The following is a 72,089-nucleotide window of genomic DNA, read 5'->3' as shown; positions in this document are numbered from 1 at the left end:
ACCCTCCAATCTCTCCCTCTGATCTCTCTGTGACCACACCCTCCAATCACTCTCTCTGATCTCTCTGTAACCACACCCTCCAATCTCTCCCTCTGAGCTCTCTGTGCCACACCCTCCAATCTCTCCCTCTGATCTCTCTGTGACCACACCCTCCAATCACACTCTCTGATCTCTCTGTGACCACACCCTCCAATCTCTCCCTCTGATCTCTCTGTGACCACACCCTCCAATCTCTCCCTCTGATCTCTCTGTGACCACACCCTCCAATCTCTCTCTCTGATCTCTCTGTGACCACACCCTCCAATCTCTCTCTCTGATCTCTCTGTGACCACACCCTCCAATCTCTCCCTCTGATCTCTCTGTGACCACACCCTCCAATCTCTCTGTGACATCCCTCCAATCTCGCCCAGTTCCCTCCAAAATCTCCCTCAGATTTATCCCCCACCGCTCCAATCTTCCCCTGATCCCCCTCCAAAATCTCCCTCTGATCTCCCATAGGTCCCCACCAATTTCTCCCACCAAACTCTCCCTCAGATTTCTCCCTCTGATCTCTATCTGTATTCCCTCTAATTCCTCTATGATTGCTCCTTGACCCTTTCCCTCTCTTTCTCTGATATGTGACACACCCTCCCCTCTGATCATTCTGTATTGTCTCTGATCCACCATCTCTGCCCCATCTCTCTCTGACCCCCATCCCCCACACGATCCCACCCGGACCCTCGACACCTTGCTGTAACCCCCCTCACCCGCCCCCCACCCCACCCTCTGTGACCCTGCAATCTTTACCCTAAGCAGCATGAAACTTCCTGCTCCTGAGCTCGAGCCTTTCTGCAGTGTTCCACTCCCTCCAGTGAGCTGAGCCTGTCAATCAGACTGGGGATTGGGGCAGGGAACCTGTTAAAAAAACAAATGCACAATGTGTAGTTAAAACTCCACGCTGCCATCTAAATATGGAGTCAGGGGTTACCCAGTCTGAACTCTTCTCCCCAGCTAGAAAATCCCACCTCTGTAAACACCGGATTATTAATGTGGTTTTTCTCACCACTGATGCTGCCTGATCGGCTGAACATTTCCAGCATTTCCTGTTTTTTAAAACAAATCGCTTTGATTCTCAACAGTCCTGAGTTTTTCACCATTTATCTTTGTTGTGTCCAAAGTGGATGACGACTCACTTCCCCACATTAAACACCATTTACCACAGCATCATCCACTCTCTTAACCTGTATATGGCACCTCCGACACTGCAGCTCTCCCTCAGTACCGACCCACCAACAATGCAGCACTCCCTCAGTACTGACCCAGCGACAGTGCAGCTCTCCCTCAGTACCGACCCACCGACAATGCAGCTGTCCCTCAGTACTGACCCACCGACAGTGCAGCACTCCCTCAGTACTGACCCTCTGACAATGCAGCCCTCCCTCAGTACCGACCCACTGACAATGGAGCTCTCCCTCAGTACTGACCCACCGACACTGCAGCTTTCCCTCAGTACTGACCCACATACAATGCAGCACTCCCTCAGTACCGACCCACTGACAATGCAGCTCTCCCTCAGTACTGACCCACCGACAGTGCAGCACACCCTCAGTACTTACCTTCTGACAGTGCAGCCCTCCCTCAGTACTGACCCACCGACAGTGCAGCTCTCCCTCAGTACCGACCCACCGACAATGCAGCACTCCCTCAGTACTTACCCTCTGACAGTGCAGCCCTCCCTCAGTACTGACCCACCGACAGTGCAGCCCTCCCTCAGTACTGACCCACCGACAGTGCAGCACTCCCTCAGTACTGACCCACCGACAGTGCAGCACTCCCTCAGTACTGACCCTCTGACAGTGCAGCTCTCCCTCAGTACCGACCCACCGACAATGCAGCTGTCCCTCAGTACTTACTCTCTGACAGTGCAGCCCTCCCTCAGTATTGACCCTCTGACAATGCAGCTCACCCTCTGTACCGACCCACCGACAGTGCAGCTCTCCCTCAGTACTGACCCACCGACAGTGCAGCTTTCCCTCAGTACTGACCCACCGACAATGCAGCACTCCCTCAGTACCGACCCACTGACAATGCAGCTCTCCCTCAGTACTGACCCACCGACAGTGCAGCACACCCTCAGTACTTATCCTCTGACAGTGCAGCCCTCCCTCAGTACTGACCCACCGACAGTGCAGCTCTCCCTCAGTACCGACCCACCGACAATGCAGCACTCCCTCAGTACTTACCCTCTGACAGTGCAGCCCTCCCTCAGTACTGACCCACCGACAATGCAGCACTCCCTCAGTACTGACCCACCGACAGTGCAGCCCTCCCTCAGTACTGACCCACCGACAATGCAGCACTCCCTCAGTACTGACCCACCGACAGTGCAGCACTCCCTCAGTACTGACCCTCTGACAATGCAGCACTCCCTCAGTACCGACCCACTGACCGTGCAGCTCTCCCTCAGTACTGACCCACCGACAGTGCAGCTCTCCCTCAGTACCGACCCACCGACAATGCAGCTGTCCCTCAGTACTGACCCTCTGACAGTGCAGCCCTCCCTCAGTATTGACCCTCTGACAATGCAGCTCTCTCTCAGTACCGACCCACCGACAGTGCAGCTCTCCCTCAGTACTGACCCACCGACAGTGCAGCTCTCCCTCAGTACCGACCCACCGACAATGCAGCTGTCCCTCAGTACTTACCCTCTGACAGTGCAGCCCTCCCTCAGTACTGACCCTCTGACAATGCAGCACTCCTTCAGTACTGACCCACCGACAGTGCAGCTCTCCCTCAGTACCGACCCACCGACAATGCAGCTGTCCCTCAGTACTTACCCTCTGACAGTGCAGCCCTCCCTCAGTACTTACCCTCTGACAGTGCAGCCCTCCCTCAGTACTTACCCTCTGACAATGCAGCTATCCCTCAATACTGACCCACCGACAATGCAGCTCTCCCTCAGTACTGACCCACCGACAGTGCAGCTCTCCCTCAGTACTGACCCACCGACAGTGCAGCTCTCCCTCAGTACTGACCCACCGACAGTGCAGCACTCCCTCAGTACTGACCCAACGACACTGCAGCTTTCCCTCAGGACTGACCCACCGACAATGCAGCACTCCCTCAGTACCGACCCACTGACAATGCAGCTCTCCCTCAGTACTGACCCACCGACAGTGCAGCACTCCCTCAGTACTTATCCTCTGACAGTGCAGCCCTCCCTCAGTACTGACCCACCGACAGTGCAGCTCTCCCTCAGTACCGACCCACCGACAGTGCAGCACTCCCTCAGTACCGACCCACCGACAATGCAGCACTCCCTCAGTACTTACCCTCTGACAGTGCAGCCCATCTCAGTACTGACCCACCGACAGTGCAGCCCTCCCTCAGTACTGACCCACCGACAGTGCAGCACTCCCTCAGTACTGACCCACCGACAGTGCAGCACTCCCTCAGTACTGACCCTCTGACAGTGCAGCTCTCCCTCAGTACCGACCCACCGACAATGCAGCTGTCCCTCAGTACTTACTCTCTGACAGTGCAGCCCTCCCTCAGTATTGACCCTCTGACAATGCAGCTCACCCTCTGTACCGACCCACCGACAGTGCAACTCTCCCTCAGTACTGACCCACCGACAGTGCAGCTCTCCCTCAGTACTGACCCACCGACAGTGCAGCTTTCCCTCAGTACTGACCCACCGACAATGCAGCACTCCCTCAGTACCGACCCACTGACAATGCAGCTCACCCTCAGTACTGACCCGCCGACAGTGCAGCTCTCCCTCAGTACCGACCCACCGACAATGCAGCACTCCCTCAGTACTTACCCTCTGACAGTGCAGCCCTCCCTCAGTACTGACCTACCGACAATGCAGCACTCCCTCAGTACTGACCCACCGACAGTGCAGCCCTCCCTCAGTACTGACCTACCGACAATGCAGCATTCCCTCAGTACTGACCCACCGACAGTGCAGCACTCCCTCAGTACTGACCCTCTGACAATGCAGCACTCCCTCAGTACCGACCCACTGACCGTGCAGCTCTCCCTCAGTACTGACCCACCGACAGTGCAGCTCTCCCTCAGTACCGACCCACCGACAATGCAGCTGTCCCTCAGTACTTACCCTCTGACAGTGCAGCCCTCCCTCAGTATTGACCCTCTGACAATGCAGCTCTCTCTCAGTACCGACCCACCGACAGTGCAGCTCTCCCTCAGTACTGACCCACCGACAGTGCAGCTCTCCCTCAGTACCGACCCACCGACAATGCAGCTGTCCCTCAGTACTTACCCTCTGACAGTGCAGCCCTCCCTCAGTACTGACCCTCTGACAATGCAGCACTCCCTCAGTACCTACCCTCTGACATTGCAGCCCATCTCAGTACTGACCCACCGACAGTGCAGCCCTCCCTCAGTACTGACCCACCGACAGTGCAGCACTCCCTCAGTACTGACCCACCGACAGTGCAGCACTCCCTCAGTACTGACCCTCTGACAGTGCAGCTCTCCCTCAGTACCGACCCACCGACAATGCAGCTGTCCCTCAGTACTTACTCTCTGACAGTGCAGCCCTCCCTCAGTATTGACCCTCTGACAATGCAGCTCACCCTCTGTACCGACCCACCGACAGTGCAACTCTCCCTCAGTACTGACCCACCGACAGTGCAGCTCTCCCTCAGTACTGACCCACCGACAGTGCAGCTTTCCCTCAGTACTGACCCACCGACAATGCAGCACTCCCTCAGTACCGACCCACTGACAATGCAGCTCACCCTCAGTACTGACCCGCCGACAGTGCAGCTCTCCCTCAGTACCGACCCACCGACAATGCAGCACTCCCTCAGTACTTACCCTCTGACAGTGCAGCCCTCCCTCAGTACTGACCTACCGACAATGCAGCACTCCCTCAGTACTGACCCACCGACAGTGCAGCCCTCCCTCAGTACTGACCTACCGACAATGCAGCATTCCCTCAGTACTGACCCACCGACAGTGCAGCACTCCCTCAGTACTGACCCTCTGACAATGCAGCACTCCCTCAGTACCGACCCACTGACCGTGCAGCTCTCCCTCAGTACTGACCCACCGACAGTGCAGCTCTCCCTCAGTACCGACCCACCGACAATGCAGCTGTCCCTCAGTACTTACCCTCTGACAGTGCAGCCCTCCCTCAGTATTGACCCTCTGACAATGCAGCTCTCTCTCAGTACCGACCCACCGACAGTGCAGCTCTCCCTCAGTACTGACCCACCGACAGTGCAGCTCTCCCTCAGTACCGACCCACCGACAATGCAGCTGTCCCTCAGTACTTACCCTCTGACAGTGCAGCCCTCCCTCAGTACTGACCCTCTGACAATGCAGCACTCCCTCAGTACCTACCCTCTGACATTGCAGCCCATCTCAGTACTGACCCACCGACAGTGCAGCCCTCCCTCAGTACTGACCCACCGACAGTGCAGCACTCCCTCAGTACTGACCCACCGACAGTGCAGCACTCCCTCAGTACTGACCCTCTGACAGTGCAGCTCTCCCTCAGTACCGACCCACCGACAATGCAGCTGTCCCTCAGTACTTACCCTCTGACAGTGCTGCCCTCCCTCAGTACTTACCCTCTGACAGTGCAGCCCTCCCTCAGTACTTACCCTCTGACAGTGCAGCCCTCCCTCAGTACTTACCCTCTGACAATGCAGCTTTCCCTCAATACTGACCCACCGACAATGCAGCTCTCCCTCAGTACTGACCCACCGACAGTGCAGCTCTCCCTCAGTACTGACCCACCGACAGTGCAGCTCTCCCTCAGTACTGACCCACCGACAGTGCAGCACTCCCTCAGTACTGACCCAACGACACTGCAGCTTTCCCTCAGGACTGACCCACCGACAATGCAGCACTCCCTCAGTACCGACCCACTGACAATGCAGCTCTCCCTCAGTACTGACCCACCGACAGTGCAGCACTCCCTCAGTACTTATCCTCTGACAGTGCAGCCCTCCCTCAGTACTGACCCACCGACAGTGCAGCTCTCCCTCAGTACCGACCCACCGACAATGCAGCACTCCCTCAGTACTTACCCTCTGACAGTGCAGCCCTCCCTCAGTACTGACCCACCGACAATGCAGCACTCCCTCAGTACTGACCCACCGACAGTGCAGCACTCCCTCAGTACTGACCCACCGCAAATGCAGCTGTCCCTCAGTACTTACCCTCTGACAGTGCAGCCCTCCCTCAGTATTGACCCTCTGACAGTGCAGCACTCCCTCAGTACTGACCCTCTGACAATGCAGCCCTCCCTCAGTACCGACCCACCGAAAGTGCAGCTCTCCCTCTGTACTGACCCACCGACAGTGCAGCTCTCCCTCAGTACCGACCCACCGACAATGCAGCTGTCCCTCAGTACTTACCCTCTGACAGTGCAGCCCTCCCTCAGTACTTACCCTCTGACAGTGCAGCCCTCCCTCAGTACTTACCCTCTGACAATGCAGCTTTCCCTCAATACTGACCCACCGACAATGCAGCTCTCCCTCAGTACTGACCCACCGACAGTGCAGCTCTCCCTCAGTACTGACCCACCGACAGTGCAGCTCTCCCTCAGTACTGACCCACCGACAGTGCAGCACTCCCTCAGTACTGACCCAACGACACTGCAGCTTTCCCTCAGGACTGACCCACCGACAATGCAGCACTCCCTCAGTACCGACCCACTGACAATGCAGCTCTCCCTCAGTACTGACCCACCGACAGTGCAGCACTCCCTCAGTACTTATCCTCTGACAGTGCAGCCCTCCCTCAGTACTGACCCACCGACAGTGCAGCTCTCCCTCAGTACCGACCCACCGACAATGCAGCACTCCCACACTACTTACCCTCTGACAGTGCAGCCCTCCCTCAGTACTGACCCACCGACAATGCAGCACTCCCTCAGTACTGACCCACCGACAGTGCAGCACTCCCTCAGTACTGACCCACCGCAAATGCAGCTGTCCCTCAGTACTTACCCTCTGACTGTGCAGCCCTCCCTCAGTATTGACCCTCTGACAGTGCAGCACACCCTCAGTACTGACCCTCTGACAATGCAGCCCTCCCTCAGTACCGACCCACCGACAGTGCAGCTCTCCCTCAGTACTGACCCACCGACAGTGCAGCTCTCCCTCAGTACCGACCCACCGACAATGCAGCTGTCCCTCAGTACTTACCCTCTGACAGTGCAGCCCTCCCTCAGTATTGACCCTCTGACAGTGCAGCACTCCCTCAGTACTGAATCTCTGACAATGCAGCACTCCCTCATTACTGACCCACCGACAGTGCTGCTCTCCCTCAGTACCGACCCACCGACAATGCAGCACTCCCTCAGTACTTACCCTCTGACAGTGCAGCCCTCCCTCAGTACTTACCCTCTGACCGTGCAGCCCTCCCTCAGTACTTACCCTCTGACAATGCAGCTTTCCCTCAGTACTGACCCACCGACTGTGCAGCCCTCCCTCAAAACCTACCCTCTGACAGTGCAGCCCTCCCTCAGTACTTACCCTCTGACAATGCAGCTTTCCCTCAGTGCTGACCCACCGACAATGCAGCTGCCCCTCAGTACTTACCCTCTGACAGCACAGCACTCCCTCAGTACTTACCCTCTGACAGTGCAGCCCTCCCTCAGTACTTACCCTCTGACAATGCAGCCCTCCCTCAGTACTGCCCCTCCGACAGTGCTGTGCTCTCTCCGTACCGACCCTCCGACAGTGCAGCACTCCCTCAGGACTGACCCACCGACAGTGCAGCACTCCCTCAGTACTGCCCCTCCGACAGTGCTGTGCTCTCTCAGTACCGACCCTCCGACTGTGCAGCACTCCCTCCGTACTGACCCTCCGACAGTGCAGCACTCCCTCAGTACTGCACTGAAGCATCAGCCTAGATTTTGTGCTGAATGATTGGGAAATTCTGATTGTGAGGTGAGAGTGCTACCATCGAGGCCCAGCTGACATCACATAAAAAAGAATATTTCCACTGAGAGTGCAGTGGGTTTGACTGAAAAAAGTAGATCAAGGTTGGTATTGATAATGAGGTTCACTCTCCTCAGGTATAGGTAATTCCTTTCGGGTTTGGTGAGGTGACCCTGTTATGTATTCCACTCCTGCTAACTTTCTGCAGTTGTGTTTGTGTTTAACAAACTTGCTGGTGTATTTTGCAATGATCTTATAGGGCTCTGTCTCTGTGCATTGGGAACAGAGAGACCTCAGGTTTCTGAACAGCACAAACCTTGTAAGCATCTGACATTTCAACATTCCTTCCTGACACAACATGTAGATGCAGTTATCCATTATATATTTAACACACATCCCCACCACAGAGAACACATCAGAGCCCAGTTTACCCGCGTTTCCTGTTATAGTCACCAGGATGGGCTCCTGTACCCACAACCATAAACTGTCTACAATTTCTATGTAACATGACTGAGCTTCATATTCTGGGATAACCAGCCTGTTAAAGCCTGAAAGTGAAGCAAGTTTCCCTTTCCTCATTGTCTGGGTTTGACACTGTGAGGTATGTGTGATGGTCAATAATGATCCAGTGTTTATCAATAAATCATGTCTGTGGCCAACCAGAACAACTGGGTAAACCAACCCCATCACATCAGACCCTCACTCCGACTGTGGGAAGACCACTCCCTCCTCACGCCCCTATCACATCAGACTCTCCTTCCGGCTGTGGGGAGAACACCCCACCTCACTCTCCCATCATATTGGACCCTTATACCAGCTGTAGGGACACCACTCCTCCCTCAATCCTCCATCAGCTTGGACACTCACTCCAACTGTGGGGAGACCACTCCCTCCTCCCTAACCGATCACATCGGACACTCACTCTAACTGTGGGGAGACCACTCCCTCCACCCTAACCTATCACATCAGACCCTCACTCCAACTGTGGGGAGACCACTCCCTCCTCCCTAACCGATCACATCGGACACTCATTCCAACTGTGGGGAGACCACTCCCTCCTCCCTAACTCATCACATTGGACCCTCACTCTCAACTGTGGGGAGACCACTCCCTCCTCCCTAACCGATCACATCGGACACTCACTCCAACTGTGGGGAGACCACTCCCTCCACCCTAACCTATCACATCGGACCCTCACTCCAACTGTGGGGAGACCACTCCCTCCTCCCTAACCGATCACATCGGACACTCACTCCAACTGTGGGGAGACCACTCCCTCCTCCCTAACCGATCACATCGGACACTCACTCCAACTGTGGGGAGACCACTCCCTCCACCCGAACTCATCACATTGGACCCTCACTCCAACTGTGGGGAGACCACTCCCTCCTCCCTAACTCATCACATTGGACCTTCACTCTCAACTGTGGGGAGACCACTCCCTCCTCCCTAACCTATCACATCGGACACTCACTCCAACTGTAGGGAGCCCACTCCCTCCTCCCTAACCTATCACATCGGACCCTCACTCCAACTGTGGGGAGCCCACTCCCTCCTCCCTAACCCATCACATTGGACCCTCACTCCAACCGTAGGGAGCCCACTCCCTCCTCCCTAACCCATCACATTGGACCCTCACTCTCAACTGTGGGGAGACCACTCCCTCCTCCCTAACCTATCACATCGGACCCTCACTCTCAACTGTGGGGAGCCCACTCCCTCCTCCCTAACCCATCACATTGGACTCTCACTCTCAACTGTGGGGAGCCCACTCCCTCCTCCCTCAATCCTCCATCAGATTGGACCCTCACTCCAACTGTGGGGAGACCACTCCCTCCTCCCTCAATCCTCCATCAGATTGGACCCTCACTCCAACTGTGGGGAGACCACTCCCTCCTCCCTAACCGATCACATCGGACCCTCACTCCAACTGTGGGGAGACCACTCCCTCCTCCCTAACCCATCACATTGGACCCTCACTCCAACTGTGGGGAGACCACTCCCTCCTCCCTAACCGATCACATCGGACACTCACTCCAACTGTGGGGAGACCACTCCCTCCTCCCTAACCCATCACATTGGACCCTCACTCCAACTGTGGGGAGACCACTCCCTCCTCCCTAACCCATCACATTGGACCCTCACTCCAACTGTGGGGAGACAACTCCCTCCTCCCTAACCCATCACATCGGACCCTCACTCCAACTGTGGGGAGACTACTCCCTCCTCCCTAACCCATCACATCGGACACTCACTCCAACTGTGGGGAGACCACTCCCTTCTTCCTAATCGATCACATCGGACCCTCACTCCAACTGTGGGGAGACCACTCCCTCCTCCCTAACCTATCACATCGGACCCTCACTCTCAACTGTGGGAAGACCAGTCCCTCCTCCCTAACCCATCACATTGGACCCTCACTCTCAACTGTGGGGAGACCACTCCCTCCTCCCTAACCCATCACATCGGACCCTCACTCTCAACTGTGGGGAGACCACTCCCTCCTCCCTAACCCATCACATTGGACCCTCACTCCTGACTATGAGGAGGGCTCTCCTTCTCTATTGGGATTCTCTGTTGGCCATGCCTCCTTCTGTTGATCTTGACTGTAGGGTAATGGGAGGCCCTCAGCTTGCTGCAGCCACTCTCTCAGTAATCTTCTCCATGTTCAGCAGAGTTTCTAATCGCTCAATCTGTTGTCCAAAGCAGTGAATGTGATCACTTTCTCCTCCATCTCCTCCCTCGGGAGCTCGTCCAAAGTGTGGACCCCCTTTCTCTCCCAGATCTCCAATTCCTGTCCACATGACCTGGTTTATCACAGTACGAGTAGTTCAGACTGTGTGTGGCTCGCTTGTGGACTGGCTCAGTCCCAGTCTCTGTCCCTAGTGGGACAAGGCTCGTCCACAGCTGAGACCTGCCTTTTCTGAGTCTCCGCTGCTCATACTCACTCACCTGCTGGATGATCCCAACCTGGTGTCACCTCTTATATAGCTTGTTCCCAGTCCAATCCTTTGTGGACCGACACTCCCACCTTCTCCTTTAGAATGGGAGATAATCAAACAAGGAATAAGGATTTAAATCTGGGGTCTGTCATGGCTGGTGCTCACTTCCCTTCTCCTCCTGTCACCCCTACTCCCAAGATATAAATGTTAAAGATGCTCTAGAATGTTTCAGGGCTCCTTGTCTTACTCCACCCGCCTGTGCTAATAGTTAAGCAGGGTCCATCCCTAAGATAGTCAGTATTGCCCTTGTCAGCAGGAACATCTCAATCAGTTGCATCTTCCAGCCCCTCCTGGACCATTCGCCGTTCCACCACACTTTTACATGTCTACTTTAAACCTGAGCAAACACGAGTTCCTGTTGACACTATTTGTGGTTTCCTGTATCTGGGGTTGACTTGGTCTGTGGTGCAGCCTTTAATGTTGCCTGTGTATCCTTTAGGTTACTTTTACAGCTACCTTCTCCCTTAACCCATTGTTTATCTTACAGTTTCCAATATCCCCTCCACACTGATTTGCCATCCTGCTTATTGACATTGGAGTGTCACTGGTCTTCCTTGGAGGTAGACTCACTCTGCAAACCTTTCCCTTTTTCAATTCACAGCTCCTGGTTTCTAAATCTTTTTCGCCCAGAGACTACTGTAGTTTTATTCTGATTGGACACAAATATGCCAACGAACCAATCAGTATGCAGCAGTCTGAATAACCAACAACATCTTCTGATTTAATGCAATCAGCACTGGGCACAGCTCACAGACCCAGAACACGGGGCAGAGGAATCACACAGTCTGAACTGGACACAGCTCACAGACCCAGAACACGGGGCAGAGAAATCACACAGTCTGAACTGGGCACAGCTCACAGACCCAGAACACGGGGCAGAGGAATCACACAGTCTGAACTGGACACAGCTCACAGACCCAGAACACGGGGCAGAGGAATCACACAGTCTGAACTGGACACAGCTCAGAGCCCGAGACAGTATTTGGGAAAAGGATTCACCACAAACTGTTCATCCCAGACTGTTGAGGGAAGCAACAATGATTGGAGTGATAGAACTGGTCCTCCTGTGTGGAGGAGTCTCTGCAGGTGAGTAATGGGGACTGAGAGGGTCTCAGTGCCAGGCTGGGTACTGGGGCATTAACCCTTGGTCAGTGGGTAATGGGCTCTGAGAGGGTTTCAGTGCTAGACTGGGCACTGGGACTGGAGAATGGAGAGAGACTTTAGGGGGAGTGAGGGACATGGGACTGCAGAATGGAGATAGAGAGAGAGAACGATAGCAACAGCATTTGTATTTGATCATAATTGATTTGTACCTCAACTTCATTTACCATTTCCACATCTGTAATATCACCCTCTCTCAGCTCTTCTGCTGCTGAAACCTCATCCATGTCTTTGTTACTTTCAGACGTCACTATTCTAACACATTCCTGACTTGCCTCTCACATTCTACCCTCTGTAACCTTGCGGTCATCCAAAACCTTGCTGCCCATTTCCTAACTTGCACCAAATCCCATTCACCCATCACCCCTGTGCTCACTGACCTACACTCGCACCCAGTTAAACAAATATCAATTTGAAAATTCTCATCCATATTTTCAAATCCCTCCATGGCCTCGTCCCTTCCAACCTCTGTAACACCCTCCGGTTCCACAACCCTCTGAGATATCTGTACTGCTCTAATTCTGGCCTCTGGAACATCCCTGATTTTAAACGTTCCACCATTGGTACCCTTACCTTTGATTGACAAGGCCTCAGGCTCTGGAATTCCCTCCCTACACCTCTCCACCTCTCCAACTCACTTTCCTCCTTTAAGACACACCTGAAAACCTACCTCTTTAACCAAGCTTTTGATCCGCTGTTCTAATATCTCCTTATGTGGCCCTCTGTCATATTTTGTTTTGTAATGCCCCTGTGAAGCACTTTGGGATATTGTGTAATGTCACAGGCACTATATAAATACAAGTTCTTGTTGTTTCCCAGCTTTGCTCCATTATCCCTTGATACCCTTAGTGAACAAATATCTCTCATTTTGAAAACTCCAATTGATCCCCAGCATCCAGAGCCTTTTGATCGAGCGATTTCCAAATTTCCACTGGCCTTTGTGTGAAGAAGTCTTTCTTGACATCACCCCTGAACGGCATAGCTCCAATGTGAAGACTATATCCCCATATTCGTCATTCCCCCAATCAGGAAGTAGTTTTGCTGTATCTATTCTATCAAATTCTTGTAACATTTTAATCACTTCAATAATTCACCCTTTAATCTTCTAAACGCGAGAGAATATGAGCCAAATCTAAGCAATTTGTCCTGAACCCAATCAATCTGCCCTGTACCCACTCCAAGCCCAATAGATCATTCCAGAGGTGCAGTGTTCAGAACTAAACACAGCTCTCCAGATGTGCTCTAGCCAAAGCTCTGTTCAGCTGGAGCATAAATCCACCCCTATGGATAACAGGGGCTCTGTATTGTGTTGTGTTATGTTGGGGTTTATTTACAGGCCCTCTGTGATGTGTACTGGTTTATTTACAGAGGCTCTGAGTTATGTTGGGTTTTATTTACAGGATGCTCTGTTGTGTTGAGGTTTAGTTACAGGGACCATGTGTTGTGTTGGTGTTTATTTCCAGGGGCTCTGTGTTGTGTTGGGGTTTATTTACAGGGGCTCTGTGTTGTGCTGGGGTTTATTTACAGGGGCTCTGTGTTGTGCTGGGGTTTATTTCCAGGGGCTCTGTGTTGTGTTGGTGTTTATTTATAGGGGCTCTGTGTTGTGCTGGGGTTTATTTACAGGGGCTCTGTGTTGTGTTGGTGTTTATTTACAGGGGCTCTGTGTTGTGTTGTGTTTATTTACAGGGGCTCTGTGTTGTGTTGGTGTTTATTTATAGGGGCTCTGTGTTGTGCTGGGGTTTATTTACAGGGGCTCTGTGTTGTGTTGGTGTTTATTTACAGGGGCTCTGTGTTGTGTTGTGTTTATTTACAGGGGCTCTGTGTTGTGTTGTGTTTATTTACAGGGGCTCTGTGTTGTGTTGGTGTTTATTTACAGGGGCTCTGTGTTGTATTGGTGATAATTTCCAGGGGCTCTGTGTTTTATTGGGGTTTATTTACAGGGGCTCTGTGTTGTGCTGGGGTTTATTTACAGGGGCTCTGTGTTGTGTTGGTGTTTATTTATAGGGGCTCTGTGTTGTGCTGGGGTTTATTTACAGGGGCTCTGTGTTGTGTTGGTGTTTATTTTCAGGGGCTCTGTGTTGTGTTGTGTTTATTTACAGGGGCTCTGTGTTGTGTTGTGTTTATTTACAGGGGCTCTGTGTTGTGTTGGTGTTTATTTATAGGGGCTCTGTGTTGTATTGGTATTAATTTCCAGGGGCTCTGTGTTATGTTGGGGTTTATTTATAGGGGCTCTGTGTTGTGCTGGGGTTTATTTATAAGGGCTCTGTGTTGTGTTGGGGTTTATTTCCAGGGGCTCTGTGTTGTATTGGTGTTAATTTCCAGGGGCTCTGTGTTATGTTGGGGTTTATTTATAGGGGCTCTGTGTTGTGCTGGGGTTTATTTATAAGGGCTCTGTGTTGTGTTGGGGTTTATTTCCAGGGGCTCTGTTTTGTGTTGGTGTTTATTTATAGGGGCTCTGTGTTTTATTGGGGTTTATTTCCAGGGGCTCTGTGTTGTGTTGGTGTTTATTTACAGGGGCTCTGTGTTGCATTGGTGTTAATTTCCAGGGGCTATGTGTTATGTTGGGGTTTATTTATAGGGGCTCTGTGTTGTGTTGGGGTATAATTACAGGGGCTCTGTGTTGTGCTGGGGTTTATTTATAGGGGCTCTGTGTTGTGTTGGGGTTTATTTCCAGGAGCTCTGTTTTGTGTTGGTGTTTATTTATAGGGGCTCTGTGTTTTATTGGGATTTATTTACAGGGGCTCTGTGTTGTGTTGGTGTTTATTTACAGGGGCTCTGTGTTGTATTGATGTTAATTTCCAGGGGCTCTGTGTTATGTTGGGGTTTATTTATAGGGGCTCTGTGTTTTATTGGGGTTTATTTACAGGGGCTCTGTGTTGTGTTGGTGTTTATTTACAGGGGCTCTGTGTTGTGTTGGTGTTTATTTACAGGGGCTCTGTGTTGTGTTGGTGTTTATTTATAGGGGCTCTGTGTTGTATTGATGTTAATTTCCAGGGGCTCTGTGTTGTGTTGTGTTTATTTACAGGGGCTCTGTGTTGTGTTGGTGTTTATTTACAGGGGCTCTGTGTTGTGTTGGTGTTTATTTACAGGGGCTCTGTGTTGTGTTGGTGTTTATTTATAGGGGCTCTGTGTTGTGTTGGTGTTTATTTCCAGGGGCTCTGTGTTGTGTTGGTGTTTATTTACAGGGCCTCTATGTTGTGTTGTGTGGGTGTTTATTTCCAGGGGCTCTGTGTTGTGTTGGGGTTTATTTACAGGGGCTCTGTGTTGTGTTGGTGTTTATTCATATGGGCTCTATTTTGTGTTGCTTGGATGCATCTTTGGGTTCATATACTGTCACTGTGGGTTTTGTGTTTGGGCTTCTTGCCCTGATGTCACTCTCTATATATGTATGGCATTGCTGTTTTAGGCTTTATGCTCTGATATCTGTGGGAGATGGGGTGTCTGTGTGAGCGCGCAGTTGAGGATTTGGGGTTCATCTCCTGATGTCCCTCTGTCGCTCTCTGTGGCCTTGATGTTTTGGGGTTCATGCCCTGATGTCTCTCTCTCTCTCTCTGTGGTGTTGGTGTTTTGGGGTTCATGCCCTGATGTCTCTCTCTCTCTCTCTCTCTCTCTGGGGTTGATGTTTTGGGGTTCATGCCCTGATGTCTCTCTCTCTCTCTCTCTCTCTCTGGGGTTGGTGTTTTGGGGTTCATGCCCTGATGTCTCTCTCTCTCTCTCTCTCTCTCTGTGGTGTTGGTGTTTTGGGGTTCATGCCCTGATGTCTCTCTCTCTCTCTCTCTCTCTCTCTGGGGTTGGTGTTTTGGGGTTCATGCCCTGATCTCTCTCTCTCTCTCTCTCTCTGGGGTTGGTGTTTTGGGGTTCATGCCCTGATGTCTCTCTCTCTCTCTCTCTCTGTGGGGTTGTTGTTTTGGGGTTCATGCCCTGATGTCTCTCTCTCTCTCTCTGGGGTTGGTGTTTTGGGGTTCATGCCCTGATGTCTCTCTCTCTCTCTGTGGGGTTGATGTTTTGGGGTTCATGCCCTGATGTCTCTCTCTCTCTCTGTGGGGTTGTTGTTTTGGGGTTCATGCCCTGATGTCTCTCTCTCTCTCTCTGGGGTTGGTGTTTTGGGGTTCATGCCCTGATGTCTCTCTCTCTCTCTCTGTGGGGTTGATGTTTTGGGGTTCATGCCCTGATCTCTCTCTCTCTCTCTCTCTGTGGGGTTGATGTTTTGGGGTTCATGCCCTGATGTCTTTCTCTCTCTCTCTTTGTGCGTTTGGTGTTTCAGCGTTCATGCCCTGATGTCTTTCTCTCTCTGTGGGGTTGTTGATTTGGGGTTCATGCCCTGATGTCTCTCTCTCTCTCTCTGTGGGGTTGTTGTTTTGGGGTTCATGCCCTGATGTCTCTCTCTCTGTGGGGTTGATGTTTTGGGGTTCATGCCCTGATGTCTCTCTTTCTCTGTGGGGTTGGTGTTTTGGGGTTCATGCCCTGATGTCTCTCTCTCTCTCTCTGTGGGGTTGATGTTTTGGGGTTCATGCCCTGATGTCTCTCTCTCTGTGGGGTTGTTGTTTTGGGGTTCATGCCCTGATGTCTCTCTTTCTCTGTGGGGTTGATGTTTTGGGGTTCATGCCCTGCTGTCTCTCTCTCTCTGTGGGGTTGGTGATTTGGGGTTCATGCCCTGATGTCTCTCTTTCTCTGTGGGGTTGGTATTTTGGGGTTCATGCCCTGATGTCTTTCTCTCTCTCTCTTTGTGGGGTTGGTGTTTTGGGGTTCATGCCCTGATGTGTCTCTCTGTGCGGTTGATGTTTTGGGGTTCATGCCCTGATGTCTTTCTCTCTCTCTCTCTGTGGGGTTGGTGATTTGGGGTTCATGCCCTGATGTCTCTCTTTCTCTGTGGGGTTGGTATTTTGGGGTTCATGCCCTGATGTCTTTCTCTCTCTGTGGGGTTGATGTTTTGGGGTTCATGCCCTGATGCCTCTCTCTCTCTCTCTGTGGGGTTGGTGTTTTAGGGTTCATGCCCTGATGTCTCTCTCTCTTTCTCTCTGTGGGGTTGATGTTTTGGGGTTCATGCCCTGATGTCTCTCTCTCTCTCTCTCACTCTCTGTGGTGTTGATGATTTGGGGTTCATGCCCTGATGTCTCTCTCTGTGAGGTTGGTGTTTTGGGGTTCATGCCCTGATGTCTCTCTCTCTCTCTCTCTGTTGGGTTTGTGTTTTGGGGTTCATGCCCTGATGTCTCTCTCTCTCTCTCTCTCTCTCTCTGGGGTTGGTGTTTTGGGGTTCATGCCCTGATCTCTCTCTCTCTCTCTCTCTCTGGGGTTGGTGTTTTGGGGTTCATGCCCTGATGTCTCTCTCTCTCTCTCTCTCTGTGGGGTTGTTGTTTTGGGGTTCATGCCCTGATGTCTCTCTCTCTCTCTCTGGGGTTGGTGTTTTGGGGTTCATGCCCTGATGTCTCTCTCTCTCTCTGTGGGGTTGATGTTTTGGGGTTCATGCCCTGATGTCTCTCTCTCTCTCTCTGTGGGGTTGTTGTTTTGGGGTTCATGCCCTGATGTCTCTCTCTCTCTCTCTGGGGTTGGTGTTTTGGGGTTCATGCCCTGATGTCTCTCTCTCTCTCTCTGGGGTTGGTGTTTTGGGGTTCATGCCCTGATCTCTCTCTCTCTCTCTCTCTGTGGGGTTGATGTTTTGGGGTTCATGCCCTGATGTCTTTCTCTCTCTCTCTTTGTGCGTTTGGTGTTTCAGCGTTCATGCCCTGATGTCTTTCTCTCTCTGTGGGGTTGTTGATTTGGGGTTCATGCCCTGATGTCTCTCTCTCTCTCTCTGTGGGGTTGTTGTTTTGGGGTTCATGCCCTGATGTCTCTCTCTCTGTGGGGTTGATGTTTTGGGGTTCATGCCCTGATCTCTCTCTCTCTCTCTCTCTGTGGGGTTGATGTTTTGGGGTTCATGCCCTGATGTCTTTCTCTCTCTCTCTTTGTGCGTTTGGTGTTTCAGCGTTCATGCCCTGATGTCTTTCTCTCTCTGTGGGGTTGTTGATTTGGGGTTCATGCCCTGATGTCTCTCTCTCTCTCTCTGTGGGGTTGTTGTTTTGGGGTTCATGCCCTGATGTCTCTCTCTCTGTGGGGTTGATGTTTTGGGGTTCATGCCCTGATGTCTCTCTTTCTCTGTGGGGTTGGTGTTTTGGGGTTCATGCCCTGATGTCTCTCTCTCTCTCTCTGTGGGGTTGATGTTTTGGGGTTCATGCCCTGATGTCTCTCTCTCTGTGGGGTTGTTGTTTTGGGGTTCATGCCCTGATGTCTCTCTTTCTCTGTGGGGTTGATGTTTTGGGGTTCATGCCCTGCTGTCTCTCTCTCTCTGTGGGGTTGGTGATTTGGGGTTCATGCCCTGATGTCTCTCTTTCTCTGTGGGGTTGGTATTTTGGGGTTCATGCCCTGATGTCTTTCTCTCTCTCTCTTTGTGGGGTTGGTGTTTTGGGGTTCATGCCCTGATGTGTCTCTCTGTGCGGTTGATGTTTTGGGGTTCATGCCCTGATGTCTTTCTCTCTCTCTCTCTGTGGGGTTGGTGATTTGGGGTTCATGCCCTGATGTCTCTCTTTCTCTGTGGGGTTGGTATTTTGGGGTTCATGCCCTGATGTCTTTCTCTCTCTGTGGGGTTGATGTTTTGGGGTTCATGCCCTGATGCCTCTCTCTCTCTCTCTGTGGGGTTGGTGTTTTAGGGTTCATGCCCTGATGTCTCTCTCTCTTTCTCTCTGTGGGGTTGATGTTTTGGGGTTCATGCCCTGATGTCTCTCTCTCTCTCTCTCACTCTCTGTGGTGTTGATGATTTGGGGTTCATGCCCTGATGTCTCTCTCTGTGAGGTTGGTGTTTTGGGGTTCATGCCCTGATGTCTCTCTCTCTCTCTCTCTGTTGGGTTTGTGTTTTGGGGTTCATGCCCTGATGTCTCTCTCTCTCTCTCTCTCGCTCTGTGGGGTTGTGTTTTGGGGTTCATGCCCTGATGTCTCTCTCTGTGGTGTTGATGTTTTGAGGTTGATGCCCTGATGTCTCTCTCTCTCTCTCTCTCTCTCTGTGAGGTTGGTGTTTTGGGGTTCATGCCCTGATGTCTCTCTCTCTCTCTCTCTGTTGGGTTTGTGTTTTGGGGTTTATGCCCTGATGTCTCTCTCTTTCTCTCTCTGTTGGGTTTGTGTTTTGGGGTTTATGCCCTGATGTCTCTCTCTGTGGTGTTGATGATTTGAGGTTGATGCCCTGATGTCTCTCTCTCTCTCTCTGTTGGGTTTGTGTTTTGGGGTTCATGCCCTGATGTCTCTCTCTCTGTGGGGCTGTTGATTTGGGGTTCATGCCCTGAGCTCTCTCTCTGTACAGTTGGTGTTTTAGCGTTGATGCCCTGATGTCTTTCTATCTCTGTGGGGTTGATGTTTTGGGGTTCATGCCCTGATGTCTCTCTCTCTCTCTCTCTCTCTGTTGGGTTTGTGTTTTGGGGTTCATGCTCTGATGTCTCACTCGCTCTGTGGGGTTGGTGATTTGGGGTTCATGCCCTGATGTCTCTCTCTCTCTCTCTCTCTCTCTGTTGGGTTTGTGTTTTGGGGTTCATGCTCTGATGTCTCACTCGCTCTGTGGGGTTGGTGTTTTGGGGTTCATGCTCTGATGTCTCTCTCTCTCTCTCTCTCTCTCTGTGGGGTTGATGTTTTGGGGTTCATGCCCTGATGTCTCTCTCTCTCTCTCTCTCTCTCTGTTGGGTTTGTGTTTTGGGGTTCATGCTCTGATGTCTCACTCGCTCTGTGGGGTTGGTGATTTGGGGTTGATGCCCTGATGTCTCTCTCTCTCTCTCTCTCTCTCTGTGGTGTTGATGTTTTCGTGTTCATGCCCTGATGTCTCTCTCTCTTTCTCTCTGTTGGGTTGGTGTTTTGGGGTTCATGCTCTGATGTCTCTCTCTCTCTCTCTCTGTTGGGTTTGTGTTTTGGGGTTCATGCTCTGATGTCTCACTCGCTCTGTGGGGTTGGTGATTTGGAGTTGATGCCCTGATGTCTCTCTCTCTCTCTTTCTCTCTGTTGGGTTGGTGTTTTGGGGTTCATGCCTGATGTCTTTCTGTGTTTCAGGATCTCACTCTCTCCGGTATTTCTACACGGCAATGACCCCGATTCCTGGTCTGCCAGAGTTTGTGGCCGTCGGTTATGTGGACGATGCTACGATTGATTACTACGACAGCAATCTTCAGGAAGTAATCTCTCGGCAGCAGTGGATGGCGGAGAGTCAGGGCCCTGAGTACTGGGAACAGCAGACACAGATCCTGCGGAGTTCGGAGCACATTGGACAGACCAATATTCAGACCGCCTTAAACCGGACCAACCAGACGGGTGGTGAGACCTTGCCCTCCCACAATGCTCTCTATTCCCGCACCACTGTTTCTCTCTACATTTTCCTCATGTCTATTTACTGTCTCATATTCCTAAATTCAAGCCTCACCGTGTCTCTCTATTCCCCACCGTTGTGTCTATTTCCCCCTCCCATATTTGTCTATTCCACCACCCTGTCTCTCTATTCCTCTCTCCGTGTCTCTCTATTCCCCCATCTCTCTCTATTCCCCTCCAAGTCTCTCTTTTCCACCAAGGTGTCTTCCTATTGGACCCCCATCTCTCAATTGCCTCCTCCCCCACATCTCTCTCTACACCACTCTGTGCCTCTCTACTCCACCCCAGTGTCTCTCTATTCCCAACCCCCAACCCCTCCCCCCCCCCCCGCCCCCCAAACCCCATCATGTCTCTCTATTCCCTCCAAGTCTCACTGTTCCACTACGGTGTCTTTCTATTAGACCCCAGTCTCTCAACTGCCTCCCCCACAATGTTTCTCTATACACCCATCCGTCTCTCTCTCTCTCTATGCCCCCCGTGTCTCTGTATTTCACCCCTTTGCTGCTCTATTTTCACCCCAGTAACTCTCTATATCCCCTCCCATGTCTCTCTATTCCTCCATCTGTCTTTATTCTACCCCCATGTCTCTCTATTCCTCCCTCCCGTATCTCTCTATTCCCCCCACATATCTATTTGACACTCCATGCCTTCATAGTGAGAGGATTCGAGTACAGAAGCAGGGATGTCTTGTTGCAATTATACAGGGCCTTGGTGAGGCCACACCTGAAATATTGTGAGCAGTTTTGGTCTCCTTATCTGAGGAAGGATGTTCTTGCTATAGAGGGAGTGCAGCAAAGGTTTAACAGACTGATTCCTGGGATGGCGGGACTGAGGTATGAGGAAAGATTAAGTCGCTAAGGATTATATTCGCTGGAGTTCAGAAGAGTGAGGGAGAATCTCATAGAAACCTATAAAATTCTAACAGGGCTTGAACCTTTCAGGACTGAGATGTGGAGAACTTTCTTTACCCAGAGAATGGTGAGCCTGTGGAATTCACTACCACAGAAAGCAGTTGAGGCCAAAACATAGTATGTTTTCAAGAAGGAGTTAGATATAGCTCTTGGGTCTAAAGGGATCAAAGGGTATGGGGCGAAAGCGGGACCAGGTTACTGAGTTGGATTTAGATTTAGATTTAGAGATACAGCACTGAAACAGGCCCTTCGGCCCACCGAGTCTGTGCCGACCATTAACCACCCATTTATACTAATCCTATACATATTTCTACTACATCCCCCACCTGTCTCTATATTTCCCTACCACCTACCTATACTAGGGGCAATTTATAATGGCCAATTTACCTATCAACCTGCAAGTCTATTGGCTGTGGGAGGAAACCGGAGCACCCGGAGAAAACCCACGCAGACACAGGGAGAACTTGCAAACTTCACACAGGCAGTACCCAGAATTGAACCCAGGTCGCTGGAGCTGTGAGGCTGCGGTGCTAACCACAGCGATCAGCTATGATCATAATGAATGGTGGAGCAGGCTCGAAGGGCCGAATGTCCTACTCCTGCTCCAATTTTCTATGTTTCTATGTATGTTTCTATTCCCCCAACTCCCCTGGTTTTTCTCAACTCCCGTGTCACTATCCCACCACGCACACCCCCCCCCCCCCCACCGTCTCTCTCTGAACCCTCCCCATGTCCCTCTTTTCCCCTCCTGTGTCTCTCTTTTCCCCTCCTGTGTCTCTCTATCTATTCCCCTCCTGTGTCTCTCTATCTTTTCCCCTCCTATGTCTCTCGATCTATTCCGCTCCTGTGTCTCACTATTCCCCTCCATATCTATTTCCCATCCCATTTCTAACTGTTCCCCCACCCTCCCTAGTTTTTCTCTTCTTCCCACACCCTGTTTCTCTCTCTCTCTCTCTCTTCACTCCTCATGCCTTTCTGTTCCCCTGGGGAGAATTTTACAGACCCCCTGACATCAGGGGTTGTGGTGTGGGGAGTCCGGAAAATGCCTGAGGGACAGGCTCACCACAGACCATGATGCCGGGAAGGCCCGGCCCGATATTGCCGGCGGTGACGAGGCCTCATGGCGGCACTCCCACCGCTTGGCGTCGGGAGCCCAATTTAAATACATAAATTAATTTAAATAAACAAAGAAATTCCCTTTACACTCCCGCCGTCTGTCCTGGTGTGATATTTGTGTCAGTGGCCGGCAATCCCACACCTTCGGATCCCCGTCCAGGGATTAAAGGCGGAACACTGGTGGAGAGGGCGGAGCAGGTGTGTTTCTCTGTGTGGAGAGGAGGGAGTTGGGTCACAGTTATCTCATTGGTGCAGGGGATGGGGGGGAAGGGGTGAAGTGTAAAGTTGATGCACATTGTGGGGGGAAGGTCAGGTGCGCAAGGTAACTGTTTTGTAGGGGGAGAGGGCTGGTAATTTAATCGATGGTTATTGGGGGGGGTTGGTGGGAGAGGGGCAAGATCAATTTATTTAATTTTAAAAAATCAATCGCTCTTTAAATATTTAAATTGAAATCTAGGGTTGGAAGCCCTTTAAAAATGGCCTCAGCGCCTGCACAAAGGTAGCTGACGCTGTTGCCGGGGACGGTCAGCCGCCCTCTCCATGTCATCGTGGTGGGCGGTCCGAATCGGCTATTTAAATGAGCCGCCGCACTTAATATCGCGGGGGCTGTGCAATGTGCAGCCCGCCCTGCTTTCGCCCACCGCCGATTATGGTGACAGGACTATAAATTTCAGCCCCCTGTGTCTCTCTACTCCCCCAACTCGTCTCTCTCTGTTCCCCTACCCCTGCTGTGTCTCAAAAGAACTTAAGAAATAGGAGCAGGAATAGACTATTGAGCCTTTTCCAACATTTAAAAGATCATGGCTGATCTTCTATCTCAATTCCACCTTCCTGCACCGTCCTCCCCTCCCTTCATTCCCTTTGCACCCAAAAATCTATCAACCTTTGTCTTGAATCTACTCAATGAGTGAGCATCCACAGTTCTTTAGGGTGGAGAATTCCAAAGATTCACAACCTTCTGCATGAAGACATTTTTTTTTCAACTCAATCTACAATGACCAACTCCTTATTCTGAGACTGTGACCCCGTATTCTAGATTCCCCGAACAGGGGAATCAACCTCTCAGTGTCTACTCTGTCAAGCCCCTTCAGAATCTTGTATATTCCAATTAGATCACTTCCCATTCTTCTAAATTCCAGGGAATATAGGTCTACCATACTCAATTTCTTCTTATAGGCCAATTAACTGGAATCAGTCTAGAGAACCTTTGTTATACTCCATCTCGGGCAAGTACGTTCTTTCCTTAAACTGCACACAATATTCCAGGTGTGACCTCAACAATACCCTGTGTAATTGTAGTTATCATATCGAAGGTAGAAAAAGTAACCTCACTATTTAAGAAAGGAGGGAGAGAGAAAATAGGTAACTACAGACATGTTAGCCCGACATTAGTAGGGGAAATGCTAGAATCTATTATAAAGGATGTGATAACTGGTCACTTAGAAAATAATGGTTGGATTGGGCAGAGTCACCATGGATTTATGAAAGGAAAATTATGTTTGACAAACCTGTTGGAATATTTTGAGGATGTAATTAGCAGGATAGATGAGGCGGAACCGGAGGATGTGGTGTATTTGGATTGTCAGAAGGCATTCGATAAGGTCCCACACAAGAGTAAGTAAGCAAAATTAGAGCACATGGGATTGGGGGTAATATACTGGCATGGACTGAGAATTGGTTAATGACCAGAAAACATGGAGTAGGAATAAATGGGCCATTTTCAGGTTGGCAGGCTGTGACTAGTGGTGTATGGCAGGAATCAGTGCTTGGATCCCAGCTATTCACAATCTATATCAATGATTTGGATATAGGGACCAAATGTAATATTTCCAATTATGCTGATGACACAAAACTAGGAGGCAATGTGAGTTGTGAGGAGCATACAAAGAGGCTTCAAGGGGATTTAGATAGGCTAAGTGAATGGACAAGAACATGACAGGTGGAATATAATGTGGATCCACTTTGGTTGGAAAAACAGAAATGCAGAGTATTTCTTAAATGGTGAGAGAATGGGAAGTGTTGATGTCCAAAGGGACCTGGGTCTCCTTGTTCATCAGTCACTAAAAAGTAACATGCAGGTGTTTAAAAAAAAACGCCACAGTATACAAGGCGATGGGCCAAGTGCTGGAAAATGGGATTAGAATAGTTAGGTGCTTGATGGCCAGTACGAACACGATGGGCCAAAGGGCCTATTTCTGTGCTGTATAACTCTATGACTATCGGTGCAGCAAGCAATTAGGAAGGCAAGTGGTATGTTGGCTTATATTGCAAGAGGATTTGAGTACAGGAGTAAAGATGTCTTGCTGCAATTTTATAGAGCCTTGGTGAGACCGTACCTGGAGTGTCGAGTATAGTTTTGGTCTCCTTGCCTCTGGAAGGATATACTTGCCATCGAGGGAGTGCAACAAAGGTTCACTAAACTGATTCCTGGGATGGTGGGATTGTCCTATGAGGAGAGATTGAGGAGACTGGGCCTCGATGCACTAGAGTTTGGAAGAATGATCTCTGAAGCATACAAAATTCTTCGAAGTCTCGACAAGGTTGATGCAGGATGGAGGTTTCCCCTGGCTGGGGAGTCTCGAACCAGCGGCCACAGTCTCAGATTAAGGATTAGGCCATTTAGGACTGAGATGAGGATGAATTTCTTCACTCAGAGGGTAGTAAATCTTAGGAATTCTCTAACCCAGCGGGCTGTGGAGGCTCAGTCATTGAGTGTGTTCAAGAGAGAGATTGATAGTTCTCTGGATATTGAAGATATCAATGAGTATGGGGATAGTGCAGGAGGATGCCCTTAGGGTAGAAAATCAGCCATGATCTAGTTAAATGGTGGAGTAGGCTCAAGGGGCTGAATGGCCTACTCTTGCTCCAATTTCCTATGTTCTCTAATCTGATTGATTTAATTTAATTAAATCAGCTCATACACCAGGAGGATGCTGAACGACTTGACCTCTAAAGCTTTGATAAAGTGAATAGTTTGAGCAATGCTGAGAAAGAGAAAGTAAAGCTCAGCCACGTCATTAGCAACCTCCTCATCCCTGAAGCATTTCCATCGTATTTTGGGGAATTCTTGCTCACCTAAACTCTGAAATGATCTTGTTCGAGTTTTCCAGCATTTCCACAATGTGTCAATAGCCAGCAGTAGAAAAAGCCACCTGATCACAACGTGCTTCAACAGATTGCGCTCCTCCACGCCAACAAAGTCACAAAACTCCCTTAAATGCTCTGTTCTGATTGCAGAAGTGTGGAAGTGACCGTATACCTTGAGAATGATGGTTTTTTGTATCAACAGCGAGGTTTCAGATGATGTACCTTGTTGTATTATGCAAAATATGAGCCAAACAGTTGGCTGCAACTATGTCCGTTTAAGAGCCTTTTACTTCTTGGTAAATACTGTTGTGCTTTTCAGAATTAACACTTGTGTTGTCAGCCAAATACACGGAAAGTCTTCATGGGATGAGATCAAAGGCACTGAGTTTGGATCATTTTTCTGTTGCGATTGCTTCCCAGGTTTCCTGGCTATCAGTATAAAAATCCAACAGTAAATGCGGGATCCCCTTCTCAAAATTAAAATATCCCAAACCGAAGGGGAAACATTTTGTTTCACCCTTGTTTGACGCATCAATTGCCAAAGAAAATAAAAAGATCATCTGCTTTAATGCAATCCAAGTACTTCTGCATGAAGCTTCTCGCTCAGTGTTTTTGCCTTTGTTTCCCCACATGTCAGGTCTCTTGGTATGAAGGAGATTTCTTTGTCACCTTGTACTGCAGTCGATATTTCTATAAGACTGGTGATTCTTCACCGCGTGGCAGACATTTGTAGTTCAGCAGCAGTTACTTTATTGTTTTGAGGTGATGCAGATGATTTGAAAAAAAGACCTCAATGATGATGTACTTGCAAATTGGGTGCTCACTTTGTGTTTTTCCAACAAAATGTGTTGATCCACATCTCCCTTTCCTTGGTGGCTGACATTGGTATCACCTTGGTACAAAATGCAGAGTGTTTGATCCTCTCCCTTCCTGATTTTTTTTTTTGCTATGAAATCACTTTCTTTTGACCATACTGCGTTGAACAATGTCTTTTGCTTGAGCATTTTGATGAAGAAGACAATGGCTCCACTTTCATCACAGTACAAGCAACAGATATAGCGTTCGGGCGTCTAAAAGACAGGCACATGGTTAGGTCCAATAGGATCTTTGCGGGTACTCACAGGACCAATAGAATTCTGATTTTAAATGACACTGATATTAGCCAATGAAGACGAGAGGCTGGACATTTCCAAAGTAATGGATGCAGACCAAATGGCCACCCTACCACATTGTATTTCATCTGACATGTTCTTGCCTACTCACTCAACCTGCCCTATCCCTCTGTGGAACTTTTTGTGTCTTGGGCCTAAATAGCTGAGACCCAAGTACTGATCCCTGTGGTACCCAACTCATTACAGCCTGCCATCCCGGAGATGACCCGTTTATTCCTACTCTCTGTTTTCTGTCCTTTAACTAATCCTCAAAGCCTTGAGTCCTAATTTAGTGGAAAAAAGCTCTTGGATGGCACCTCATTGAATGCTTTTTGAAAATTCAAATACACTACATTCATTGGTACCTCTTATTCATCTTATCAGTTACTTCTTCAAAAATCTCGAACATATTTTCCAAACACAATTTTTGTTTCAGACGTTCCAACCGTAATGGTCTCTCCACTATATAGTAAACAGAAGCCGGGAATTGGGTAGAGTGATGCACTTTGTTGTGGGGCTGAAAGACAGGACCAGCTCTTTACCAACTCCCAATCATTCCCGGCTTTCCCTCTTTCCCCCACCTCCCCTTCACTCTGCTCCTGGATCTGTTTGGCTGTGTGTGTTTCACTGACAGTTGTGGAAGGCAGTCAGAACTGTTGGCTCTCTGTTATTTGGCTCTGATTGGCTGTGTGTGTTTGATTGACAGGGATCCACACAGTACAGGTGATGTATGGCTGTGAGCTGCGGGATGACGGGAGCACCAGCGGGTTCCATCAGGAAGGCTGGGACGGGCGGGATTACATCAGCTTTGATAAGGATAACATGGTGTGGGTAACACCGGTAAGCTGGGGACTGATTACCAAGAACAAGTGGGACCAGGACAAGGCCAGGAACCAGCAGAGGAAGGGTTACCTGGAGGGGACCTGCATCGAATGGCTGAAGAAGTACCTGAAACTTGGAGAAAAGGAACTGAGACACGGTGAGTGAGTGGGTGGGGGTGGGGGGAGGGGGGAGAGTCAGTGAATGAGGTGGGACTGAGAGTCAGTGAGTGAGGGGGGTCTGAGAGTCAGTTAGTGAGGGGGGGGGACTGAGAGTCAGCGAGTGAGGGGGGACTGAAAGTCAGCGAGTAAGGTGGGACTGAGACTCAGCGAGTGAGGGGGGGACTGAGACTCTGAGTGAGGGGGGACTGAGACTCTGAGTGAGGGGGTCTGAGACTCTGAGTGAGGGGGGACTGAGAGTTGGTGAGTGAGGGGGGACTGAGAGTCGGTGAGCGAGGGAGGAGGGACTGAGAGTCGGTGATTGAGGGGGAAGGGACTGAGTGTTGGTGAGTAAAGGGGGGACTGAGAGTCGGTGAGTCAGAAGAGGTGACTGAGAGTCGGTGGTCTAAACCCCAGTTTAAAGGGGTACGTACTGTTACCTGGAGTCAGGGTGTCTAAACCCCAGTTTAAAGGGGTATGTACCTTTCCCTGGGGTCAGGGGTCTAATCCCCAATTTAAAGGGATATTTACCATTCCCTGTCTCTCACACTGACCTGCCTCTGATCTGTTTTACTCTCAGTTGCTCCTCAAGTGTTTCTTTCCGCGGACAAGGCATCAGCTGCTAAACCGACACAACTCTGCTGCCTCGTCACAGGATTTTACCCTCGCGATATCGAAGTCACCCTCTTGAGAAATGGCGCACCGATTGCAGACACATGTTCCACTGGCATCCTACCCAACCACGATGGCACCTACCAGCTCAGGAGATGGGTTCAGATCGCACCTGAGAATGGTGCCAACTATTCCTGTCAGTATGAGCAAAGCGAAAAAGAAGGAATGGAGATCCTAGACTGGGGTAAGAGGAACAGTGACTGTTTAGAATCACCTCTCCTCATTCTGCCTTCCAAAATCAATCACCTAACACTTCTCTGCATTAAACTGCATTTGTCACATGTCTGCCCATTTCACCAGTCTGTCTATGTCCTCCTGAAATCTGTTCTAATCCTCTTCATTGGTTACTGCATTTCTGAGTTTTGTGTCATTGCACACCTTGAATTTATGCCCTTATACCCAAGTCCAGATCATTAATATATATCAAAAAGAGATGTGATCCTCATACCAATCCTTCACTTTCTACTTCCTTCCAGTCTGAAAAATAATCATTCACCATTCCTCTCTGATTTCTGTCCCTGATCCAATTCCATATCCACTCTGACACTGTCCCTCTTATCCCATTGGCTTCAATTTTACTAGTAAGTCTATTTTGTGGCACTTTATCAAATGCCTTCTGAAAGCCCATATACACAACATACAGCACACTACCCTCATCAACACTGTCCGTCTATTCATCAGAGAACTTGATCAAGTTTGACAAGTTTGCCTTTGACAATTCTGTGCTCGCTTTCAATTTATTAACCCATGTTTTTCCACCTGACATTAAGTTTGTCCCAGATTGTTACAACATTAACAAGAGAGGATCGAGGTAAGTGAAAGCAATCAATGGAGACTGTGATAAGAATTTTAATGGGAGTTGGCTACAGGCATCCTGATAATACATTCTTCCACTGCATAGCTGTTAATTCAGAGATCAAAGAGACTTGTAGTAAATGAAGAGATGTTTTAATGGGAGACTTTAATTCCCATATAGATTGGGAAGAACAGAGTAGCTCAAGTCAGAAAGCTTGTGAATTTCTTGACTGCATTCAACATAGTTTTCTGGAACCAACAAACAGGCAGGCCACACTAGATCTAGTAGTGAGCCAGACATAGTTAATCTAACGGTAAGGGAACATTTACTTAACTGCGAGCCTGACATGTTTGAAAAGGAAAAACATAATACTGTTATGAAGATCCTCGAATTTGGTAAGGCTAACTTTTAATAGGATGAGACAGAGACTGATGACCGCAAACTGAACAAAACTGTTATTGGGTAAAACTACAGATGAACAGTGGGAGGTGTTCAGAAAAGAATTTAGCTTAATACAGAAACGAGAAGGGCCGAGAGGTCTACTCGAGAAGAAGTGAAAGGTAACCTAAAACTAAAGGATAAAGCAAAGCATAGTATAGATCGAGTGGACTGGGAGAGAGCGAAAGAACATACAGTAAGAGCAGAAATATCAACAGACATTTATGAGGGTATCAAGATTAACACAAAGCTTTTACAATTATGTCAGAAGAAAAAGGCCCATGTGGCCCTTTAAAAATCATTGCGGTCATACTGCAAATGTGAATAAGGAAAGGGTAGGACTTTTAGAATAATACAATAAAAACAGACAATGTTGGAAATACTCAGCAGGTCAGGTAGCATCTGTACAGAGAGCAATAGTGTTAACCTTTCAGATCAGTGACCTCCATTCTGACAAAGTGGTATTGACCTGAAACATTAACTCTGTTGCTCACATCATAGATGCTGCCTGACCTGCTGAGTATTTCTAGAATGTTATGTTTTTATTTCAGATTTCCAGCATCTGCAGTGTTTTATTTTGTTGGAACTTCGTGTCATTGAATCATAGAACCCTACAGCACAGTAGGAGGCCATTTGGCCCATCGAGCCTATGCTGGCTCTTGGGATGAGTAGTCATTCTTAGTCCCATGTGTCTGCTTTTTGTCCCTAAATGTGTCAGCTCATCATCCTCAAATATCTGTACAACACCCTGTTTAAAATTGTTTCTGGAATCAGCTTTCACTTCTTTTCAGGTAGAACATTCCAGATCCCGACAGCTGAGTAAAAAAAAATCCTCATTTCCCCTCTCTATCTTTTACCAATGATTTTAAATCTATAACCTCTGGTTATTGACCCACTCACCGGAGGGAATAACTTTCCTCTCTCTACCTTAGCAAAACTGCTCATCATCTTGAAAAAAATCTATTAGGTCACCTCTTAACCTTCTCTATTCCAAGGGGAACGGTCCTAACTTTTCCAACCTCTCCTCATAACTATAGTCTGTTATCTCTGTTAACATCCTGATAAACCTCCTCTGTGCCCTTTCTAAGGCCTTTACATCTTTTCGGAAGTGTGGTGGCCGGAATTGTCCACAATACTCCAACCGAGGCCTAACCAGTGATTTATAAAGTTCTAGCATGATCTCTTTACTTTTATATTCTGTACCTCGATTTATAAATCCATGTAACCCATATACTTTTACAACCACCTTATCAACTTGCTGTGCCATCTTTAAGGATTTGTGCATATGGAAACCAAGGTCTCTTTATTCATCTACACTTTTCAAAATATCTACATTCTTTCAACATTAGTCCTTCCAACGTGCATCAGTTCACACTTCCCTACATTGAACTTCACCTGCCACGTCTTTGTCCATTTCACCATCCTGTCACCCTGAAGCCTAGAATGATTGAATCACAGAATCGTTACCGTGCAGGAGAAGGCCATTCAGTCCATCTTGTCTACACTGGCTCTCTGAAAGAGCAATTTCCTCAGTTCCATTCAGCTGCCTTCTCCCTGTAACCCTGCACATTCTTCCTTTTCATATAACTGTCTAATTCCCTTTTGAATGCTTCAATTGAACCTGCCTCCACCACGTTCTCAGGCAGTGCATTCTAAACCATAACCACTCACTGCATGAAACAGCTTTTCCTCATGTCACTTTAGCTTAACTTTACCAAATACTTGAAATCTGTGCCCTCTCATTCTCGATCCTTTCACGAGTGGGAACAGTTTCTCTCTCTCTACTCTGTTCAGACCCCTCATGATTTTGAATACCTCTATCAAATCACCTCTCAGCGTTCTCTTCTCCAAGGAAAACAGTCTTAACTTCTCCAATCTATCTTCATAACTGAAGTTCTTCATCCCTGGAACCATTCTCGTGAATCCTTTCTGTAATCTCTCCAATGCCTTCACATCTTTCCTAAAGTGCAGCCACCAGAACTGGATGCAATGCTCCAGCTGAGGCCAAACTAGTGTCTTATATAAATTCAACATAACTTCCTTGCTCTTGTACTCTATCCCCCTACTAATAAAGCACAGGATACTGTATGCTTTATTAACCTCTCTTTCAACCTGTCCTGCCACCTTCAATGACTTTTGCACATATACACATAGGTCCCTCTGCTCCTGCCCCCCCTTCTGAATTGTACCCTTTATTCTATATTGTCTCTCCATGTTCATCCTATCCTCATTACTCCATACTACTTTGCCAAAAGTTTTATCATTTGCAAACTTTATAATGCTGTTCCCTACACCTAAGCCTAAGCCATTTATAAATGTTGCCAAGAGTAATGGACCCAAAACTGACCCTTGGGAAACAACACTGCCCCCCACTTCCCAATCTGAAAAACATCTACCAACATCCTTTGCTTCCAGTCACTGAGCCAGTTTCATATCCCCTTGGTTCCATGGGCTGACATCTCCTTAATAAGCCTCCTGTGCAGCATTTTGCTGAACGCCTTCCAAAAGTCCATATGTGCAACATCTATTGAACTATTTGTCAGTTCCAAAGAAGGGTCACTGACCCGAAACATTAACTCTGCTTCTCTTTTCACAGATGCTGTCAGACCTACTGAGTGGTTCCAGCATTTCTTGTTTTTATATCTATTGAAATATGTTGATCAATCTTCTTCGTTACCTCATCAAAGAATTCAATCAAGTTGGTCAGACACAATTTGCCTTTAACAAACCCATGCTGGCTCTTCTTAATTAACCCATGCCTTTCCAATTGAAAGTTAATTTTGTCCTTGATACTGGATTTGAATAACTTCCCCACTACCAATTATCAGCTGACTGGCCTGTGATTTCCTGGTTTATCCCTCTCCCCTTTCTTTAATAGTGGTATAACATTAGCAACCCTCCAGTTCTCCAATAGCGCTCCTATATCCAATGAAGATTGAAAGATTACATAGGATAAATAGTAGAGAAACTGGCCATTCGGCCCAACCAGTCCATGTTGGTGTTTATGCACCACTCAAGCCTCCTCCCATCTTTCCTCATTTAAAGGGCGGCACAGTGGCGCAGTGGTTAGCACCACAGCCTCACAGCTCCAGCGGCCCGGGTTCAATTCTGGGTACTGCCTCTGTGGAGTTTGCAAGTTCTCCCTGTGTCTGCGTGGGTTTCCTCCGGGTGCTCCGGTTTCCTCCCACATGCCAAAGACTTGCAGGTTGACAGGTGAATTGGCCATTAGCAATTGCTCCTAGTATAGGGAGGGAAATATAGGGACAGGTGGGGATGTGGTAGGAAAATGGAATTAGTGTTGGATTAGTATAAATGAGTGGTTGATGGTCAGCACAGACTCGGTGGGCCGAAGGGCCTGTTTCAGTGCTGTATCTCTAAACTAAAAAAAATCTATCATCGTAACTCTGTATTCCCTTCTCCCTCATATGCTTGTCTAGTTTCTCCTTAAATAGATCGATACTATTTGCTTCAATCACTCCCTGTGATAGCGAATTCTGTGTTCACATGGTAGCTATCTGTTATTGATCTCCTCCTGTTATGGTCTTCCCAACAAGTGGAAAATTTCTCTCTCTATCCACTCTGTGAAATCCTGTCAAATTTTAAAGACCTCTTTTCAGTCACAATTCATCCTTGTTTTTAAAGAGAAAAGAGACCCAGCTGTTCATCCTTTCCTGATATGTATACCCATGTATTTCCTGTATTGTCCTTGTAAATCTTCTTTCACTCTCTTGAGTGCTTCTATCTCTTTTTTTATAATATGGCAACTGGGACGTCGCGCGGTTTGATACAGGTTTAACATAATTTCAGTACTTTTCAATTCTATTCCTCTAGAAAGAAAGCCTTGCTAACCTGTAGTGATTGGTGTATTTGTACATTCCTGTACTTTTCATAATCTTCCTGGTTATTAACTGAATCTTGCTAGTGACATCTGTCATAGCCTCCTTTTTTCTCTGCTTTAGTTTAACTTTTACTTCCTTTGTCATCCAGGGCACATTAGCTTTGGATGCTCTGCCCTTTCCCCTTCAAAGGAACATATCTAGTTTATATGTTTCTGTCTGAACTATCTCTTCCCGAATGTTCTCCATTGTTCTGTTACTGCTTTACTTTTTCCAGGCTTCAATCTTCATAGGAATGGGAAAGGATAATATACCTGACATTCCAGGGAAACAAATAATGAACCAATGACAATGTAAGCTGGAAAATAGTATTTAGAAAAATGACAGTAGAGACTGAGAAATGCCCAGGACCTGTTGGTTTCACCCCTGGGTTTTAAAGAAAGTAGGTGAGGAAATTGTAGATAATTTCGCCATAATCTTCCAAAGCTCCCTCGATGCAGGAATTATTCCTATCGATTGGAAAATTGTATACATAACTTCATTATTAAAGAAAGGTGAGAGAGAAACCAAGAAATTATAAATCTGTTAGTCTAACATCTGTTGTGGGGAAGGTTATGGAATCTATCATTAAGACAGAGTGACTGAGTACTTAGAGAAATTTGAGCTGATTGAAGAGAGCCAATGTGGATTTGTAAGGGGGAGGTCATGTCTAATGAAACAAATTGAATTTTTTTGAGGAAGTAACTAAAGTAGTGGATAGGGGAATGTCTATGGATATAGTTTATGTGGACTTGCTGAAGACTTTCGATAAGGTTCCACATAAGAGATTTCTTAAAGCTCTTGGAATTGAAAGCATATTATTGAGCTGATTAGGAAATTGATTTGGCAGTAGACAGACTGTAGGGATAATGGGTATGTATGAATTGGAAGGAAATGACCAGTGGTATCTCACGGGGATCTGTGCTGGGGCCTCAACCATTCAGTATTTAAAGTCTTAAAAAGCACAATAGAGCGACACATATCCAAGTTTACTGATGACACCAGGTTCAGTGGCATAGCAAGCAGAGTAGACAGGAGCATAAAATTACAAGAGACATTGATTGTTTGGGTGGGCAAAATTGTGGCAGATGTATTTCCGTGCAGGCAAACGTGAAGTCATCCATTTTGGATGAAATAAGGGTAGATCAGCGTATTTTCTAAATGGTGGAAAGCCTTGTCTCGGACCAGACCTGGAGAACTGTGTACAGTTCTGGGCACCTCATCTTTAGAAAGGTATAAATATACTGGCCTTGGAAGGAGTGCAGCACAGATTCAACAGAATGTTACTTGGCTACAAAGGTTTAATTATGAGGAGAGATTACACAGACTAGGCTTGTGTTCCCTGGGATAGAGAAGGTTAAAGGACGATTGAGGTTTTCAGGATTTTGGAAGGAATTGAGGGTAAGGTAGATGGAAAGAAACTTTTCTGCTGGTGGTGGAGTCTCGGACAAAGGGGATATAACATTGAAATCAGACCCAGACCATTCAGGAGAGAAGTTAGGAAGCGTTTCTTCAAACAGATGGTGGGAGAAGTGTGTAACTCTTCCATAAAAAGCAGTAAATGCTAGCTCAATTAAATTCAGATCTGAGGTCAATAGATTTTTTTGCTAGCTAATCTATTGAGGTATATGGAGTTAGGACACAGATCACCCTCAATATCACTGAATGGCAGAACAGGCTCTAAGGATTGAATGGTCTACTCCTATTCCTGTTGTCTCAACATTCTCGCACCACTGAAGTCAGGCTAACAGTAGTTGCCCGTGTGTGTGTGTGTGTGTGTGTGTGTGTGTGTGTGTGTGTGTGTGTGTGTGTGTGTGTGTGTGTGTGTGTTTGTGTGTGTGTGTGTGTCTATGTATAACATTTGAACCTCTCCAGTCCTCTGGCACCATCCCACTACCGAAGGAGGATTGCAAGATTGTGACCACAGCCTCCGATATCTCCACCTTTAATTCCCTCAGTAATCTCAGTGACTTTTCTACTTTCAGCATTGCCAACCTTTTAACTACCTCCTCTTTATCAATTTTTATTCTATTCAGTTTCTCTACTACCTCTTCCTCTACTGTGAAATTAGCAGCACCCTCTTTAGTGATGTTTATCGAACCAATCGACTGCTTTTCAACTCACTGAAATTAGCCCTCCTCCAGTTGAGTAATTTCATGTTCAATTTTTCCATGTCATTTTCCATAACTACTGTAAACCTGATGATATTGTGATCACTGTTTCCCAAATGCACCCCAATTAAAACATGCTCCACTTGCCCTACTTCATTCCCCAGAACTAAATCCAACACTGCCTCCTTCCACATTGAACTGGAAACACAATGATCAATAAAGTTCTCTTGTATACATTTCAGGAATTCCTTTCTGACCTTTGCCTTTACATTGTTACTATCCCAGTCTATATTAGGATGATTGAACTCCCCCATTATCACCATTCTAAAGTTCTTACATCTTTCTGCAATCTACCTGCAGATTTGCTTCTCGACCTCCTTCCCTATATTTGGGGTGACCAATAGTTTACACCCAGCAATGAAATAGCTCCTCTATTGTTCCTTAACTCTACCCAAATAGATTCTGACATTGAATCCTCCAGCATGTCACCCCTTTCCAGTGCTGTAACAGTATCTTTGATCAATATGGCACCCCCTCTTTCCTTTCCCTAGAAACTCCCTACCTCCCATCACTATGCTGCAACAAGCCTATTCTGAGATTGATGTGGGAATTAATCACTTGTTTGGGTGACTGGAAGTGTCTTTGGAATGATGTGGAATTCCGATGTCTGCATTTATTTATCTCCTTTAATGTAGATAAACATCCCAAAGTGCTTCACAGGAGTGTAATCCAAGTCATGCTGAACCTTTCTAACCTACAACATGCTCTGCTCAGACTGCCCATTACATCACAGACTTGAATCTCATTCAAACTCAGGCCCCGCTTTGGTACACTTGCTTCTGAATGAGCAGCGATTGTGGTTATTCATTGATCTCCTCCTCATTTCCCCCCCTCCCCCACCCACAGCCAGGATGCTCCCAGTGACTGTAGGATCTTCAGAGGGAACAAATATCAGACTGATTGTTGGAATTGTTGTTGCTGCCATCGCTCTGATTGCTGTTGTCATCGGTGCAGTTGCGTTGAAAAGGAGAGGTAGGAAGTGAGGGCAGGGTCTGTCACTCTCTGGTATCAGCAGTTTTAAAATGTTAAAGCACAAATATCAAAGCATTAGAGACTTTCCTACACATGTGGGAAATGCACACACAGTCCAGTGATGTACAGAGCGTGAGGGGGCTGAGGAACAGGAAGTGAGAGGACCGAGGGCCCATATGGGGAGCTGGGACTGAGGGACTCTTACACGGAGTGAGGGGACTGGGGGTCCCGTACATGGAGTGAGGGGACTGGGGGCCTGTACAGTGAGTGAGGTGACTGAGGGCCTGTACAGGGAGTGAGGGGACTGTGGGCCTGTACAGGGAGTGAGGGGACTGGGGGCCCATATCGGGAGTCAGGGGACTGAGGTCCCGTACAGGGAGTGAGGTGACTGAGGGCCTATATGGGGAGTCAGGGGACTGAGGGACCCTTACATGGAGTGAGGTGACTGAGGTCCCGTACAGGGAGTGAGAGGACTGAGGTCCCGTACAGGGAGTGAGGGGACTGAGATCCCGTACAGGGAGTGAGGGGACTGAGATCCCGTACAGGGAGTGAGGTGACTGAGGGCCTATATGGGGAGTCAGGGGACTGAGGGACCCTTACATGGAGTGAGGTGACTGAGGTCCCGTACAGGGAGTGAGAGGACTGAGGTCCCGTACAGGGAGTGAGGTGACTGAGGTCCCGTACAGGGAGTGAGGTGACTGAGGTCCCGTACAGGGTGTGAGGTGACTGAGGGCCCATATAGGGAGTCAGGGGACTGGAGTCCCCTACAGGGAGTGAGGGGACTGGGGGCCTGTACAGGGAGTGAGGGGACTGAGATCCCGTACAGGGAGTGAGGGGACTGAGGTCCCGTACAGGGTGTGAGGTGACTGAGGGCCCATATGGGGAGTCAGGGGACTGAGGTCCCCTACAGGGAGTGAGGGGACTGGGGGGCCTGTACAGGGGATGAAGGGACTGGGCTGAATGCAGAGTAAAGGGTTGAGTGAGGAGCAGAGTCTCCTGTAAGCGAGCTCAGGTTAAGCTGGTCATTGCCCCCATGTCTACAGTAAGTTTGTGTGGGTGAGGGGTGGGTGGGGGAGCTTTTGTTAACTGAAGTTCTGTTTCTGATCTTTGTAGGAGGAGAATATAAACACAGTTACAGCTCAGCAAATCGTAAGTGTGCAAATATTACAATAGTCTGGTTCAGTTGTTAGCTGCCTTGTCTTCGAGGCAGAACTTTCTGGCATGGACTCGATTGGCTGAACAGCCATTTCTGGTCTGTTAAGACAGTATAGCTCCATTACTTTGTCTCTGTGTGTGTTTACCTCTCTGTTTCTCTGTCTCTCTCTCTGTCTCTCTCTCTCTGTCTCTCTCTCTCTGTCTCTCTCTCTGTCTCTCTCTCTGTCTCTATATGGAACATTCACCATGTTGTAAAGTGACTGTGTGACTGAAATCTTTCTTTTTCACAGCTGTAAGAGGAGTGGAATCATCCTCGAACTCATCAGCCCTGGCCTGAGGTATGAATCACTCACTGGAGTTTAACAGCAGCTAAACTAGCATCAAAGCAGTTTATAAACAGCAGTAACTGTGAGCTCAGGGTATCGGAAGGGACTTTCCTGAGTTTCACCACTGGCTCGCAGTGTTTTCACTTGTTTACATAAATTTCTCACATAGTGCTATATCTCTAAATAGAAATAAAAATAAATAAATAAAGTGTAAGTTGAGTTTCATGAGCCAGTCTGTAAGAGACACAAGCTCCAATGGTAAAGTGACTAACTCTGATAGTCGTGGCCTACCATTGATCAACTCTGGTTTAATACACAGGAGTTCCATCAATATCAGCTGGTTTTGTGACAAGGAGCAGTCTTTTTAACCCACCATCAGTATTGAGCAGGTCCAGGTCTGGTCAGGTAGAGTGAAGCTGTCCTCCTCAATTTAACCTCGAGTCACCTCCTTTCATTCTCCTACTGCTCCTCACCATTCATTGCTGCTCTTCCCCATCACAAAGATATACTTGTATATTACAAACCACAGGGAGGCCATTCAGCCTCTCTGGCTCCTCCTTGCTCAGACTGCTATGATTCCTCACACTCCCCCATGTCTAACTGCTGTCCACGTCTCTATCCAGAGACCAGTCTAAGTACTGCTGACTTGTTCTGAACTTGTCTTGTTACTTTGTACCCCTGGTCCTGCACTGATGGTGTAACATGAACCTCCTGGGATTCTCTTGTTCTGTTAAATGTGCCTGACCTGCATCCAGTTCCCTTGAGCCAATGAATTAAACGTACAACTGTTTTGGACCAATGGGAGGTCAATATGTTGGGAAGGGAGCAGGTGATTCCAGGAGTGTGACTGGATTGTGCAGGTTAATATTCCAGGCAGCAAAGACATGAATCACACGGAGAACTGGAACTTTCTAAAGCTGGTCTGGTGAGCAACAAACTTCCGGATGCTGTCAGCTGCTTAGTGAGACACTGCAGCTGTTTAATATACTGGAGGATGGGATCTGTCACCTGGAGAGGGGGAGATAGTTGTGCTGTGTACGTGGGGACAGAGATTAGACTTCATTTTGGAGCCTGGGTCTTAGACTGATAGATTGTGCAGTGAGCCTGGTGATCCTGTGCTGGGACACTCGATCTTCACTGAGATATGGTGCTCCTGGAGAAGTTTCAGGGGATGGATTGTGGGTTCAGGCTGGTCAGTCTGGGTTCAGTCATATCACTGCACTCTTTACCTGTGACTGTAGGGAACCTGTCCCATGACACCTGGAACAGCTGCCAATGATGTGTTAAAGGGAGTGGGATTGGGGGGGAGGGGGGGAAGAAAGAGGTCAGAATTGGAGGTGCGTAGAGATCTCTAAGTTGGGGGGCTACAGAGGTTATGAAGATATGGAGGGATTTGACAATGAGGATGAGAACCTTAAAATCATTTGAGACATTACCGGACCAGGAACCTATGTAGGATAGAGAACGCAGGGGTGATGGTGAATGGGACTTGGTGTGAGTTAGGATTCGGGCAGCAGAGTTTTGGATGACCTGAAGTTTATGGAGGATGAAATATGAGAGGTTGGTCAGCAGTGTCTGGGGGTAATGAAGGTATTGATGAGAGTTTCAGCAGCAGATGAGCTGAGGCAGAGATGGAGTAGGTTAGTGTTACTGCGCTGGATCAAGAGGGGATCTTGGTGATGGAGAGGTTATGGTGTTGGAAGCTCAGCTCAGGAATAAATAGGACACTGAGGTTGTGAACAATCTGGTTCAGTCTGACAGTGACCAGGGAGAGGGATGGAGTAAGTGTCTAAGGAACAGAGTTTCCACATTGATCTTTCTGGGTTCCAACTCCTGTACTGGGTGTGAAGCCTCCATGTGATTCTGTCCATCTTTCATTTGCCAGGTTGATTCCGAATTGAAGATTACTCGAACTAGTGATTGGACTGGCTGTGTCACTGGGAGGATTCATTTAGAAACAATCTGGATGTTTTATCTTTATTTGGCTGTGTTTTATATAGTGAAACAATACATCTATCATTTATTGGAATTCTGAGTTTATTTTCTGCTTGGTAATTTGGTAGAAATCTCCAGTTGAATATTTTGGAGTTTAATATTGAGATGTTTCTAATTGCTGTTGTTGCTTGCATTCCTGCATCTGAGAAATGTTCATTTAACCCAGTAAAGGGAAGGGATCGACAGGCCGTGACCAATCACAGATCACTGAGCACAGGGAGGGATCGACAGGCCGTGACCAATCACAGATCACTGAGCACAGGGAGGGATCGACAGGCCGGTGACCAATCACAGATCACTGAGCACAGGGAGGGATCGACAGGCAGGTGACCAATCATAGATCACTGAGCACAGGGAGGGATCGACAGGCCGGTGACCAATCATAGATCACTGAGCACAGGGAGGGATCGACAGGCCGGTGACCAATCATAGATCACTGAGCACAGGGAGGGATCGACAGGCTGGTGACGAATCACTGAGCACAGGGAGGGATCGACAGGCAGATGAACAATCACAGATCACTGAGCACAGGGAGGGATCGACAGGCCGTAACTAATCACAGATCACTGAACACAGGGAGGGATCGACAGGCCGTAACTAATCACAGATCACTGAACACAGGGAGGGATCGACAGGCCGGTGACCGGTCATAGATCACTGAGCACAGGGAGGGATCGACAGGCCACTGACCAATCACAAATCACTGAGCATAGGGAGGGATCGACAGGCCACTGACCAATCACAAATCACTGATTATAGGGAGGGATCAACAGGCCATTGACCAATCACAGATCACTGACTATGTTTCTATCTCTTCCCTCTGGGAGGTTCGACGTTTTAATTCTCTGATCAGTTTAAGTTTCTGTTTTTTAACTGTCCGTCTTCATTGGTGCCTGAGGTTGGATCCTGTGTTTCCCGGGAATGTGGTTTATTAAATGAAATGAACAGCTTCACTTCCCTGAACCCAGTCTGTCACTGGCCTGTTGTATGAACCGAGGGTGGGGAATGTAAAATGTTTGGGATTGCACTCTGTACCACTCTACGTACTGGATTAAAGTTTACATTTGTACCTATTGAATAATAAAAACACTTGTTCCACAAACTGTATCTGTGTGTTCACTCTGTCCAGTCCCAGACCCTGACACAAAGAACCAGGATCACTAAGAATCATTTGATCAGGGTTGACTTTGAAACCATCACCCTGACCATCCCTTCCCCCTGCCCCATGACCAGTACAATACTAGACAGGGAATTCCCAGAGCAGCCAGTAATTCTCACTGGCCTTCACCATCCTACCTGGATGAAAGTTCCATGTCTATCCAGAGCTCAGTTACTGCTTTCCCATTACCCTCCTTCCCTCTCTGCTGCCTCTCAGGAAAATCTTGCCTGTCCCTCCTGCTCTACTATCTAGAGTAGGCCAGTGGACTGGTTACACTATGAACAGTTTGAGACAGTTCCCTGTGTCTTTGGACAGACCAGCCTTTCATTCCACCTCCATCACGAGCAGCTTAGCCCCACTACCACAGTCTGCCGTTTGCCTGTATTTGCATTGACCGGACAGTGTTCTCACTTACCCTGCCAACCAAAGACTGGACAATTACTGGCTCCCTGAGGAACTGACTGTCCACTGGCTCCTGGCACTGCCCCTGAACGGAGGGAATGTAGGTATAATATTCCTTGAAGGAACAGAAAGCCACAACCAAGAGCTCTCTCCAACCCAGCAGTAAATTAGGAATGGCCTTTGGAGACGTCCCTGTTAACTACTGGCCCAATCCCTCTGTGGCAGCAGTGTGGGATGGCAGATACCAACCTGCTCCTGGTCTCTGACTCTCTCTCTCTCTCTCATGAAAAGGCCTCAGCAGATGCTGGTTGTGTTCCGACTCTGGCTCCCAATTCCAGGAAGCTTCCACAGGCTGAGCCGACAGGGAAGGTTGATAGGGAGTCCTGGGAGCAGGGATCAAGGCAGCTATCAACTGATGAATACAAGTCATTGGTTAAACCTTCGAGATGTGAACCCCTGCCACTTGGGGGAAGTGGCACTGAGACACATGTACCCTCCCTGGGAGAGGGTGCCCTCGCAATCTGGCTGTCCCTCAGCAGTTAGAGGGAGAGGTTGAAGGTGGCTCCACAGTGATGGTGGGGGAGGCACTGATCTATAAAAAGTTAACAGAGACCTGCGACTGCCCTCACCAAGGTGGAAATCACCCACAACATCGACGATCCTGAGCATAGTTGAGTCCTCAGAGGGTGATGTCCCCAAATGAGCCAGTGTCAACTGGAGACCAATGTCCCAGGGCTGGGTTAGTGGCACCAGAGGGGATGGTAGATGCCTCGGGTGATGGACTCACCGACAGTAGCTGGTGCTGCCTGGGTGAACCAGCCTGACTCTGGCACCATAGGCCCACAGAACAATTACAGCACAGAAGGAGGCCATTCAGCCCATTGTGTCTGTGCACAGACACCTCAGAGGCGCTGGTGCCCAAAGAGGACCATTTGTCTTCATCCTGGGAGGTCTCAATAGAAGCTGTTAACAGGGCTTCACCTGATGGTGTGGACTGGGATATCAGGGACAGGTTGGTGAGTGGCCATAAGCATCCTGTCCCACTCTGAACCATCAAGACAACAGGAGCCTGTCCTGTTCAGTCCCAAGGTGAACCCACAGCTGACATCAGTGGGAGATGACTGTATGGACTTGGCACTAACCAGTTTCAGTGTCATTAACCCCAAGCAATGGTGAAGTGGAGCTGGAGCTGGAGCAGGTTTGCTGCTTGATGCTGATGTGGGGACAGGATGTCTGGATGTGGAGGTCCAGCACAAGGGGAGACGGGGTCAATTTATATATTTAACAATAGAAATCAATGTCAGAATCCCGAAGGTGGAAGTGGTAGGGATGACAGACTCAGTGACCTTACTCTCCAAACTCTGACTCACACACTATAGACAGCCTCTGTGAGCTCTGCAATCTGACCAACCAGTCTCTTTCACTCCTTCAAATATTGATCCAATTTCCCTTTAAAAGATGCAAAGCTCTTTCCATCACCCACTCCCTGTTTGTAGGGCATTCCATGTTCCAAACAACTCAGAAGGAATGTCTCCTATCTTCTCTCCTCACTCAATGAGCATTTTAAATTATTGCCCCCTCTTCAATGGCCCCTAAAACAGAGGAAATCGTATTTCCCAATTCACTTGATCAAAACCCTTCATCATTTGAAAATCCCTCAATGAAATCTCCTCTTGTCTCCTTTGTTCCAGTTGAAACAGTCTGAGCACAGATGGTTGGATGACATTGGAGGATCGGCCTGGAGATGAGGCACTGTAAGGGCACGGAATAAGCTTTCTCTTCTCGATTTTTAATTACAAGTATGCAGCAATAATACGTGTGTAAAAATAAATTACAGTATGCAAATGGTCATGCGAGGTGCAAAAGGATATGTGTCAAATATAAAGCCGACAAAATGCAAAGCTCAGGACAGGTGCATCCTGGTCTGAACTGATGAGAAATGAATGTGATATGATGTGAGAAGAGGGGTGGGGGAGGAGCTCTTTGAGCTGTTTCACAGTCGTCCTGGGAGCACATTTCTTTGTGGATATTAACTGTCCAGAAAATAGCTCAAACTGTATGGGAGCCAGATAAGACAAGTAACATTACCTGTAAGCACAGTACAATCCTCCTACAAACACCAACTGCACTTTCCTGTACAAGTAGCAGATGGAATTTACTACAGAGCAATGTGAGATGTTGCATTTTGGCAGAAGAAATAGGAAGAAGCAATAGAGACTTAACAACACAGTTTGCAGGAACAGAGGGACCAGGGTATTCATGTGCGTAGACCTTTGAAGGTGGCAGAACATGTTGAGAGAATAATTAGCAGAGCATGTGGGAACTTGTACTGCATAAATAGATAAATAATTGAATAGAAATTATGCTTTACCATTTTGAAGCTCTGGTTAGGCCACAACTAAAGTATTGCATCCAGTTCTGAACATCACACTTTAGGAAGGTTGTGAGAGTCTTTGAGAGGGTGCAGAGGAGATTTACCAGAATGGTTCCAGGGATGCAGGCTGGAATTGTACGTTGGGCTGGAGGCCCCACCCAACGGCCAAGAATTCGGGGGCGAGCCCGCCTCCATCCCACCTGGAAGCCATGCAGAGATTTTACGGGCCCCTGGCCGTTAATTGTCCTCGGGCAGGAGTTCAACCCCTCTGAGGCAGGAACTCCAACCTCCAGGAGCTGCCAATCAGCGGGCTGTTAGCTCTCAGTCCCAGCAGTGCCAACAGGAGCGGTGGCACGACTGGTACTGCACCCAGCGCGAGGTGCAGCATGGATGCTGGCCTTAGAATGAAGCTAAGTGTGCAGGGCCTCACCGGGGACAATCGGCCGGGCCCTGTCAAGGCAAGCGGAGTCAGTTGTGGGGGCGGAGGGGAGGAATGTGCTGCAGTGGTGGCTGCTAGGTTTTGCCGAGTGGCCTCTTAAGGTCTTGAGCTGCCCACATGCTGCTGGTAATGGACTAGCAGTGATGGGAGGAGGCCCTGAAGTAGCTGTTAATTGGCTACTTAAGGGCTTTAGTTGGCCTGAGGCGGGTGGGCCGTTTCTTGCCGCCACCACCGCACGTGAAACTGCAGCGAGTGCTGGAAGGCGACGGGAACGGCACCCCCCCACCTCCCACTCAGTTTTACAACCTCCCTCCTCCACCTCCAGCCCGCTCCTGCAGGGGGTGTAAAATTCCAGCTGCAGGATTTTAGTTACATGGTTAGGTTGGAGAAACTGGGGTTATTCTTCTTGGAGCAAAGGAAGTTGAGGGGAGATTTAACAGAGAGGTACACATTTATGTCAGATTTAGATAAGGTAGACAAAGAAAATCTGTTCCCATTGGCTGATGGTGCAAGGACGAGGGGACACAGATTTAAGGTTTTGGACAAAAGATGCAGGGGAAATATGAAGAAGAATTTTTATATGCAGCGAGTGGTAATGACCTGTAACTCGCTGCCTACGAGGGTGATGGAAGCAGGGCCGATCAATGATTTCAAAAGGAAATTGGATCGACACTTGAGAGAAAGAAACTTTCCGGCCTACGGGGGTAGGGCGAGGGAATGGGACTGACTCTGTATAGGGAGCTGGCATGGACACAATGGGCCAAATGGCTTCAATCTGTGTTGTAATGACTCTATGACCTCCTGCAGGACCCTGGATGCACCTTCAGCTCGATGTTATCAGTTCATTGCCAACTCCTCCAGTTAACCAGTAACATGTGCTACTTATATTAGACAAGTTGATCAAATGGACAGAGGCTTTTCCTTACCAGAATAATCGTGCTTTTGTTGAGGCTAAAATATCATTGATTGAGGTGATCTGCAGGTGGGGAGTGCACATACAGGTAGCTAGTGATCAAGGATCACATCTTACAGGAAACGTTTTTACTGAACGACAGAAATTGATGAGGATTAAATACAAATTGCCCATATGTCACCATCCTCAATGATCTGGAGTAGTGGAAAGAGAGAATAGGACTTCAAACAATGTTTAAAAAGTTCTGTGCAGATCACCCCTTTCAATGGGTGAGCATGTTACCAATGTATTTACTGGTGATGTGATCTAGACAGTGTCGTACTACATGAACTTACCCCTATCGGGTAATGACAGGATGTCTGATGTGTATGCCTGGACACCTACTGGTGCCCACAGCAGGTCCTTTGCTTTAAAGCAGTTGTACCACTGAGTGGTTGAAGCAGATGATCCATTACATCGATCAGACGAATCAATTCGTAGCATGGAATTTGGGAGAATCCAAGAATCAGGTCTAAAAGTACTTTGACAAATAGGATCATCCATTTGAGTATCAAATTGGAGACTCTGTAATGGTCCTAAATTATGGTAAAAAGGACCATTTTGTTAGGGTATAGTCCTGCCGTTTTTGTTCTATCACTGATCAGGCCAGTCCTGCCATGTATATAGTTCAGTTTTTAAGTAAGAAATGTCTGAGTTATATCAAATAGTATCACATTAATCAGCTCAAAACTGTCAAGGAATAAATACTACACCTTGCCGGCAGGTGGAATGTGTTTCTTCGAGTATTAATTGTTCTAGGTCTGGTTACCTACCTTGAGAGGCTACCTACTACTACAGAGATCGTATGGAGAGTCATAGAGTCATATCCAGCACAGAAGGAGGCCATTCGGCCCATTAAGTCCATGCCAGTTCTCCACGCAGCTATCTAATCAGTCCTACTCCCCCACTCAATCTCCTGAAGATATATTTCCTTCAACTGGCCATCTAATTTCCTTTTGAAGTCATTGATTGCCTCCGATTCCACCACCCTTGTGGGCAGCGAGTTCCAGATCCTTACCACCCGCTGTGTAACAAGTTCTTTCTCATATTCCCCCACTTCTCTTGCCCAAAACCTTCAATCTGTGTCCCCTAGTCCTTGTACCATTAGTGAATCGGTACAGTTTGTCCTTGTCTAGAGTGAGACAGATAAAATGTGTCTGAATGTCACTGTGCCACCAAGCTGTAATATAACTGATGTTTGTAGTCACTGTCATATAAACTAATGCTACCATGGAAAGGGGCACAGTAATGTTAGGCAATAATAAATGGTGCAAAGTAGGGTATAATGTCAGTCAGCACCCATGGACAGGGATTTGGTCTATGATTATAATTTGTGCTCAGAGAATTGTAATCACTGTACTAATAATCATGATATATGTTATTTGTGATGCTTAATGAAATGTTTGACAAAATATTCGAGTTTTAAATTGGCTGCATTAATTAAAAACTAATTGTCTAAATGTGAGGAGTTGGATAGGATTCCTTCTCTTCAAGGTGAAGAGTATACATGGGATAAACTTTCTCTTCTCCATTTTTAATAACAAGTATTTAACAAGATGTGTAAGAATAAATTGCAGTATGCAAATTGTCACATAAGGTGTGAAAGGATATGTAAATATTAGCTAAACTGTTGATGCCTTGAAATGCTGAGCTAAGGACAGATGCATCCTGTTGTGACCTAGTGTGAAAAAATAGAAAAGCAGATTATTTTTTAAAAGGTGTGAAACTTCCAAACATTGGTGTTCAGCAGTGCTTAGGTGTACTCATAGAAAGTTAACATGTAGGTACAGCAAGCAATTAGGAAGGCAAATGCAAGGGAATTGGAGTCCAGGAATAAGGAAATCTTGCCACAATTGTACAGGGCTTTGGTGAGACCACATCTGGAATGCTTTGTGCAATTCCAATCACTATACTGAAGGAAAGATCTATTTGCATTGGAGGCTGTACTTTAAAGGTTCACTAGATTGGTTCCTAGGATGAGAGAATTGTCCTATGATAAGAGGCTGAGTAAATTGGGTTCATGTTCTCTGGAGTTTAGAAGAATGAGAGGTGATCTCATTGAAACATATAGCATTCTGAAGGTGCTGGATAGGGTAGATACTGAGAGATTGTTTCCACTGATCAGGGAATCTAGAATCCGGGGGCACAGTGTCAGGATACAGGACCGATCATTTAGGAATGAGATGAGGAGAAATTACTTCACTCCAAGTGTTGTGAATCTTTGGAATTCTCTACCCCAGAGGGTTGTGGATGCTCCATCGTTGAATATATTTAAGGCTGAGAGAGACAGGTCACTCAGGGAATCAAGGGATATGGGGAATGGGATGGAAAGTGGAATTGAGGCAGAAGATCAGCCATGATCAAATTGAAAAGTGGAGCAGGCTTGACGAACCGTATGGTCTACTGCTGCTCCTATTTCTTATATTCTTTTAAATGTCACGTAATGTGGAAAAAGTTGTTATTCCTGATGTTGAATAAGATTATCATGGATTAATTTATTCATATTTGTTTTACTGACTCATTTGCAGATATGTTGTAAAAATAGGATTCTAAGCACAGAAGAAATAGGAGGAGTCGATGATAAGGCCCATCGAGCCTTCCCCACCATTCACTATGATCATGGCTCATCTTCTGTCTCAACGGATCAATAGTATAGTAGTAATGTTACTGGACAACTAATCCAGAAGCTCAGACTAATACTCCATAGGCATGAGTTCAAATCCCTCAATTAAAGCGGGTGCAGTTTAAATTCAATAATTTCATAAATAAAATAAAATAAAAAGTATGTCTCAGAAATTGGAATCATCAAGTTACCAGATTGTCATAAAAACCCATCTGGTTCACTGCTGTCCTTACCTGGTCTGACCTACATGTGACTTCAGACTGACTGTAATTTGGTTGACTCTTAACTGCCCTCTGAAATGGCCTAGCAAGCCACTCAATTGTATCAAACCATGACAGAAAAGTCAAAGAATAAAAATAGACAGACCACCCGGCATTGACCTAGACAGCGAAAAAAACAAAGGCTCCACCCTGCCCAGTCAACCCTGCAAAGCTCTCGTCGCTAACATCTGGGGACTTGTGCCGAAATTGGGAGAGCTGCGCCACAGACCAGTCAAACAAGAGCCTGACATAGTCATACTCACAGAATCATACCTTACAGCCAATGTCCTAGACTCCTCCATCACCATCCCTGGGTATGTCCTGTCCCACCGACAGGACAGAACCACCATTGGTGGCAGCACAGTGGTATACAGTTGGGAGGTAGTTGTCCTGGAAGTCCTCAACATCGACTCCAGACCCCATGATGTCTCATGTCATCAGGTCAAAAATAAACAAGGAAACCTCCTGCTGAATACCACCTACAGCTCCCCCTCAGCTGTTGAATCACTCATCCATGATAAACATCACTTGGAAGAAGCACTGAGGGCAGCAAGGGTACAGAATGTGCTCAGGGTAGGGGACTTCAATGTCCATCACCAACAGCAGTTTGGCAGCACCATTACTGACCAAGCTGCCCAAGTCCTGAAGGGCATATCTGCCAGACTGGGCCTGCAGCAGGTGATGAGAGAACCAACAAGAGGGAAAAACATACTTTACCTCACCCTCACCAACTGCCCATGTCAGTCTTGGTAGGAGTGGCTACACATCGTTCTTGAGCAGATGAAGTCCCATCTTCACACTGAGGAGACCCTCCATCATGTTGCATGGCACTATCACCATGATAAATGGGATAGATTCAAAACAGGTGTGGCAGCTCAAAGCTGGGAATCCATGAGACACTGTGGGCCATCAGCAGCAGCAGAATTATATTCAACCACAATCTGTAACCTCATGGCCTTTCATATCCTCCACTCTACCATTAGCATCAAGCCAGAGGACCTATCCTGGTTCTATGAGGAGTGCAGGAGAGCATGCCAGGAGCAGCACCAGGCATACCTAAAAATGAGGTGCCAACCTGGTGAAGCTACAACACAGGACTACATGTATGATAAGCAGAAGAAGCAGCATGGGATAGAGCGATTTAATCGATCCCACAACCAACGAATCAGATCCAGGCTCTGCAGTCCTGTCACATCCAGTCAGGAATGGCGGAGAACAATTAAACAACTAACAGGAGGAGGAGGCTTCACAAACAACCCCATCCTCAATGATGGGGGAGCCCAGGATGTCAGTGCAAAAGACAAGTTTGAAATATTTTCAACCATCTCCAGCCATATGTGTGGAGTGCATGATCCATCTTGGCCTCCTACTGAGGACCCCAGCATCATAGATGCCAGTCTTCAGCCAGTTTCACTCCACATGATATCAAGATAGGTAGATAAGGTGGCGAGGAAGGTATATGAGATACTTGCATTTATTAGCCAAGGCATAGAATATAAGAGCAGGGAGGTTATGATGGAGCTGTATAAAATGCTAGTTAGGCCACAGCTGGAGTACTGTGTACAGTTCTGGTCGCCACATTATAGGAAGGATGTGATTGCACTGCAGAGGGTGCAGAGGAAATTGCCTGGGCTGGAGCATTTCAGCTATGAAGAGAGACTGGATAGGCTAGGATTGTTTTCCTTCGAGCAGAGAAGGCTGACGGGAGATCTGACAGAGGAATACAAAATTATGAGGGGCATAGATTGGGTAGATAGGAAGAAACTTTTTCCCTTAGCAGAGGGGTCAATAACCAGGGGGCATAGATTTAAGGGGAGGAGGTTTAGAGGGGATTTGAGGAAAAAAAATTTCACCCAGCAGGTGGTTGGAATCTGGAACACACTGCCTGAAGGGGTGGTAGAGGCAGGAACCCTCACAACATTTAAGAAGTATTTAGATGTGCACTTGAAATGCCATAGCATACAAGGCTACAGGCCAAGTGCTGGAAAATGGGATTAGAATAGATATGCTTGATGGCCGGCGCAGACCACAGTGGGCCGAAGGGCCTGTTTCTGTGCTGTATAACTCTATGACTCTGAGAAATAGCAGCGCACTGTGGATACAGCAAAGGCTATGGGCCCTGAAAACATCCAAGTTGTAGTACTGAAAATTCGTGCTCCAGAACTAGCTGCACCCCTCGCCAAGCAGTTCCAGTACAGCTACAACACTGGTATCTACTCGACAATGTGGAACATTGCCCAGGTGTGTCCTGTCCACATATAGCAGCCCAATTCAATCCAGACAATTACCGCCCCATCAGTCTACTCTAATCATCAGCAAAGTGAGAGAAGCTGTTGTCGACAGCGCTGTCAAGCGGCACTTACTCAGCAGCAACCTGCTAACCAATGCTCAGTTTGGGTTCCACCAGGGCACTCGGCTCCAGATCTCACTACAGCTTGGATCAAACTTGGACAAAAGAGATGAATTCAAGAAGTGAGGTGAGAGTGACTGCCCTTGACATCAAGGCAGCCTTTGACCGAGTATGACAACAAGGAGCACTCACAAAATTGGAAGTCAATGGGAATCGGGGGAAAACTCTCCACTGGTTGGAATCATACCCAGCACAAAGGGAAGATGGTTGTGGTTAGGAGGCCAATCATCTCTCCCAAGGATATTGCATATTCACTGAGGATGGCACAGTGTTCAGTACCGTGTGCCACTCCTCAGATACTGAAGCAGTCCATGCCCACCTGTAGCAAGATCTGGACAACATTTAACCTTCAGGCTTATGCTGATAAGTGGTAAGTAATATTCATGCCACACAATGCCAGGCAATGACCATCTCCAACAAGAGAGAATCTAACCATCTCCCTTTGACATTCAACAACATTACCGTCACTGAAATACCACGTTCAACATTTGGAGGAAGGCAGTGGGGTTTACCATTGACCAGAAAATTAGCTTAAGCAGCTATATACTGTACCTACAAGAGCAGGTCAGCATCTGGGAATTCTGATGTGAGTAATTCCCCAAATTCTGCTCAATATTTGGAAAGCTTAAGTCAGGTGTGTGATGAAATACTCTCCACTTGCCTGGATGAGTGCAGCTCCAACAACATTCAAGAAGCTCGACACCATCCAGGAAAAATCAACCTCTTGATCTGCACCCATCCACCACCAGTGCACAGTGTAGCAGTGTGTACCATCTACAAGATCCATTGCAACAACTTACCAAGCCTCCTTCAACAGCATTCTCCAAATCCTCAACCTTTACCACCTACAAGGACAAGGACAGCAGACATATGGGAACACCATCACCTGTAAATTCCCCTCCAAGTCACACATCATGCGACTTGAAAGTATATCACTGTTCTTTCACTGTCGCTGGGACAAAATCCTGGTTTCCCTCCCTAACAGCACTGTGGGTGTACCTACACCACACGGACAGCAGCGGTTCAAGAAGGCAGCTCATTACTACCTTCTCATGGGCAATAAGGGATGGGAAATAAATGCTGTGGCCTTGCCAGTGACTGTCACACCTCATGAATGAATTAAAAAAAAAACAGATCCTTCAATGGCCTTCAACTGGAACTTTATAACTGGTGCTTACTGTACAATCTTAATGCAGTGTCTGTCTCTCTTGTTCTATTGCAGAAAACCAACTGATGAAGGATGATATGGGACCCAAACTTTACTCAGTCTTTACAGTGTGAAACATTACAAGCATATACCTCCTAACTCGACCACACAGTTTCAGTAAGTGTCACTTTATATGTGCTAAAATAAAACTCCAATTAATGCCCTTCACCTGCATATAAATAAACACAATTGATATACAATTAACAGATTCCCTTCTTTCTTTTTAAATAAATCTTAAGAGTTAATATGCACAAATAACATTTCAAAAGAAAATCAGAAACAATTTCCATATTCAGTACAGAGCGTTATATTGCCAGATGCTCCTCCTCGAGGACATGGAGAGTCAAAGAGAGAGAGAGAGAGATACAGCACCGAAACAGGCCCTTCGGCCCAAAGACCCCTAACAAGTTCTTTGTACAAGCATTTCTTTTTGTAAAACAATTCAGATTGTTGGTGACTTGCAGCTACCCATTTAATTTTAGAGATTTCATTTCTCTCCAACATTTGTTTTAAGCCAGTAAAGTCAATCCATATCCTTTTCTCACTCACATGTTTCATAGAGTGTACATTATCCCAAAAGGAACGATTATCTACATGGCATTCAATGGGTATACTATCTCCCAGTATGTCCATTGTATAGAATCCTACTTAAAATGTTTGTCAAATAGAATCCCACTGCCTCACAAAAGCCAGTGTTTCTGCACTAAAGTACTTTTAATAGGCCTGCTTTATTTTCTTAGCCTTCCGAACTAAAGGACAACATTTCCCATTTTCACCCATTAGAAATAACATGAAACCAGCTGCACTCTAATACCTATCAGGAAGATTAGCAGGTGAAGCCTCACTAAAAATAACTATTGCATGTTCTTTGGGTCACCTAAGTTGGGAACTTAAGTACACATTTCTCCAGATTTATTTTTTCAACATTTTATTTGCCCTTCAAACCTTTTTGACTTTATGGTGTTTCATCATAGAACTTAACACCAACATATCAAAACTAGAATCTGGTCTAGTCTGAGTGCACAACCAGTTCAAGTGACCGATCAAGCTTTGCATGGATGATGTTGCCGTCTTCTGCTCAGATCCGCTGTCAGTTCGCACACTGATGAGCATCTGTGACCACTTTGAACTGGCCTCTAGAGCCAAAGTAAATTGTGGCAAGAAAGAGGCCAAGTTCTTTGGGAATTGTGCCAATCGATCCTTTGTCTCCTTCACTGTCAGGTCAGACTGTCTGAAGGTGCTGGGGATATGGCTCGGAGGGACTGGGGCTGGGGACAAAAACCGGAAGGAGTGAGTAGCCATGGGGAAACAGAAACTGGTCATGTGGGAGTGGCACTCCCTCTATATTGTGGCTAAGAACCTGGTCATCAGGTGTGAGGCGCTCTCAGTGTTGCTGTACATGGCACAGGACGGCCCATATCCACTTCTGCGTCATGGCGGTCACCAGAGCTTTCTTCTACTTTACCTGGAGATTGAAAATGGACCACGTCCGCAGGGACATGATGTTCAAACCTCTAGATAAAGGGGGGGAGGGGAAACGTACCCAACATCACCCTATCACCCTCATCCTGATGGCCACCTTTGTCTGTGGCTGCATCAAGCTGTGCGTAGACCTCGGGTATGCAGACACAAGCTGTCACTATGTGCTGTTGATCTGTCTGTCCTCAGTATTGTGAAGGATGGGTCTGGCTACGTTACCGTGGAACGCTCCATTCAGTTGGACTGTCCAGTACCACCTCTCCCTTGTGGAAATGTTTGTACTGAAAAACATCTTTGACCAGAAGTCCATCAGGCATTGGTCCGCACAGAACGTCCTCAAGGCCCTGCGGGAAAAGGAGATGGTGGATCCTGTCGGATGGTTCCCCGAGCAGACTGTCAGAGTCATTTGGCAGAATGCCTCATTGCCAGAACATTCAAACAAGCACCAAGACATAGCTTGGCTGGCGGTGACAAGGGCCCTCCCCATCAGATCCTTCCTGCATAGCCAGAGTCTCACCGCCTCTGCACACTGCCCTCGAGGTGGCTGTGGTGGGGGAGAGACTGTCACCCACCTCCTTCTGGAATGTGCATTTGCAAGGCAGGTCTGCAAAGAGATGCAGTGGATTTTGTCGAGGTTCATCCCGAGCAGCTCCATAATGCAGGACTCTGTGCTCTATAGGCTGTTACCAGGGACGCACACTGAGATAATCATCAACCAGATGAAAGACTCACTTTGATCTGCCCAAAACATGCTGGTCTTCCAGTGCAAAGAGTTGTCCACAACCAAGTGTTGCAGACTGGCACATTCCAAGGTATAGAACTACATGTTGAGGGATGCATTAAAGCTTGGGGCAGCAAAGGCTCAATGGGGAAAGACCACTATGTAAGGTCCTACTGTCAAAGTGTAACAAGGGTGGAACCCATGTAAAACCCCTCGGGCTGTATGGCAAGAGTTGTGAGGCACCTCCTGGACCGCATTGAAAGAAACTGAACTTTATTGCACTTGATGAAATATACAATTTGAATTTTGCAGTATACTTTTAAAAATTTTATAAATAAAGCATATCTTTGGGAAAAAAATCAGCTTTGAAATTGTTCTGTCTCTTCTTCAGATATAACATCATCTTTCTCTGATGACCAATTAACCAGGATGGGAGTAACACCTCTCTATTAGGATTGTGATTAAAGTTACTTCAGATCTACTTTGCTTCATATCTAAACCAATATATTTAAAAGTCCCACTGGTCTGACTCCCAATTTTAAATTCTAATCTAATCTGAGAAAGGACACATTTCTCAAATTCTCCAATACCACCCCATAAGAAATCACTAACACGTATCATGAAGATTCCTGAAAGTGTTCCTTTAGGATACAAATAAAACATTGCGGATCTACTTTTAGTTGAACAGAAGCTATTTTCAGCAAAACAGATCTCACTGAAAGATACCACACCCTGGAAGCATCATTCAGGCCATTGATGCATTTGTTTAGTTTCCATAGTTTTCCTTCTGTATCTGCTGCCTCTAGTCAGTTTCAGAAACATTTCACGCTGAAAAGTGTTACCCTGCAGAAATGCAGCTTTTATGTCAATTGACCGACCCTCCAATGACTATGTGGCCAAAAGAGCTCAAAACAGATGTTTAAGATTACTTTTCCAGCTGTGGCAGAGTCCACTCCATCATCTGTATTGCCCAGTCCCTCTTAAAGAAACCCAGCAACAAGCCTCACTTTAGCCTTATAAGTCACATCCGCAACACTTTTTCAGCACAAATCCATTTATGTCACAAGGCTGGCTGTCCCCTATCTGATAGCTCAGAATAACCACCAAATTCTCTCCAACTCTCGAACTCCTTTGGTTTTGCCTCTCATTAGTTTATCCTAAAGTTTATTGGCAGCCACTAACACTTGATGGTCATGAGGGTTTCTTTTTTTTTATTCATTCATGGGATGTGGGCGACGCTGGCCAGGCCAGCATTTATTGCCCATCCCTAATTGCCCTTGAGAAGGTGGTGATGAGCTGCCTTCTTCAACCGCTGCAGTCCATGTGGGGTAGGTACACCCACTGAAAGGAAGCGAGTTCCAGGATTTTGGCCCAGCGATAGTGAAGGAACGGCGATATAGTTCCAAGTCAGGATGGTGTGTGACTTGGACGCGAACTTGCAGGTGGTGATGTTCCTATGTATGTGCTGCCCTTGTCCTTCTAGGTGGTAGAGGTCGCGGGTTTGGAAGGTGCTGTCCAAGGAGCCTTGGTGCATTGCTGCAGTGCATCTTCTAGAATGTACACACTGCTGCCACTGTGCGTCGGTGGTGGAGGGAGTGAATGTTTGTAGATGGGGTGCCAATCAAGCGGGCTGCTTTGTCCTGGATGGTGTCGAGCTTCTTCAGTGTTGTTGGAGCTGCACCCATCCAGACAAGTGGAGAGTATTCCATCATACTCCTGACTTGTGCCTTGTAGATGGTGGACAGGCTTTGGGGAGTCAGGAGGAGAGTTACTCGCGAATGTTACTTGCCACTTATCAGCCCAAGCCTGGATATTGTCCAGGTCTTGCTGCATTTCTACACAGACTGCTTCAGTATCTGAGGAGTCACAAATGGTGCTGAACATTGTGTAATCATCAGCGAACATCCCCACTTCTGACCTTATGATTGAAGGAAGATCATTGATGAAGCAGCTAAAGATGGTTGGGCCGAGGAGACTACCCTGAGGAACTCCAGCAGTGATGTCCTGGAGCTCAGATGATTGACCTCCAACAACCACAACCATCTTCCTTTGCCCTAGGTATGACTCCAACCAGCGGAGGGTTTTCCCCCTGATTCCCATTGACCTCAGTTTTGCTCGGGCTCCTTGATGCCATACTCGGTCAAATGCTGCCTTGATGTCAAGGGCAGTCACTCTCACCTCACCTTTTGAGTTCAGCTCTTTTGTCCATGTTTGAACCAAGGCTCTAATGAGGTCAGGAGCTGAGTGGCCCTGGCGCAACCCAAATTGAGCGTCACTGGACAGGTTATTGCTTAGCAAGTGCCGCTTGATGGCACTGTTGATGACCCCTTCCATCACATTACTGATGATAGAGAGTAGGCTGATGGGGCAGTAATTGGCCGGGTTGGATTTGTCCTGTTTTTTGTGTACAGGACATACCTGGGCAATTTTCCACATTGCAGGGTAGATGCCAGTGTTGTAGCTGTACTGGAACAGCTTGGCTAGGGCGCGCGGCAAGTTCTGGAGCACAGATCTTCAGTACTATTGCCGGAATTTTATCAGGGCCGTAGTTTTTGCAGTATCCAGTGTCTTCAGTCTTTTCTTGATATCACGCGGAGTGAATCGAATTGGCTGAAATCAGGCATCTGTGATGCTGGGGACTTCAGGAGGAGGCCGAGATGGATCATCGGCACTTCTGGCTGAAGATTGTTGCAAATGCTTCAGCCTTATCTTTCGCACTGATGTGCTGGGCTCCCCCAACATTGAGGATGGGGATATTTAAGAGCCACCTCCTCCAGTTAGTTGTTTAATTGTCCACCACCATTCACAGCTGGATGTAGCAGGACTGCAGAGCTTAGATCTGATACGTTGGTTATGGGATCACTTAGCTCTGTCTATCGCATGCTGCTTACACAGTTTGGCACGCAGATAGTCCTGTGTTGTAGCTTCACCAGGTTGACACCTCATTTTGAGGTATGCCTGGTGCTGCTCCTGGCATGCCCTCCTGCACTCTTCATTGAACCAGGGTTGGTCTTCTGGCTTGATGGTCATGGTAGAGTGGGGGATATGCCGGGCCATGAGGTTACAGATTGTGGTTGAGTACAATTCTGCTGCTGCTGATGGCCCACAGCGCCTCATGGATGCCCAGTTTTGCATTGCTAGATCTGTTCAAAATCTATCCCATTTAGCACGGTGATAGTGCCACACAACACGATGGACAGTATCCTCAATGTGAAGGCGGGACCTCACCTCCACAAGGACTGTGAGGTGGTCACTCCTACCAATACAGTCATGGACAGAAGCATTTGCAGCAGGCAGATTGGTGAGGACGAGGTCAAGTAGGTTTTTCCCTTGTGTTGGTTCCCCCACCACCTGCCACAGACCCAGTCTAGCAGCTATGTCCTTTAGGACTCGGCCAGCTCGGTCAGTAGTGGTGCTACCGAGCCACGCTTGGTGATGAACATTGAAGTCCCCCACCCAGAGTACATTCTGTGCCCTTGCCACCCTCAGTGATTCCTCCAAGTGGTGTTCAACATGGTGTAGTACTGAGTCATCAGCTGAGGGAGGGCGGTAGGCGGTAATCAGTAGGAGGTTACCTTGCCCATGTTTGACCTGATGCCATGAGACTTCATGGGGTCCGGATTCAATGTTGAGGACTCCCAGGGCAACTCCCTCCCAACTGTATACCACTGTGCCACCACCTCTGATGGGTCTGTCCTGAAGTGGGACAGGACATACCCAGGGATAGTGATTGCAGTGTCTGGGACATTGTCTGTAAGGTATGATTCCGTGAGTATGACTATGCCAGGCAGTTGCTTGACTAGTTTGTGGGACAGCTCTCCCAACTTTGGCACATGCCCCCAGATGTTAGTAAGGAGGACTTTGCAGGGTCAACAGGGTTGGGTTTGCCGTTGTCGTTTCTGGTGCCTAGGTCGATGCCGGGTGGTCCGTCTGGTTTCATTCCTTTTTCTGCTTCTGGTTCTGCTCAAGACTGTTCTGTAGCCCTCATTTCATTGTGTAATCTATTCAAGATATAGCTTGTACTTGCACGTTGATGTTTTTTGGGACTATTGCTGTGAGATCTCTATCTCACACTATAGCATGCTCCTTCTCTGGTATATGACTGTTTTCTGACTAGAGTCACCTTTGAACCCATTTAGAACTTGCACTGCGCTTTCTTACTCTCCATTCATTCACCCAATTCTGCCAGTCCATGGACCTCACTTCTTGACCACCATCCTGAACATTCAACCAATACTTAAACTTGGCCGTAGCTTTTCCTGCATGCCCCCCAATTGTCACATCCCTTCATTTTCCAGACCCCTCTGGAATATAAACATGAGAAACACTGGAAATACTCAGCAGGTCTGGCAGCATCTGTGGAGAGAGAAGTAGAGTTAACGTTTCAGGTCAGTGACCTTTCTTCAGAACCTCTGGAATATACATCACTCATGGACCCACTGTGGACAATTGGTCTTTGGATGTAATAGCTCTGTCCTGTGTTTCATGATCACTCATGTTACCAGTATCCGCCCTTGATCACTGTATTTTGTTCCTCAGGACCTTCTCACAAAACACATGAGCATTTGAGGTACAAGGTGCCTTGTTTCCTTCTATCAGCTGCTCAGATTCTGAGATTTTGTAATCAACTCTGACTAATCATGAAGAATGAAGCTTAACAGTTTGATTGAAATGTTTGATAAGTAGTGTCTTCCCATCATGATCTATTACATTACCAGGGCATTTCCATTTCCTATGACCCTCTCTTTTATAATACACCAAACATCCTGAATTAAATTCTGTTTAAAATGGCCTTACTTGATGCCTCACAGCTCTTCAAATTTTCTCAGAGAACTCAGTCTTGATGAAAGCCCGTCTCCCTGCATGTAAAGAAGTCAAGTGTGCAGCAAAAATGGAACTAACTGTAGTACCTTCTCGTGCTGGAGGACTATCGCACAGCACAGAAAGCAATTTTAGATTTCGCCCATAGACCAATTGAGAGGGACTATATCCCCCAACCATCTGACACGGATTCTTTGCATGAACTGCCCATGCCAGAGCAGTTGCCAACTTGCAGTTTGCTTGATCATCTGGATTTTAAGCAGCATTTCATTGATTGCCGTGTGATTCCTTTCACAGAGTCCATTGCTGAAAGGATATACGAACATACAAATTAGGAGCAGGAGAAGGCCACCTGGCTCCTTGAGCCTATTCCGCCATTCAATAAGATCATGGCTGATCTGATTGTAAGCTCAACTCCACATTCCCACCTTCCCCCAATAACCTTTCCCCCCTTGCTTATCAAGAATCTATCTACCTCTGCCTTAAAAATATTAAAAGACTCTGCTTCCATCGCTTTTTGAGGAGGAGAATTCCAAAGACTCACAACCCTCTGAGAGAAAAAAAAATTCTCATCTTTGTCTTAAATGGGTGACCCCTTATTTTAAAACAGTGACCCCTAGTTCTAGACTAGGACTTTCAGCAGTCGAATTCATGACCATAATGTTTATCTTTTCACACATGTGTCTGAACTCATCATTGGCAAATTCCCCTCCATTATCAGTCAGTGCCCCAAGTCCAGTCCCTATCCATTTCTCCATGATTGTATCTATAATCACCCTTTTGTCCTTGCTATGAATTATTATTAAAAGACGGAATCAAATTGTCTGGTCAATAAAATGTAGAATAAAAATATTTCTGTCTTTGTCCCACACCTTTAGATCCAGGACAACTCCCTTGTTAAAGTCACTTGTCAATGGAAGGTTGGCAATAGGCCGCGGCAGTGTCCTTCGATACTTTTTACAGATTTCACAATTCTCACTAATCTCTTCTATTAACCTCATAGAACCTTCATCAACCACACCAGCATCTTTTAACAGGATTTTTAACCATTGACAAGTAGAGTGTGTAAATTGTCTATGCAACTTTAAGACAATTTGTTTGTTTTCCTCTCTGATTCTTATCACCTGATGCCATTAATTCTTGTCTTATACTCTGATGTGAAACATTAGGTTGTGTTAGGGGGATACAATAATGTCCTGATTGGATAAACTCCAGATCCACTGCCTTGTTATGTTCCATGTCAAGTTTCATTTGTGCTTTATTCAGCAGCAGAGGTATGTCACTGGAGATTGTATCAGGACTGATAAAGTGGCTTACTCCAGCCGGAAACTCCATCTATCAAACATGATGGACACGGAGCAAACAATCTATTTAGGTGGAGTGTCTTCTTTTGGTGCACCTTTGCTGATGGCTGTGAAGGCCAATCCTTGAGAGGCAGAGCCTACATGTGCCGCACAGGAATGTGATTGACTCTTAAAATGCCCTCTGAAATGGCCTCGAAAGCCATTCAGTTCAAGGGCAATTAGGGACTGGCAACAAATGCTGGCCTTGCCAGTGATGCCCACATCCCATGAATGAATAAAAAAAAAAAATGCCCTTTCGAGGACCCTGCCTCTTTGCTGTGGGCAGTTCATCACATAACAACACTTTGAGTCACACCTGAAACACTTATTAACTGTTCCTTGGCATTCCTGGGATTCACCTATTATTGCTATTCCAATTCTGTCTTCTGCTGTAGTAGCCAAATCTCATGTGGGTCACATGTAGGCCAGACCAGGTAAGGATGACAGATTTCATTCTGTAGAGGACATATGTGAACCAGATGGGTTTTTTGCAATAATCAATGATAGTTTCATAGCACCATTACTGAGACTAGCTCTCAATTCCAGATTTATTATTCATTAATTGAATGTAAATAGCTTTCATGCTCATTCCACCTGTCTGTCATTCTTCCTTTGTCTGCCTGTATCCAATATCTGGACCATTTCAAATCTGGCAATCATTGAGTTTTCTATTCTTTGTGTCACTGCAAAATATTCCATCTGTTCAACAAAGACTGCAGCAAATGACTGTTTCCTCTGGATTTTTTTCAAGGCAGCAGACATCTAATCCAACAGGATTCTCTCTGAGAACCAAAAACCATTTCGAACCAGGAGCCTATCCATATGCAACCTTAGTATAATCCAGCAATTTAAATGCTAGCACTGAACCAGGGATCTCTAAATTGAATTTCCTCAATCTTTATGCAGTCTGTTAGAATCCATGGTATATTCTTCCATTGACTAACTATCTGTCTTCTGAAATCTATCAGATTCTGACCATGCCTCATAGGCATTTAATAGATGATATTTCTTGTAGATTTCATCCAAGAACTCTCATGGAAGATCCAAACCTTCATCAGTATTCAACTGATGAGCACTTCGCTCACAAAATACTTTTCTTCTGATTTTACTTCTTGTAAGAATTGACAATGCCAAGGCCATACCTTGTTTCCTGTTTGGTAGGGGCATAACTCATGTCCACCAATCCACTTCATGCTTCCACTGGTTACATGGCTCACTCTGAGAACATTGGAGGGTAATCAAACCCAGATAATTTACACTCACTTTCTGTCATTTCTCACAATGGCTATTAGGATTGTAGTCTTCTGTCTCATTTTTTTTCTTGCTTTTCTACCTTCACCTTTAGGCAACTATCCTCTGCTACCATATTATATTCCAGGAAGCCAGTTGGTGAAGGAAAGCACTGGAGCCAATCTTTAGTCAATCTCACATTTATTTACAGAGTCAAACATTACATGGACACAGCTCCTAACTCAACCACAGTTTCAGTAAGTGTCTCTTTACATGTGCTCAAGTGAAATCCTAATTAATGCCCTCCACCTGCATATAATTAAACACAATTCATATGCAATTAACACATAGACAGTAATGAGATAACTAGATAAAACAAAGTTAAAGGATGTAAAGATAAGCCCAGCAACTACAGGCCAATCAGTTTAACATTGGTGGTGGGGAAACTTCTAGAAACAATAATTCAGGACAAAATTAATAGTCACATGGACAGATGCGGGTTAATTAAGAAAAGCCAGCATGGATCTGTCTCGGGAAAATCATGTTTAACTAACTTGCTGGAGTTTTGGAAGGGGCAACTGAGATGGTTGATGAGTGCAATGCTGTTGATGTGGTGTACATGGACATCCAAAAGACATTTGATACAGTGACACACAACCGACTTGTGAGCTCAGTCATAGCTCATGGAATAAAAGGGACAGTAGCAACATGGATACGAAATTGGCTGAGTGACAGGAAACAGAGAGTAGTGATTAATGGATGTTTTACGGGCTGGAGGAAGGTTTGTAGTGGAGTTCCCCAGGGGTCAGTGTTAGGGCCTTTGCTCTTCCTAATCTATATTAATGACTTTGACCTTGGTGTACAGGGCACAATTTCAAAATTTGCGGATGATACGAAACTTGGAAACATTGTGAACTATGAGGGGGATAGTGTAGAACTTCAAAAGCACATAGACAAGCTGGTGGAATGGGTGGACAAGTGGCAGAAGAAGTTCAATGCAGAGAAATATGAAATGATTCATTTTGGTAGGAAGAACATGGAGACAATATAAAATAAAGGGTACAATTCTAAAGGGTGGTGCAGGAACAGAGGGACCTGTGAGTATATGTGCATAAGTCATTGAAGATGGCAGGATAGGTTGAGAGTGCGGTCAATAATGTATGCAGTATCCTAGGTTTTATTAATAGGTGCATAGAGTACAAGAGCAAGGAGGTTATGTTGAACTTCTATAAGACACTAGTTTGGCCTCAGCTGGAGTATTGCATCCAGTTCTGGGTGCCACATTTAAGGAAAGACTTGAAGGGATTGGAAAGAATCCGGAAAAGATTCACAAGAATGGTTCCAAGGATAAGAAACTTCATTTACGAGGATAGACTGGAGAAATTTGGACTGTTTTCTTTGGAGAAGAGAAAGCTGAGAGGAGTTTTGATAGAGGTATTCAAAATCATGAGGGATCTGGACAGAATAGAGAAGGAGAAATTCATGAAAGGATCGAGAACGGGAGGGCACAGATTTAAGATAATTGATATAGGAAGCAATGGTGACATGAGGAAAAACCTTTTCACACAGCGAGTGGTTGGGATCTGGAATGCACTGCCTGATAGCGTGGTGGAGGCAGGTTCAAACAAGCCATTCAATAGGGAATTAGTCAGTTACCTGAAAATGAAGAATGCACAGGGTTATGGAGAGAAAGCGGGGGTGGGGGTGGGAACTGCACTAAGCGAATTACTCACTCCGAGAGCTGGTGCAGACATGATGGGCCGAATGGCCTCCTTCTGTGCTGTAACGATTCTGTGATTCTGTGCGGATCTGCTAACATTCTAATGATGCCAACTGAACTGCTTTTAATGTCATTAAATATTGTTTCTTCATGGTCTATACACACAATCAGTTCATATCCAATACAAACAGCTGTTGGCTAAATCAGTATTAGCAGCAGTCACACCATTTCAGACGTTTAACAGACTCAAAGCAGGTTACTTTTTTTTTTAAACATCCTTTAAACAGACGAGTTCCTTTCCCTCTAATTCCATTACCTAGTACTCACTGGAAAGTGACATTCTTGGGATTATTTTACAGAACAGTTCAAACCCAGCCTAGTTTCAGTGTTATTTAACAATGCAAGGGATTTATATATATGGTGGAAGATTTTAGTTCAGCCAACTGACAGAATTTCCATGATTATAAGAATTAAACCAACAAGAGATTAATATCAAGATAAAATGGTGGAAATGCTCAGCAGGCAGGTAGCATTATGTGTTCTGATGAAAGGTCACTGACCTGAAACGTTAACTCTGCTTCTCTCTCCACAGATGCTGCCAGACCTGCTGAGAATTTCCAGCAATTTTTGTTTTCATTTCAGATTTTCAGCATCTGCAGTATTTTGCTTTTATTTTAGCATTATAATGGCACTTGCTAACTGCATGAGTCAAAATTAAATGCACCCGAGAATCACAGCAGAAGCTGGCCTCCCACCTTCACTCCCATTGAAAGTAAATGTGAGGTTCTAACACAAACCACTGTTAATTCATAAAAAGCTGGCGGCTTGCCTTTTTATTGTTCATTCCCTTTCTCCCCCTTCTGTTTTTTCTCTCTCAGTCCCACGCCAGAGATTATGAAGCAAACCCTCTGGAAAGGCAATAGAGACATCCTGCGGTCCAGTGAGCCCCAGTCTGAGGACCACTACTTTATACAGTGAGATTCGGGCTGTGTCTGCCTGTCCCACTCTGGGCTCATGTGGAATAATTTCCTTTTACTGATCCTGTTCATTCTCAATTTGTTCTACACAAAACAGCACAGATTCCTTTCCTACCCTGTACAAGGTCAACTGGAATAAACCCATCCCATTCCATGTCCCTGCACTTTACAATATATACACATTTATCAACCTCCTCTATTTGTGTCTCACTCTGTATCACTGTATTCTGTCTCACCTTTATCAATCACCCTCTGTTTGTGCGTCTCACTCTGTATCACTGTATTCAGTCTTACCTTTATCAATCTCCTCTGTTTGTGTCTCTCTGTATCACTGTATTCAGTCTCAACTTTATCAATCACTCTCTGTTTGTGTCTCACAATGTATCACTGTATTCAGTCTCACCTTTATCAATCACCCTCTGTTTGTGTCTCTCTGTATCACTGTATTCAGTCTCACCTTTATCAATCTCCTCTGTTTGTGCGTCTCACTCTGTATCACTGTATTCATTCTCACCTTTATCAATCACTCTCTGTTTGTGTCTCTCTGTATCACTGTATTCATTCTCACCTTTATCAATCACTCTCTGTTTGTGTTTCTCTGTATCACTGTATTCATTCTCACCTTTATCAATCTCCTCTGTTTGTGTCTCACACTGTATCACTGTATTCAGTCTTACCTTTATCAATCACCCTCTGTTTGTGCGTCTCACTCTGTATCACTGTATTCATTCTCACCTTTATCAATCTCCTCTGTTTGTGTCTCACACTGTATCACTGTATTCAGTCTTACCTTTATCAATCACCCTCTGTTTGTGCGTCTCACTCTGTATCACTGTATTCAGTCTCACCTTTATCAATCTCCTCTGTTTGTGTCTCTCTGTATCACTGTATTCAGTCTCACCTTTATCAATCACTCTCTGTTTGTGTCTCACACTGTATCACTGTATTCACTCACACCTTTATCAATCACTCTCTGTTTGTGTCTCTCTGTATCACTGTATTCATTCTCACCTTTATCAATCACTCTCTGTTTGTGTCTCTCTGTATCACTGTATTCAGTCTCACCTTTATCAATCTCCTCTGTTTGTGTCTCTCTGTATCACTCTATTCAGTCTCACCTTTATCAATCACCCTCTGTTTGTATCTCTCTGTATCACTGTATTCAGTCTCACCTTTATCAATCACCCTCTGTTTGTGTCTCTCTGTATCACTGTATTCAGTCTCACCTTTATCAATCACTCTCTGTTTGTGTCTCTCTGTATCACTGTATTCAGTCTCACCTTTATCAATCACCCTCTGTTTGTGTCTCTCTGTATCACTGTATTCAGTCTCACCTTTATCAATCACTCTCTGTTTGTGTCTCTCTGGATCACTGTATTCAGTCTCACCTTTATCAATCACCCTCTTTTTGTGTCTCTCTGTATCACTGTATTCAGTCTCACCTTTATCAATCACTCTCTGTTTGTGTCTCTCTGGATCACTGTATTCAGTCTCACCTTTATCAATCACCCTCTTTTTGTGTCTTTCTGTATCACTGTATTCAGTCTCACCTTTATCAATCACTCTCTGTTTGTGTCTCTCTGTATCACTGTATTCAGTCTCACCTTTATCAATCATTCTCTGTTTGTGACTCTTTGTATCACTGTGTTCAAGTCTCAGCTTTATCAATCACTCTCTGTTTGTGACTCTCTGTATCACTGTATTCAGTCTCACCTTTATCAATCTCCTCTGTTTGTGTCTCTCTGTATCACTGTGTTCAGTCTCACCTTTATCAATCATTCTCTGTTTGTGACTCTTTGTATCACTGTATTCAGTCTCATCTTTATCAATCACCCTCTTTTTGTGTCTTTCTGTATCACTGTATTCAGTCTCACCTTTATCAATCACTCTCTGTTTGTGTCTCTCTGTATCACTGTATTCAGTCTCACCTTTATCAATCATTCTCTGTTTGTGACTCTTTGTATCACTGTATTCAGTCTCATCTTTATCAATCACCCTCTTTTTGTGTCTTTCTGTATCACTGTATTCAGTCTCACCTTTATCAATCACTCTCTGTTTGTGTCTCTCTGTATCACTGTATTCAGTCTCACCTTTATCAATCATTCTCTGTTTGTGACTCTTTGTATCACTGTATTCAGTCTCATCTTTATCAATCACCCTCTTTTTGTGTCTTTCTGTATCACTGTATTCAGTCTCACCTTTATCAATCACTCTCTGTTTGTGTCTCTCTGTATCACTGTATTCAGTCTCACCTTTATCAATCATTCTCTGTTTGTGACTCTTTGTATCACTGTGTTCAAGTCTCAGCTTTATCAATCACTCTCTGTTTGTGACTCTCTGTATCACTGTATTCAGTCTCACCTTTATCAATCTCCTCTGTTTGTGTCTCTCTGTATCACTGTATTCAGTCTCACCTTTATCAATCACTCTCTGTTTGTGACTCTCTGTATCACTGTATTCAGTCTCACCTTTATCAATCTCCTCTGCTTGTGTCTCTCTGTATCACTGTATTCAGTCACACCTTTATCAATCACCCTCTGTTTGTGTCTCTCTGTATCACTGTATTCAGTCTCACCTTTATCAATCACCCTCTGTTTGTGTCTCTCTGTATCACTGTATTCAGTCTCACCTTTATCAATCTCCTCTGTTTGTGTCTCTCTGTATCACTGTATTCAGTCTCACCTTTATCAATCACCCTCTGTTTGTGTCTCTCTGTATCACTGTATTCAGTCTCACCTTTATCAATCTCCTCTGTTTGTGTCTCTCTGTATCACTGCATTCACTCTCACCTTTATCAATCACCCTCTGTTTGTGTGTCTCACTCTGTATCACTGTATTCAGTCTCACCTTTATCAATCACCCTCTGTTTGTGTCTCTCTGTATCACTCTATTCAGTCTCACCTTTATCAATCTCCTCTATTTGTGTCTCTCTGTATCACTGTATTCAGTCTCACCTTTATCAATCACCCTCTGTCTGTGTCTCTCTGTATCACTGTATTCAGTCTCACCTTTATCAATCTCCTCTGTTTGTGTCTCTCTGTATCACTGTATTCAGTCTCACCTTTATCAATCACTCTCTGTTTGTGACTCTCTGTATCACTGTATTCAGTCTCACCTTTATCAATCTCCTCTGTTTGTGTCTCTCTGTATCACTGTATTCAGTCTCACCTTTATCAATCACCCTCTGTTTGTGTCTCTCTGTATCACTATATTCAGTCTCACCTTTATCAATCTCCTCTGTTTGTGTCTCTCTGTATCACTGCATTCACTCTCACCTTTATCAATCACCCTCTGTTTGTGTGTCTCACTCTGTATCACTGTATTCAGTCTCACCTTTATCAATCACCCTCTGTTTGTGTCTCTCTGTATCACTCTATTCAGTCTCACCTTTATCAATCACTCTCTGTTTGTGTCTCTCTGTATCACTGTATTCAGTCTCACCTTTATCAATCATTCTCTGTTTGTGACTCTTTGTATCACTGCATTCAGTCTCATCTTTATCAATCACCCTCTTTTTGTGTCTCTCTGTATCACTGTATTCAGTCTCACCTTTATCAATCACTCTCTGTTTGTGACTCTCTGTATCACTGTATTCAGTCTCACCTTTATCAATCTCCTCTGTTTGTGTCTCTCTGTATCACTGTATTCAGTCTCACCTTTATCAATCACCCTCTGTTTGTGTCTCTCTGTATCACTGTATTCAGTCTCACCTTTATCAATCACTCTCTGTTTGTGTCTCTCTGTATCACTGTATTCAGTCTCACCTTTATCAATCTCCTCTGTTTGTGTCTCTCTGTATCACTGTATTCAGTCTCACCTTTATCAATCTCCTCTGTTTGTGTCTCTCTGTATCACTGTATTCAGTCTCACCTTTATCAATCACTCTCTGTTTGTGTCTCTCTGTATCACTGCATTCACTCTCACCTTTATCAATCTCCTCTGTTTGTGTCTCTCTGTATCACTGTATTCAGTCTCACCTTTATCAATCTCCTCTGTTTGTGTCTCTCTGTATCACTGTATTCAGTCTCACCTTTATCAATCACTCTCTGTTTGTGTCTCTCTGTATCACTGCATTCACTCTCACCTTTATCAATCACCCTCTGTTTGTGTGTCTCACTCTGTATCACTGTATTCAGTCTCACCTTTATCAATCTCCTCTGTTTGTGTCTCTCTGTATCACTGTATTCATTCTCACCTTTATCAATCTCCTCTGTTTGTGTCTCTCTGTATCACTCTATTCAGTCTCACCTTTATCAATCACCCTCTGTTTGTGTCTCTCTGTATCACTGTATTCAGTCTCACCTTTATCAATCATTCTCTGTTTGTGACTCTTTGTATCACTGCATTCAGTCTCATCTTTATCAATCACCCTCTTTTTGTGTCTCTCTGTATCACTGTATTCAGTCTCACCTTTATCAATCACTCTCTGTTTGTGACTCTCTGTATCACTGTATTCAGTCTCACCTTTATCAATCTCCTCTGTTTGTGTCTCTCTGTATCACTGTATTCAGTCTCACCTTTATCAATCACCCTCTGTTTGTGTCTCTCTGTATCACTGTATTCAGTCTCACCTTTATCAATCACTCTCTGTTTGTGTCTCTCTGTATCACTGTATTCAGTCTCACCTTTATCAATCTCCTCTGTTTGTGTCTCTCTGTATCACTGTATTCAGTCTCACCTTTATCAATCTCCTCTGTTTGTGTCCCTCTGTATCACTGTATTCAGTCTCACCTTTATCAATCACTCTCTGTTTGTGTCTCTCTGTATCACTGCATTCACTCTCACCTTTATCAATCTCCTCTGTTTGTGTCTCTCTGTATCACTGTATTCAGTCTCACCTTTATCAATCTCCTCTGTTTGTGTCTCTCTGTATCACTGTATTCAGTCTCACCTTTATCAATCACTCTCTGTTTGTGTCTCTCTGTATCACTGCATTCACTCTCACCTTTATCAATCACCCTCTGTTTGTGTGTCTCACTCTGTATCACTGTATTCAGTCTCACCTTTATCAATCTCCTCTGTTTGTGTCTCTCTGTATCACTGTATTCATTCTCACCTTTATCAATCTCCTCTGTTTGTGTCTCTCTGTATCACTCTATTCAGTCTCACCTTTATCAATCACCCTCTGTTTGTGTCTCTCTGTATCACTGTATTCAGTCTCACCTTTATCAATCACCCTCTGTTTGTGTCTCTCTGTATCACTGTATTCAGTCTCACCTTTATCAATCACTCTCTGTTTGTGTCTCTCTGTATCACTGTATTCACTCTCACCTTTATCAATCACTCTCTGTTTGTGTCTCTCTGTATCACTGTATTCAGTCTCACCTTTATCAATCACTCTCTATTTGTGTCTCTCTGTATCACTCTATTCAGTCTCACCTTTATCAATCTCCTCTGTTTGTGTCTCTCTGTATCACTGTATTCAGTCTCACCTTTATCAATCACTCTCTGTTTGTGTCTCTCTGTATCACTGCATTCACTCTCACCTTTATCAATCACCCTCTGTTTGTGTGTCTCACTCTGTATCACTGTATTCAGTCTCACCTTTATCAATCTCCTCTGTTTGTGTCTCTCTGTATCACTGTATTCATTCTCACCTTTATCAATCTCCTCTGTTTGTGTCTCTCTGTATCACTCTATTCAGTCTCACCTTTATCAATCACCCTCTGTTTGTGTCTCTCTGTATCACTGTATTCAGTCTCACCTTTATCAATCATTCTCTGTTTGTGACTCTTTGTATCACTGCATTCAGTCTCATCTTTATCAATCACCCTCTTTTTGTGTCTCTCTGTATCACTGTATTCAGTCTCACCTTTATCAATCACTCTCTGTTTGTGACTCTCTGTATCACTGTATTCAGTCTCACCTTTATCAATCTCCTCTGTTTGTGTCTCTCTGTATCACTGTATTCAGTCTCACCTTTATCAATCACCCTCTGTTTGTGTCTCTCTGTATCACTGTATTCAGTCTCACCTTTATCAATCACTCTCTGTTTGTGTCTCTCTGTATCACTGTATTCAGTCTCACCTTTATCAATCTCCTCTGTTTGTGTCTCTCTGTATCACTGTATTCAGTCTCACCTTTATCAATCTCCTCTGTTTGTGTCCCTCTGTATCACTGTATTCAGTCTCACCTTTATCAATCACTCTCTGTTTGTGTCTCTCTGTATCACTGCATTCACTCTCACCTTTATCAATCTCCTCTGTTTGTGTCTCTCTGTATCACTGTATTCAGTCTCACCTTTATCAATCTCCTCTGTTTGTGTCTCTCTGTATCACTGTATTCAGTCTCACCTTTATCAATCACTCTCTGTTTGTGTCTCTCTGTATCACTGCATTCACTCTCACCTTTATCAATCACCCTCTGTTTGTGTGTCTCACTCTGTATCACTGTATTCAGTCTCACCTTTATCAATCTCCTCTGTTTGTGTCTCTCTGTATCACTGTATTCATTCTCACCTTTATCAATCTCCTCTGTTTGTGTCTCTCTGTATCACTCTATTCAGTCTCACCTTTATCAATCACCCTCTGTTTGTGTCTCTCTGTATCACTGTATTCAGTCTCACCTTTATCAATCACCCTCTGTTTGTGTCTCTCTGTATCACTGTATTCAGTCTCACCTTTATCAATCACTCTCTGTTTGTGTCTCTCTGTATCACTGTATTCACTCTCACCTTTATCAATCACTCTCTGTTTGTGTCTCTCTGTATCACTGTATTCAGTCTCACCTTTATCAATCACTCTCTATTTGTGTCTCTCTGTATCACTCTATTCAGTCTCACCTTTATCAATCACCCTCTTTTCGTGTCTTTCTGTATCACTGTATTCAGTCTCACCTTTTTCAATCACTCTCTGTTTGTGTCTCTCTGTATCACTGTATTCAGTCTCACCTTTATCAATCATTCTCTGTTTGTGACTCTTTGTATCACTGTATTCAGTCTCATCTTTATCAATCACCCTCTTTTTGTGTCTTTCTGTATCACTGTATTCAGTCTCACCTTTATCAATCACTCTCTGTTTGTGTCTCTCTGTATCACTGTATTCAGTCTCACCTTTATCAATCATTCTCTGTTTGTGACTCTTTGTATCACTGTATTCAGTCTCATCTTTATCAATCACCCTCTTTTTGTGTCTTTCTGTATCACTGTATTCAGTCTCACCTTTGTCAATCACTCTCTGTTTGTGTCTCTCTGTATCACTGTATTCAGTCTCACCTTTATCAATCATTCTCTGTTTGTGACTCTTTGTATCACTGTGTTCAAGTCTCAGCTTTATCAATCACTCTGTTTGTGACTCTCTGTATCACTGTATTCAGTCTCACCTTTATCAATCTCCTCTGTTTGTGTCTCTCTGTATCACTGTATTCAGTCTCACCTTTATCAATCTCCTCTGCTTGTGTCTCTCTGTATCACTGTATTCAGTCTCACCTTTATCAATCACCCTCTGTTTGTGTCTCTCTGTATCACTGTATTCAGTCTCACCTTTATCAATCACCCTCTGTTTGTGTCTCTATGTATCACTGTATTCAGTCTCACCTTTATCAATCTCCTCTGTTTGTGTCTCTCTGTATCACTGTATTCAGTCTCACCTTTATCAATCACCCTCTGTTTGTGTCTCTCTGTATCACTGTATTCAGTCTCACCTTTATCAATCTCCTCTGTTTGTGTCTCTCTGTATCACTGCATTCACTCTCACCTTTATCAATCACCCTCTGTTTGTGTGTCTCACTCTGTATCACTGTATTCAGTCTCACCTTTATCAATCACCCTCTGTTTGTGTCTCTCTGTATCACTCTATTCAGTCTCACCTTTATCAATCTCCTCTATTTGTGTCTCTCTGTATCACTGTATTCAGTCTCACCTTTATCAATCACCCTCTGTTTGTGTCT

General features: G+C 46.3%; 1 protein-coding gene across 9 annotated transcripts; it reads left to right on the top strand.

The window, feature by feature from the left end:
• The first annotated feature begins 11,640 nt into the window (after positions 1 to 11,640).
• LOC137346338 (class I histocompatibility antigen, F10 alpha chain-like) lies at positions 11,641 to 52,115 on the top strand. Of its 9 annotated transcripts, none has more exons than XR_010968704.1 (9): positions 11,889 to 11,995; positions 20,132 to 20,392; positions 27,415 to 27,687; positions 28,266 to 28,541; positions 36,484 to 36,609; positions 37,723 to 37,758; positions 38,055 to 38,102; positions 43,338 to 43,400; positions 51,927 to 52,115. XR_010968704.1 is itself a non-coding variant. In XM_068009844.1 (8 exons), exons 1-7 carry the CDS (start codon positions 11,947 to 11,949, stop codon positions 38,099 to 38,101), a joined length of 1,068 nt encoding a protein of 355 aa, XP_067865945.1. In that variant the 5' UTR covers positions 11,641 to 11,946; the 3' UTR covers position 38,102; positions 39,976 to 41,187. The 9 variants fall into 9 exon arrangements, 5 of the variants coding, with proteins under 5 accessions (XP_067865945.1, XP_067865942.1, XP_067865941.1 ...); XR_010968705.1 differs by having other exon boundaries at positions 43,338 to 43,445; XM_068009844.1 differs by lacking the exons at positions 43,338 to 43,400; positions 51,927 to 52,115 and adding an exon at positions 39,976 to 41,187 and having other exon boundaries at positions 11,641 to 11,995.
• The last annotated feature ends 19,974 nt before the right edge of the window (positions 52,116 to 72,089 follow it).

Source organism: Heterodontus francisci, chromosome 29 (genome assembly GCF_036365525.1).
Source record: "Heterodontus francisci isolate sHetFra1 chromosome 29, sHetFra1.hap1, whole genome shotgun sequence".
Lineage (NCBI taxonomy): Eukaryota > Metazoa > Chordata > Chondrichthyes > Heterodontiformes > Heterodontidae > Heterodontus > Heterodontus francisci.
The sequence above is the reverse complement of the archived record's forward strand: the minus strand, read 5'-3'. Positions and strand labels throughout refer to the sequence as shown.

Bases quoted from the DNA above. Each gene is read 5' to 3' on its own strand.
- LOC137346338 (XM_068009844.1), top strand. From the start codon at position 11,947: ATGATTGGAGTGATAGAACTGGTCCTCCTGTGTGGAGGAGTCTCTGCA. The intron at 11,996-20,131 runs GTGAGTAATGGG...TCTGTGTTTCAG, and splicing joins GTGTGGAGGAGTCTCTGCAG to GATCTCACTCTCTCCGGTAT. The intron at 28,542-36,483 runs GTAAGAGGAACA...CCCCACCCACAG, and splicing joins AATGGAGATCCTAGACTGGG to CCAGGATGCTCCCAGTGACT.